General features: G+C 40.1%; 4 protein-coding genes across 5 annotated transcripts; 1 reads left to right on the forward strand and 3 right to left on the reverse strand.

Annotated features, from left to right (window-relative positions):
• Positions 1-1,869: 1,869 nt before the first annotated feature.
• hat1 (histone acetyltransferase 1) lies at positions 1,870-13,785 on the reverse strand. Its single transcript, XM_026377010.1, has 11 exons — positions 13,693-13,785; positions 12,083-12,154; positions 11,869-11,944; positions 10,740-10,860; positions 7,065-7,241; positions 6,844-6,965; positions 6,162-6,266; positions 5,675-5,781; positions 5,066-5,217; positions 4,527-4,643; positions 1,870-2,488 (listed from the first exon to the last, which is right to left on the reverse strand). Exons 1-11 carry the CDS (start codon positions 13,697-13,699, stop codon positions 2,318-2,320), a joined length of 1,227 nt encoding a protein of 408 aa, XP_026232795.1. The 5' UTR covers positions 13,700-13,785; the 3' UTR covers positions 1,870-2,317.
• A 2,144-nt stretch (positions 13,786-15,929) lies between these two features.
• Positions 15,930-34,051, forward strand: LOC113172641 (calcium-binding mitochondrial carrier protein Aralar1). Its single transcript, XM_026375624.1, has 18 exons — positions 15,930-16,082; positions 16,597-16,650; positions 18,319-18,461; positions 18,783-18,898; positions 20,163-20,302; positions 22,494-22,640; positions 22,807-22,945; positions 23,846-23,939; positions 24,782-24,866; positions 26,092-26,173; positions 27,652-27,810; positions 28,783-28,835; positions 29,054-29,134; positions 31,217-31,357; positions 32,585-32,723; positions 32,994-33,152; positions 33,293-33,383; positions 33,472-34,051. The coding sequence occupies exons 1-18, from the start codon at positions 16,071-16,073 to the stop codon at positions 33,662-33,664; spliced, it is 2,028 nt and encodes a 675-aa protein (XP_026231409.1). The 5' UTR covers positions 15,930-16,070; the 3' UTR covers positions 33,665-34,051.
• On the reverse strand, positions 34,002-50,029 carry LOC113172642 (cytoplasmic dynein 1 intermediate chain 2). 2 transcript variants are annotated; one of them, XM_026375625.1, is made up of 17 exons: positions 49,923-50,029; positions 48,874-48,991; positions 47,974-48,088; positions 46,929-47,016; positions 45,770-45,829; positions 45,270-45,385; positions 40,781-40,867; positions 40,413-40,575; positions 40,223-40,322; positions 39,286-39,411; positions 37,725-37,871; positions 37,528-37,641; positions 36,883-37,016; positions 35,735-35,879; positions 35,511-35,651; positions 35,228-35,353; positions 34,002-34,940 (listed from the first exon to the last, which is right to left on the reverse strand). In XM_026375625.1, the coding sequence occupies exons 2-17, from the start codon at positions 48,979-48,981 to the stop codon at positions 34,827-34,829; spliced, it is 1,884 nt and encodes a 627-aa protein (XP_026231410.1). In that variant the 5' UTR covers positions 48,982-48,991; positions 49,923-50,029; the 3' UTR covers positions 34,002-34,826. The 2 variants fall into 2 exon arrangements, with proteins under 2 accessions (XP_026231410.1, XP_026231411.1); XM_026375626.1 differs by lacking the exon at positions 45,770-45,829.
• Positions 50,030-50,176: 147 nt separating this feature from the next.
• Positions 50,177-52,636, reverse strand: LOC113172643 (cytochrome b reductase 1). The gene is made up of 4 exons (XM_026375627.1): positions 52,331-52,636; positions 51,313-51,521; positions 50,919-51,073; positions 50,177-50,792 (listed from the first exon to the last, which is right to left on the reverse strand). The coding sequence occupies exons 1-4, from the start codon at positions 52,521-52,523 to the stop codon at positions 50,516-50,518; spliced, it is 834 nt and encodes a 277-aa protein (XP_026231412.1). The 5' UTR covers positions 52,524-52,636; the 3' UTR covers positions 50,177-50,515.
• Between the last annotated feature and the right edge of the window lie 434 nt (positions 52,637-53,070).

Consider the following 53,070-nt stretch of genomic DNA (forward strand, 5'->3'; position numbering starts at 1 on the left):
AACTAAGAGTCAACGAGAAGGTTTAGCTTAGCTTGGTGTTTGTTGATCTATTGCAAATCAGTATAAAAATGCTAGATTTCACAGGCAATTAGTTGCTGGAACATTTCTCAGTTGGGACAACTGGTGTAACTCTCAGAAGAGGCACGTTTCCAAAATGCTCTACCTTTTCAGAAAATACAGCAACGTCCTTTAGACTTGTGAATGTGTGCAGACAGGTGCACTAGGACACGAGGGGCCAGGATAGACTCGGCGTGTGAACCACGAGGGAAATAATTAAACTTCTGTAAACTCGAACTGTGTGGTCTTTAAAGAGCAATAGAGCTGAGCAGAGGCCTGCAGATCAAACACTGTGTATCCACACAGGTTTGCTCTCCTTGTCCACCAGATACACAAGAGTAGGAGTAGGAGCATCGACACACTGCATAAAAGCCTAATGAGCTCTATCAGATGATCATGTTCTGCTAGTGGAATTAATGAGACAGCACATAAACACATGTACCTACTAAACGGTAAAGCCACTTCCCACTGGCAGGTCAGTCAGCAGAGTTTGTGCAGTGCAACACGAAATGTGCACTCACAGCAGAAACAGCAGACAAAACTCTAGTGAGATGAGGCCCCTTGTGGCCACGAGTGGATTCAATCAGTGTGAATTAGAGATGTGAAGGGCTCCAAGGTTTTGTCTTGTTTCGAGTGGAGAGGGGATAAAAATTGAAAATTGACCTAGCAGCTTTCATTTAGTGACAATGTGCTAAAGTATCATATGATGGTATTCATCACAGTGAACTGCACAAGCGGGGGCAATACAGTAGCACAAAGGTTTTCTATTGAAAACCATAATACTCATTAGTGTAACACTCAACATCGGCGCCAATCAGAAGTTGCATTAGCCATGAGAGGGTGCCTGGACAAAATTGCATCCCTAAAATGGATAAAATATACACGACACATACTGGGAATTGATTAATTAGCATTAATCAGGCGAGCTATACTGTAGCATTATAAACTAAAACACTCAGACTCTATATGGATAACTTCACGTACAGGCTGCATTTAAGGGGAGTGTTATGTGGAGAACTGGAGATGCTTTCTTTGCTGCCATCAGTTTAAATGTTTGGTCATAGAAAATAGTCAGATATTAAAGAAATAAAAAATAAAACACGTTCCCTTCAACCAATCAAAAAAAGGACAATTAACATCTACTGAATTGCTTGTGAAACTCAATTTAACTAGCTGATGAAATTTTAAAAATATTTACAGCAAGTGTCTGATAACTTTGATGTTCAAAACTTCTATTATACTGATTATGAATTAATTTATGTTCATATAAAAAGCATCTTTAATTTTCAACATATATTATGCAGGGGATTAATGTGGCAGAGAGACTGAGATTGTCTGAAAGAACAGATCAAATCTGCCAGGATCCCCACAAATGTGGCTGTTAGGGAAATTCTTTTTTACTTAAAGATAAAAGAATCACAGAGTTAACATATTCTGCTACAAGTGAAGTCCTGCAATTAAAGTAGTGGAGCAGTACAAGCTGGCAAACCTACACACTGTTTGCTTCTTTTTTAACTATCCTTTAATCCAAACTGGTATAAATATGGAGTGAAATTCTATGTGTGCATCATCTTTAAGAGCTGTGACTGTCTCGTATATATAATGTTTTTCTTGTGGTTTTGTTTGGGGTCTTTGTTTTGTCTCCTATTAAAAGGTTTAAGAATATGTTTTTTGTAAGCATTTACCTTTGAGTATTTTTGTCCAAATTAAACACAATCTCAAAATAGTAATAAAAACCTAATTGACCAAAAAAAAGATAGAAATTGCTCCATTTTATTTTCTCCTCTATAATAAGAATCACACCACTTGACGTACATACAAAACCATTTTTTTTATTTTCATTATGAAGTGCTTCACACTGGGAGCTGGTTTGAAAAAAGGATCTTTAAAAATGTCTGTGGTGAAGAAGAAGCCTGGTTCCTCTGAAGTTTAGTGGACCTCCTATCACCTGTGAAATATTACACATCATTAAATCCTGCACAACGTGATTAAACACGTGAGACAAAGACAAAGTCTCTCCCCCCAGCTGCACTACTCTCCTTCTCTACTCCATCAACATCAGCTGGGAAACGGGCCTTTTGAACTACAACTTCAGCTACTATACATCTGTGACACTCTGAATTAAAACTGATTTAGTTACATCTGGAGAGTTTTCTCTTGGTTGCAGCTGAAGTCTCTGGTGATGTGGACTTTGTACAGACAGGGTAAACCACCTGTATGTTCAGAGCGTGGGCTCTGAGGCAGGAATTTCTCAGTCTGATCAGGCTTGTGTCGCTAGCCTCTCAATGATCCTCCTGTATTCTTCCACAACAACCTGATAACTCTTCTCCAGCTCCTCGTGTTGTGTCTGAGTGTCCATCTGACCCATGTGGGACACCAGCTCTTCTGGCCGCAAGCACTTCCTCATCTTCGCCAGCTCTCGCTGATTTTTCTACAGAAACACACATTGACAAGTTATTAAATCAATCTGCCCATTTCCTACAACGTCTTACAAACCTGCTAATTAACAATGTGTGGTGATGAGCATTTTTTTCATTTGTGTTATCGATAGACTATTAACACTATCTGGATGAATGGCCAATATAAAAATATAAACTCTACATTTAACACTTCATCCCAGCTCTGGACAGTATTGCTTTGGTGGAAATATGTGAGAGTTACAGGGTCGCTGCAGTGCTCACCACATCAAATCTAAGAGTTTTAAAGAGAACATTTTACCACACAGTTATACAGTTTTTATACAAGTTTAATAATGACAGTGAGCTCTTTATCTACTCAGATGCATTACTGCTTGCATCAGGACTGATGTTGCTGACAGACATGAAGAAGACTGCCTCCTGCAGCACAGTCTTAAGTTACACCTGTTTATAGAAAGTGAAATAATTTCTAATAAAAGTGTTTTTGTGTTACAATAAAGTCATCAACTCTGCAATCTAATAGTTTCTTCACAAATGACTGCTGGATAAACACAGGGCTGTTTAACAGATTCTAAAACCATTTACTGTTGCACTGACAGTCCATTTGTTACAAGGTCTAATTACAATTAATACTAATAACAGTATTGCTATGACAAGTATTAAACACAACTAAAGAGTAATATAAGTTCTATGTGGCTGCAGGAAAAAAAGTGTAATAAACAGATTTTGGCCTGGATACCATGCAGCTATGCAAGTGGCCAAGATTTAAAGAAGTAGACTTTCTTTGTAAAGAATAAAACTGAAAGGAAGACACTGGCATTTCTATACCTCTTATAACTTGTGCCTTATTAGACAGTAACAGAAACATCAGCAGTAAAATCACTGTTCGAGGTTCTGGACATGAAGAAGTACACATTCATTTAGTCCAGTGTAACCTGCTGTATGGAAACATGTACACATATGCATGCAGACATGCTCACCAGGGAATTGGGGGAAAGAGGAGAAATGCATAATCCCCCTCACATTCACAGAGCAGTGGCCTCTGCCATTCAACTAACTACAAGCTAAATCTCCTCAGGGAAGGAAAAACGATCTGCATCTGGCCACCAGATCTTTCCTTGCCACTCTCTCAAGGAATTCTTACTTCCCTCTTCACCACACTGGTCTTTTCCATGTCAGATTCTGCCTTTTTTGAGACATGCGGTTACCCTGCTGACAGCAAACTCTCTAATGGCTGGTATGCAAAGTCTCAGTGAGCAGCTCAAACATAAAGTGTCACAAGCAAACAGATGTATGGTGTTATGTTGGTGCAAGCAAATCTAGTGTTTCCCACTGTCAAGTCTGGTGAAACAGTATCAGATAAGCTTATGATATTCTGTTCACCGTGTTTAAGTCTGTTACAATATATCTCTGAAACTTGAAGAGAAATTGCTCAGAAAACCACGAGAGAATAACACAAATGATTTGATAAAATTGCACCGTTTCCTGATGGTTCAAAAAGTGCTGCAATACTAGAGCTACAGAACTGTGAATAGCAGCAGCTTTTTGACAAAGTGCCTCAAACACACTTTCACGAAAATTATTTCTCCCAAAGAAATGCAAATCCTGACTAATGACATGTGCCTGAATAGAAAAAAGCTTCAGCAGCAGCAAAACTACAGACGCCTGGTGCGCCCTATTGTGGCTCTAACAATGCGGCACTAGTAATCTATCAATTTTCACAGGACTGAAGATCAATTTTTCTGCTGTTTCTGCTGCTAAAAAGATAACATAATAAACAGTGACAATACAGATCTGTAAGCCGATCAAGTGTACGTCACACGTGCGATTTTTCTTCTACAGTGAATGGCTGTAAATGTTAAGCTTGCAAAGGGTGGAAGACTGCACACTGGATTCGTGTTTGACAGCAGCACAGACAAGTTGACATTCAAATTTATTCGAATACATGTGGAAATCTTGTACTCAGAATGTCACTCTGCGTACACTTTTTGACCCTCTTCACACCGCCATGTAAAGTACAGCTCTCTTAAGCTGTGATTATTAAAACCTCACCCTGTATGGTCCAAATAGCCTCTTCTTCACCTCCAAACGGTACTCTCTGGCTTTTTCTTCATCACTCATGTCTGTTGCTCTCAGACGCAGGATTTCATACACTCGTCTTGCATGTTTCTGTTAAAGAACGGAGAAAAACCCACATAATCAAAATAAATTTTCACTTGTCAGTATGCTTTAACATGAATCAAGTGGCTACAGGAAGTCATGAGCTATTCAGGGCGCATGATAAACACAGCCTCCAGTTATCGGTTCCAAGTAGAGCAAAGTTTTCTCATGAAAAGCCTTTGTCCCTTTATGTCAGATTGCATGATAACTAAATAATCCAACTCAGAATCAAACAGCTGAGTTGCTTAACATAGGAATACTTACTTACTTACTACTTAGGTTTTATGCTGTTCAAACGGTACTTGATCAACTGATTATTAAGTCTTATGTCACATACCACTGTACATTAAATATGTGAGATTTGGACTATTGATTAAGCAAGATTATGATGAAGGGAAAATAGTGTCATGCACTGTCCACTCAAGTGTCACCTTGTTAATTTTCAACTTGTCTTGTGCCTCTTTCGCCATGTCAGCTGAGAACCCGAGGTGCAGTTTGTCTGCAGCGAATGATGACATGCCTTGGCAAAGTTTGACGAGCACGTAGTCTCTGAGCTTCACATAGTTTTCAGAAGGGTCTTCAGCTGCAAACAGACATTATATTACAGTATAAATGTCTAAACAGGGTTGATCTCGTGACTTCCAATGCATTTACAGTAATCCTCACAAGTCTGGTTCAATATGACAAAATGTCTGAGAATTTACTTATAATGATAAAGAAATTTAACTTGGGCTAAAAAACTAACAAGACGCTTCTGTTGATTTATGTAAAAAATCGTTTAGTCCTTTCTTGAAAAGAATTTCCAACTAAAAAGGAAAAGAGCTGGGATGCCTCTTTAGTATTCATCCTCGGTCTCCATGCAAAGTGACAATTTCGATCCAACCGTTTCAATAGAGCCTCAGCACATACTGGTATACATGCCAGCCCTTCAAATTAACTCACCCAACTGCAGAGAAAATGATTTAAACTGTTCGTGGGTGAAATGAGGATCCATGCCTCCTTCTACATAGTCAAAGGTACTTAAAACATCTGACACTCACCTGTGATGTCTTGCACTTTGGGGAGGCTACAGTAAAATCTGTGCACCGCCTCCAGAAGTTGAGCTCCATGACCCTCTCCTTGGAACGGAGGCAGGATCAGCATTTGGCTGTTTAGTTGTACACAGACATCCGAACATAAAACCAAGTGAGGGAACAGGTCTGTTCAGAATTACTCACAAAACAAGTTCATGTGCCATCTGAGTAGTTAGTTTGAGAAGCAACAGAAATGCTTTGATTGAAAGCAGGAAATAATAGATTGTTACACCGATCCATCAATGCAACAAATCAAATCACATCAAAAGCTTATCTATAAAGTTGTTTTCAGATACAAATCACACTGGTTTGGTAATGAAACAAAATCTGGTTGAATGCTTGGCTATATAAGCCAGTAATTTGGGCTCTTTGGAAAGAGGATAAAGAAATGTATAATTTTCCACTCCTTTTTCATACAAAAGAATGGGAAGGCACGTGCTGCCCCAGCAATTACCTTACACGTGGTCGGGTTTTGTCTGGGTACACATAGTAATTATAAACTGTCATGTAGCCAACAGTTGCGTAGAGAGTCTCCCCATCTTTATTGTACTTTTCAAATCTGCAGATAAGACACAAAGGCAAACAGGTCAATTACAGGCACACTCCCATGCAGTGTCCATTTTAGCCTCTCTGTTCTTGTTCCCACCCCCCAACATCAGCATGTTAGAGCAGCAAGGCCCCGATTGGTACACCTGCTACAACCTGAATACATTATGCACTTAATTGGAGTACTGCAACTTAGAGGAAGAGAAGGAGCTGGAGGAGGGACTGAGCTCCTCAAAAATCACTTCAGTCCATTTTCTCCATTGTCAGTATTAATAGGTGCCAGGGTAAAGAAAACACTGGCAGAGGCTCTTTTTACTGTTAAGACATTGTTCAGTGTTTCAAAAGACAACAGTATTCAATTCAGCTCTTGCCCCTGAAAAAATTGAAAAGGGCTTTTGGCACAAAAGAAGCTCTTGCCTGATCAACAATTCTCCTATGGGAAAAATATAATCAAACTGGCCTGGTAATTGGTCACAAGCGCTTCAAAAGGAGGGGGGTTTGTTTTTCAATGACACAATACAGGCTTCGGGGTAGGGGTGGGTGCAAGAGGGTGGTGGTGGAGCTCGATGTGAATTAAGGAGGGCACTCACACAAGAAAGAAGTCCCAACGATCGTCGTCTGCATCGATGAAACTGGCAGTCTCTATAAACCACATGAGGAAGGTCTGCAGGCGCTCATGGTACTCTTGGAATCCTGGGCAGGTGATATCAGCCTGTAGTGAATGCAAAAAAATATATGAGGTTAAAAACCTAAGATTAAAATCAAAAGGCTTCTTAAATTGCTCAGGTGAGGTGGGAAGTGAAGTTTGTACCTTGTGAATTTGGTAAGTGAGATCTCCTGCCTCCTCGCTGTGGACAGTGTACGTGTGAAGCAGGGTGCCGAAGGGCTTGAAATTGGCCTCCTTCTCCAGCAGTGACACAAAGTCATCAGTGTTGCAGGTGAACCCAGCAGGAATGATTTCCCGGATCTTCCCTTCAACCTCATCAGGCTAGATAGTACAATGTAAATTTTGTTAGTAACGTAGATTAGAATAAGAAAGGACAAAATAGTAAATGTTTGTAAGGCATATTTCATTTAGCTGTATTGACAGACTAAATCAATAAAAAAAATAATAAAAATTGTTGGGTTGTATATATATATATAAACACACATTTAAATCATAAAAATTAAAAAAGACTGTAAAGAAAAAAAACTGCAAAATAACCTGTAGATTAAAACTGTAGGCCCACATGTATTGTTTCAATGAAAAGAAAACCATTAGGCAATTAAAACTGTCAGCTGAGCAGAGACCAGAGCAGCCCCCTCCCCATTCCCAGTGAAAAAAAACACTTAAATCAGTACATTTACTACTTATGTTAAACCATGAATATGTGATGAAGTTGCCACAATAAACGCATTTCTGCTTCTCACTGGGAAATAAAACCTTATGAATTGATCTCAACTTAACAAACCTTTGGGCATCCATAATGGAAGCCTCTCCTCTAATCCTGCCAAGTGAACCCAATCAAATGAATCTGCCCCTGCATTTTCAAAGAGTCTTAGAGACAAAGGGGCCCTACCCTTGGACTTTTTACTCAGTGCAACGCGTGGTTAGTTCAGCTGTAATGTTTGTATTGTATCCATTTCCACAAGGATTGACATGAGAACACTTTGCTAAGCAGCCCTTTCACACCATTTACATGTGTGATGGGCATTATTTCGGGACAGAGACCCTTGCTGCTCAGCATTGAAAACTGGGAAATGAAGAAGGTCTGAGCAAAATGCACTACAAAAGGCTAATACAACATACTGCTAATTTCCCCCCTTTCAGACATCAGCTAATATCTAACTGGAAGTAATGCACCTGCAGCTGAATGCCTCTTAACCATTGTAAGTGTTCAGTCACATTTCTAAGGAACAAGGAGTATACTTAAAAAGGCCATGGACAAACAAGTCCCTTTGTCCCTGCCACTCTCCTACATACTAGACACTAAATTGCACAGCCTTCAAGAATAGATGCCTTAGTTTGGCATGAATATAACTTAACAATGTACCTTTAGAACATTTTGTTAATGTCTTTGATTTATAACAATGAGCACAAAGGGAGTACAAACTATCTAATTTGTTGTATTGGTATTATTTTGTCTGTTTAATCTATTCCAAGGACCATACTGCATTCAAGTTACTTTAATTTCTATGTAAAGTATGTATTTAAAAATGTATGTAAAACATGTTTACACATAAATGTCGATAAAAAAAAGTAAGATAAATAATTGAGCATAACTGCAAGAATTGAGCAGTTCCAGTTTCCATGAATGTGCACAAAAGGTCTGGTGCTAATACCAGTTTTTCAGGAGACGTCCAGCACCACAGAGTTTTTTGGTGATTTTTTGACGAGAGTCTTGTATCAACGTGACAGCTGCATAAACTCCATCTCTGCCTCCCCTCATGTCTCACTCTCTTCTCTCACCAGCTGCAGCGCACCCCGACCGTCCACATGCACTCAGAGACAAATACTCTTCAGATGCAGTCTGAACTCTGCTGCTCCCCTCGCTCTGTGCCTCTACACCAGCTGCACTCAAACCCTTAACAAGGTGAACACTCAGGGGTCAGCGCTGAACGCTAAGTAGTGGCACACAGACAGTAAGCCAGCCATCACGTTTCAGTTTCAATATCAGCTGCAAACTACATTCCCTAAAAGTGTTATAGCTCTCTTCACCAACTAGGTTACCATGGCATTTTTCGAGTTGCCAGAGATTAAAGTTGTTATTAAAAATTTAAGTGCATCTGCAGAAACATCAAATCATGTGGAATTTACAGATTACACCCCTGCGCCCACTACCACCAGTTGGAGGTCACGTTGTCCCATACAGGGCTCCTGTTGTCTCCACACCAGACAGATGTCCCAGACTTGAATCATCTGATCATCAATGGGGGCCCTGGCTAATTCTTGTGTTCACTCAGTATGTTTTCTGCACTGACAGTTTTAGAAAATATTCAAAGCCGCCAGTGCCCTTTTGTGAAGTTTCAGAAAAGGAGAACCCACATATTCTTTACTGTCCATTTTTGTCCAAATACTGGCTGTTGATATGTAAATGTCTGTGGAGCAATAGAAGAAACAAAATTTTAAAAAAGAACAACAACAAAACAGAAAGTTGTACGTACTAATCAGTACTATTCTCAAAAGAACACTGAGCATGGTAAATCTCAAATCATGATTCATTATTAAATTAATCTTTCTCAATCAAAACACAGGGAGGATCAGTTTACAGATATTCAATCTCAAAGTTTTTGATTGACGTCTCAAACAACAATCTACACTATGGAAATTGCACTTAATGCCAACTGTATTAGGCACAACTGTACAACCTAATGCAACAAGGTCAAAATTTCAAATTTCAAAAATGATAAGCCTACCATACATTTATTATTGTGGTCATAGCTCTGGAGTTTCATTCCGCCAGCCCCTTTATTGATTGGTATTTCTGATGTATTGGCACATAGGGTGGCTACACAATTAGACACCTATCTCTCTTTATATATAATGCACTCCAGTACAACTCCAGTTTAACAAAACAGAAGATTTATTACAGGAATAATGTCACCACCCAGAGCGACGCAGAGTTATTTTTGTAAGTGAGGAAACATTAAAACTGCCCACAAAAAGGAGTATATTAGGTCTATAAATAATGATTGATCGCACAATGCTTCTGTCATACAATTATGGAGGCACCCTCTCAGTAAAGCTGCCTAGTGTTTGTCTATCAAAGTTACAGTTTACCAAATATAAATAGATTAATAAGGGCATCCAGTGATGTGCTGTCACAGTTTTTCAACACATCAGACAAATAAAATTAAATCCTTGCAATCTTCACTTTTGCCATCACCTGCTGTTAAAACACAGATTACATGTGACACCAGGCATAAAAACATTTTTTCTCAGCTACACTCAAAATACACCAAATGTCTACAGCAGCCTTTCCTCTTGGATTTCTTTGCAATTTTCTGCTTCCATTTCATCCTCTACCTTTAAAAACTGTAGGGGAGGAGCACCCCACAGCATGAGGCTTCCACCACCAGGCTTCATGGTGGAGTTGTGTTTATGCCAAATATAGTGTTTAGTATGTCAATGTCCAAAAATCTCACTGTTTGTCTCACACCATACAACCATCTTCCATTTTAAAGCAGTCGGCCAACAACTGTCTAGTACACAGTTAACCTCATCACACATTTGTTTATTTGGGTTTGTGTAGTGCCACCAATTAAGCTGTGCATTTCCACACATTCCTTATATTCAGACATGCTTGTGGCAAAGTATTTGTTATTTTCACAAAATCTTCGTGTTTGTGCATGAAAAGAAAAGATTTGGTTTATACTTAATCTCTAATGACTAGAAAATGGCTAAAATGCATAGAAAGCACTGAGCCTGCCATTACATTATTAAAGTAGTGACACTTCAAGGTGCTAGAACTTCTATATTAATAAAATAAAGAAATGCAAGGCTAACCTCCACACAATCAAACGTCTCAGTGACTTTTGAGGAATATTTCACTTTGAAGAGGGTGCTCAGGTTTCCAGCAGTGTAGAACAACTGTATCTGAAGACCTTTGTATCCAAAAGCGACCTCACTGCAAACAAAATAATTGAAATTATTAAAAACCCTTTCAAAGTTTCTAAACATTTTAAACTAGGACAATGACTTGCACATTGAAAATAATACAAAAGACAATTGATATAATGCAAGGTCTAGGATAAATTAATTTGAGGGGGACAATAACAAACATGTGATTAGTCTTATATAATGAAATTTATTAAATACACACACAGAGTGAATGATAAATGTTTACTGTAAGTCTGGCCACTTATTTCACTGTGATACATTGTTTCTTTCACCACCACATCACTGGCAAAATAGATTTCATCATTATGCAACTGTGTGATTGAGCTTTACTAGCAATTATGCTTGCTGAAATAATTAATGCCCCAATTACTGAGTCCCCTTTGAGCTGATTGCAGCAAGTGCAAAAATAACCAATCCTAGTTTTGACTAATTTGGAAATGCAATTTGGAGCATAACGTAACCCTACAAACAGACACAGGTGTCACTGCCAATAATGTAATCTTGCTACAGCTCAATAGCAACACTTCTTTTGTGCTTCGCATTAGTGCAACTCTTCACAGCTTTTTCTGGGGCTAAAATAACACACAAGACAGGCTACAGTTCACATTGGTACATTATGTTTCCCCAAAACTTAATCTTTTCTTCATCTTCATATTTGTGGGGAAAGACTTAATTATTAAGCAGCACTGGTAAAAAAAAAAACACTGATGAGAATTTGAAATTGAAAGGTACGGAGTATGACGTGCCTCATACAAAACAGAAAAATTATGAGATAACTTAAAACAGAATCTGTAGCGGTGGTAGACCTGCTCTAAGGATTACAGATAGGATGGTGGTTTTCTATGAATACAATTAAGTTTGTAGAAAATACAAATAAATCAGCAGGTTACAAAGAAAGAAGCATGTGCTAAACATGATGCACAGTATGTCAATAAACTACATTTCTTTCTTTGCACAATAGTTTCTGTAGCATTATACAAACTCCTACAAAGTAATGATGGCAAAAAATACTCACTCATCTCCAAAAATCTGGTGGCTGTACTCAGGGTGGAATGTAGTGCTATCGTCATCAACATCCTCTTGAAAGCGAACTGAGAGACCCAAAAAGAGTTCAATTAATTTAAATAATTTAAGCTAGTAACTAACAAAATACTACCATTGTATGCAGAGCTACTGTATATCACAGCAATTTATTCAAGACATATATAATAAAGCAAAAATTAACATACCAAGCTTCAAGCATATGGCTTCATTTGTGTCACACTTAAACTCAGCCAGTTTTTTCTCCATGGTATTAACTCCTGGGGAAACATAGAAACCACAAACAATACATCTTTTAGCCTCTCAAATGCAACGATTTGATATTTATCTTTGTGATAAAGGAAAGCAAACTGTACATCTTTGAATTATGCACTATGATCAGATGAAACAAAACAAATTACATTAGGCATTCTTTTTAAGTAGTTCACATTTTTAGACAGGATAATTAATTGAGACGAAAGACAATTGTACTTAGAGGTTGTTTCATTTTGCACAATGACAGCAGTATTGTTTTCTAGCATATTACTTAGGATCACTTTGTCAGTAACAAATTAATGGAATACAAACTTTTACTAGGTTGGTTACATAACAACATCAAGGCATACAGTATAACCATATCTACATTGTGATACAAGTCAAAACACAGCTCCAAAGATACAGTTAACATCTGAAGACCACAGGTCTGGCAATCAAGATGAATGTTTCAGGTATACAGACTGTAAATATAACAGATTCACAACACAACAGATTCAACTTCATTTGCTCACATCAGCACTCTGTACTAGCATCTAGGGCATGAATTAATTATATGTTTTATAATACGCCAAATGACCATCATCTTCCCAGAGTTCAAGGTAATGTTATCACAGGCTATCTTCTGTCCAACAAATCCCTAAAGTTTTCCCATTCACAATGAAATAAATACATTTATAATTAACACTATATTAGTGAGAAAAGACATCACAATGGACTCAAATAAGTCAGTATTCTTCTTAGTCCCAGTTTGTGGTCCTCATGCATTAGCAAATATCATTCCACAGAGCTAACCATTGGTTTCTCTTAAAGATAATTAACAGGTGGGGTTTAAACCACCCTGACAGTCGTTTAGAAAGGCGTATCGTTGTTCCGGTTACATCTTTAGAAAACAATGTGACTTATTTACTAGTCTGGAGGAAAATATGTTTGATCCGCAGCACGATAAAGTTACGATACGTATTTCTTTAGCAGGCAGTTGACGGGACGCCATCTTTGTTTTGATCCGCTAACAGAGTCTCAACTTGGGATTCGAGTTAAAGATCTTTGTTTAAATTAAGTGGTCTAGGCATTTTAGCCCCCAGATCGTTAGACGCCTCTTTCGAGTATCCAGAAACACCTTTAGTATTTTAAAACAACCTCCTGGGTTTTTCCAAACATCGCAACCGTTGTGTGAAAGTCATGGTCAACTAGTTCCCTTTGTAAACCAAATGTAACGTTAACGGTATGCAAATAATTGAGGGGCACACGCTGGAACAGCGTCCGTACACACATACACAGCACACAATCAACTGCAAAGCCAGGCGTGACATAAACACAGATGAGCACAGCATGTTACATGGAGTCTAAGAGCATGCTGCTAACATTAGCAGGCAGGCCTACACTGCTGCCATTGCAATGTGACGGCAGCTAGCTTAGCTCGCTGTGTTTTGAATAGAACACGCAACTCCAGCGGGCTTAAAGTAGCACTAACGTCCATTTATCGGCAAACATACATTAAAAAGACGACATAAGACTTGAAGCAGGAAAGCGTTTAGCCACTTACCCGCCATTTCTGCACACTGTGTTGTGCGTAGCTGTGTCGGCCCAAAAGACCCGCGGAATCTGAATGACTTCCGGGTCGTCGCGTTTCCGTGGAAACAGGATGTAGTCTTTTAACGGCTTTTGTAGATTTTCATATATTTAAGAAAATAATTTTATATGTTCAACATATTATGTCCATAATGTGAGTAAAGAAGGAATTACTAAATTAAACGTAATAACGTAAATAAAAACGTAATACACACTAAAAGTGTATTTTCTTGTTTTAACATTGTCATCAAAATAAACTATTGGTGACGTCATACTTGTAGTATAAAAGAATATTACACATTATTATTGAAATATACCTATCCCACAAACAAATATCTGAATATTTGGGTCCAGTTCTGATACCCAGGCTCAGGCTAGGCTCAGAGGAAACCTTTGTTTTTGTGACCCACATTTTCACATTGTTGTTATTGTTTTTTTTTCTCCACCGAACAATGCACATTATTATGACTTATTAAAAGTTGTGTACTGATTACAATAATTGTTCGTTGCAGCCTAAAGCCGTGATCATGCTCCTGGCTCAATGCAGGCAACTGTGGACTTTTTTTTTTTAATGCAGACAGCATATTTGCATGTACACACAAGAATATTTCACACATGTACACTAGACTAGACAGCAAGAAGAAGACTTTGATTGTTGTATTTGACTTAACAACATGAAAAATGAAAGAAGAAGAAAAAAAAACAGTCTTCGCAATTGCTTCAAATTAATAAGACCAAAGAAGTGTTTTGTTAAGTTTACTCGTAGTGTGGATGGTTTGTATCATCTCAAATTTTGGGTTGCACACAAACATGTGTCTAAATGCATTTGAAATGTGGGATTAAGACATGTCATACACAACACAGTTCTGTTTGATTTAGAGAAGTTATTGTAAGCCAATAAAAATTCTATCATCATCATCATTTTTTTCTCCATTTCTGCTTACTGTATTTCAGTGGCTTACATCGCAGCCTCAGTTATCCGTCCTCCATGTGCATCAATAAACGTCCTACCCAGTCACGTTTCAGTCACCGCCATTTTACCTCAACTACACTGTTAGATTATTCCAATCCTGAACAATACTATACCTTTAACAATCCTTAGGCAACAAACTGTGTCTGCCTGAAGGCAGTGTGTGAATTGGCTCAGTTAATAGCGTGAATATGTAGGCAGGTAAGAAGCAGTTGCTCAGGTGGACGTGAGTTGGCCATCAGTCACATAGTTTGATTCCCAGCAGCTTCTTGAACGAGAACTAAATCCCAAATTGCTTTGCATGTGTCCATTCAAACAGCGCTAGCTGAATGAATCTTGTATTGGTAGCAAATGAAAGACTCAACACAGAGAAGAAATGACACATACTGTCATTAGAGGATTAAACATTGTCATTGTAAGATTAAATGTTTTTCTGAATGTCTAAGCAAAAACTGAGGTGAGTGATCAGACCCCCAAATAAGTAACAATAGCTTAGCCTTCAGAATTTCCTGACATTTCATAGATAAAACAACTTACTGATGTGCAATAATAGTATTATTATGAATATGATAACTCTAAAAAAAAACCTCATGAGAGCTTTTACCACTACAGATGCATGTTGACAAGATAAAAATGTATTGGCTCAGATAAAGTTTTGAAACTAAACAACTGCTTTAATAAGTTGTGTTGATGAAATAAGGTTGAATTTTTCATCGACTCAAATGTGTGTGCACACTTGGTAGGGCAGAGTCGCCCCACATGTTGAAGTGTCCCTGGACAAGACGCTGAACCCTGAACCCTGAACCCTAAAATGCAGCTACCTGTCCACAAGAAATTCCCCAAGGGGATTAATAAAGTGTCAGTTATTATTGTTATTATTTAACCGACTGTTAACTTAAAATGTGTGTACTAGTAATTGTAGTAATTAAGTGTGACATGTGACTTTAGAAGTTTCTTCTTCCAACTTAAAAATCTGTGTTTATTCAGCCAGTAATTAATAGATTTTCTATGTTGAGCCAAAACAGTCATTTTTAGAGTGTATAGTAATATCTTGTTGCAGCTATACATTCACATGACAGGGTTTTTTTTTTTTTAAGTTTTATATTAATAGTTATTATGTGCAGGTTGTGAACAGTGGACCGTGTCCTCGTTTGACCCGAGCACACAGGAAACGCTGTAATACACCTGATGACCAGTTTCTTTGTGGTCAGGCATCTCTCTCGGCGGCTCCTCAGCTACTACCTCCCTGCCTGCACACAGCAAAAGGACAATTCTCGGCTAAATATATTTGCCCGTCTCACACCTCGTCTGTCTCGTCATGCCCGCTGTCATCCCGATACCCAGCGCCTGCGCTCGTCCACTGCAGCTGACGTCACTCCAGCATGGCGGTCAAGGTGACTCCGTCAATATTTCTAATCTCATAGTAATTTTAAAAGGGCATTAAACTGGCCGCGAAGGTGCCTGTGAGGGACATGACGGACAGCTGGTCTGTGCGGACGCGTTGTTTTACGTCTTCTCTCTAAAATTTAGCGGACTCCCCCTTTATTTCATTGCCGCATCTTTGCATAGGCGCATCTCTGCCGGCCTCGCAGAAAACAGCTGTACCTGCTTTTTCCCCTGTTGCATTTGTGCATCATAGACATGATGCTCGAAGCCGTTTCACTGCACCTCGGTTATTTCCCCATGCAGGCTGCTTGTAGTTTTGCATAGACACGTCTGGGATCGATCCTGCTGAGCTGACTGCGTTAGAGATCAGAGGCTAAACAGAGGCACCCTGAACTTCATTTGACTGATTCAGTGATTTAACAGATAGAAGTAGCCCGCTGAAGCCTAAACTGAAGATCATCACGATATTCTGACTCTGAACTTGTTGTGTTTTTAAAGCAAAATCCAATTTGTGTGTTACAGGTGCAAGCAACAAAAAGAGCCGACCCCCATGACTTGAAGACTATTTTTCTGAAGGTAAGACTGCTTAAAAAACCAAAACATACACGGTAACACTCCAGTACTTAGAGAAACTGTGTATTACCAGTGTACTAATGCCTTCAGACAGTGAGTACTTTCAGTGTGGTGCCCACTGGGAAACATAGTTCAGCACTCAAATGCTACGACTAAATTTGGACCTGCTTTAACAGAGGACTTCCCCTGCGTTTACCTTGTGTATGTTTTGATCTTCAGCTTGTCATTGTTATTTTTTCTTTTACAATATGTTCTGTCTGCTACCCTTCAAAGACACGACTTCCAGGGGATTAGTGTGTAGGTTTGTTTTCTTGCTCAGGACTTATTTGGAGCACAAACTTGTTCCTGAAAGTAGAGACTGTTTGAGTTACAAGTCACTTTATAGTCCCTTCACATCTCTTGACTCTGCTATAAGAGGGCTGTTTAATTTGTGATGCATATTCAGGTGGAAGAGTTAATTAGTGGAAGCTCATTCTGACTGCCTGTATAATTTGATTAAGAACTACTTGAGGCCTACTGTGAGGGTGAATGGATACACAATCATGTGATGTAAAAAATGTGGCAATAAATTGCTTGGAATTAATATTTTCACTTAAAACATTAATTCAGATGAGTGCATTGAATTGTAGCCCTGAAAACACTTGGCGTGAAGGTCTCCTCCCACACTCCTCTCTGTTTATCTCATGCTCTCTCTATCTGGGCTTGGCTCAGACCCACGAGTGTGGCCTTTCTGTTGCCAGTTCATGTGGCGCTTGTGTTTCTAGAGCTATCTCTGTTCCAACTTGAAATCCAACCCAGGATCTAAAAATGACCCTACGTCTTAAAGCCTCGCTGAACTTTCAGGGCCAGCACAGTGCCGCATTGACCCCCACAATTCAAAACTTGTGGGCTTATTGTTAATTTGTTGTTACTTACATGAAATATATTTTATTAGTTCAGAGTAGATTTGGGCAATATCACAAGATGGCAGATCTGTACTGTTTAGCTACAAGTCCCTGAACCCACATATATTTCCCTGGAGCTGCTCAGTGGCGAGCAGACTGTACTGGGCAGCGTCCAGATGTATTGAAGTACAATATTATGGAGTATAAGTGAATAAGTACAAATGTTAATACATAATTGCTTTATAAACTGTTCCCACCAAATTTTTATTTAACTATATAATAATATACATCATACAATGAAGAACATACATATTACAGGGAATTACAGACAATGCACATTTTACATTGTGTGTAATGTTGTGTGTATAACATTTGTAAATAAAGTTGTTGAAATGAAAGTGAAAGATTGTCAGTGATTTGAAAAACAGTGACACTTTTCAGTACTTGCTCCACTGTAGGATGTAATCCAGGATTGTGAATACTTGAAATACTGTGCAGTGCCAAAAAACAGAGAATCATACAAATACATGCTTAAGACTTGTTGATTTATCACCTGTTGGCAGTTTTTTTATTGCATTTAGTTTTGACATTGTTTTCAATGGCACAGAATGGAATATCTAACTTATCCTATATTTAAATGCTGTTCTCGGCTTGCTTCAAGTTCTTGAAGACGTTTCACTTTCCATCCTTAAGACTTAATCAGCTCTACCTTAACAATATAAATCCACATCTGGATCTAATCTTAACATCCACATTGTTAGCAGCTCTGTTTGTATTTCCTCTACAGTATGCCAGTGTTGTGGAGGATGGCGAGCATTACATGACCCCAAGGGACTTTGTACAGAGTTACCTTGGTCTGCACACACAGCCTCAATATAATCCCAAAACTGTGGAGCTGATAGCTGGTGTGGCCGACACCACTAAAGATGGGTGAGTAACTAAAGAGATGTGAGGAAAGTTGCTGTAGACTTTTCAGACAGCATTGTTGAGAAGACCACCATTTGAATATTTACCATTTCTGTCATAATTGTATTTGCCAATGAAGATCATATGTTTGTATTGAAAGCAACCAAAAAAAAAAACCCCATTAAATACAATATATGGATCAAGAACAAAATAATATTAATAATAATACATTACCTTATTTTCTATCTGATCAATTCACTTGGTAGGATAGATTGTGGTTTTAGTGTAGCTTTGTCTTTTGTTGAAAGAATACCTTTTTTCTTTACTTCTTTCTTGTCCAAACAGATTGATCTCTTTCCAAGAGTTCCTGGCCTTTGAAGCAGTTCTATGTGCCCCAGATGCCCTATTCATAGTTGCCTTTCAGTTGTTTGACAAAACTGGCACAGGAAACATCTCATTTGGTATGTATACATTGGTTAAAGTTTGCACCCTGATGTGGGCTTGTAATTCCTACTTACCTCTAGGAGACTCGTGACGCTGTATATTCAACATTCAGATTCAAATAACATATATAGTCCCATGGGGAAATTGCTTAAAGAATCACAACCTCTTCCTTATCTTAAACAAACAAATAACATAATTAATTATATTTACAATACTGTGTCGTTGTTTGTATGGCAATGCTAAAATGACCAAATACATATTTATTTATTTATTTATTTATTAGTGTATTTATTACACCACAACTAGATAATACAGGAAATATGTGCACAGCATTAATAAACATATCAGAAAAAAAAATTTTTAGGCTAAAGTGAAACATATTTAGTTGAACCTCAAAAGGCCAATATAAACAGTGGAAGACCTGTCAAAATCTGATGAGAGCTTCTTCCTTGAGAGACCCAAAGGAGTCCAGCAAGGACCTGGCTCAGCATCTGGCAGCTTCACCTGGATGCCAAGTTGATCCTTCCTTAGTTCAAAGAAGCTTGATCAGGAATGGTCTTTGTGGAAGGATAGCAGCCAAGAAACCACTTTTTGTGTTTCTAGTTGTTCTAATTGGAAAACTGAGAAAGAAACTTATATGGCATCACATTGCTAAAAAGCATATCTAATGTTGGCCTATTAAGAAAATTGCACATTACTGTCTATAACTATTTAACTAAACATGTTAATGTAAGAGTTATTTAGGTTGAAATAAAGAGAGTAAAGTAAGAGAAACAGCAATAGAAAGTTGCAAAAACTAAGTTTACTACTGTTCTTACCAAAGTATGTTTGGCAGTGGCCACATTTTGTAGCTTACAGAGTCTATAAAGTATTACATATGCCAGGAAGTTGTATTTTTAAAGGCTAATCATGAACATCACATACAGTATATAACCAGCTCAATCAGACAAGAAAAGAAATGCATCCAGCTTGTCATAAACCAAGGGATGCAGTGTCTTACAAAGGAGGTGCTGCTATCCTCTTTCTGTGCAATATGCCTCCATAAAGCTCACTGAAATTGAAAGCAGTGCATTGCAGAAAATTTCCTGGATGGACTCAAAACCTTCAAAATGTAAAAGGAGTGGAACTGTCAACAGCCTTTTCACTTTCACAGTCTAAATGGTCTATTTCCTCTACTTTAACAAGGAATCGAATGAGGATGTGAGATGGATGCTACAATCGCATCTCACGCATTTTTCCCTTTGTCTCCTGTTACTGTTCACTCATGTCTGACTCTTCCAGAGAATGTACGTGACATCTTCAGCCAGACCACAGTTCATCACCATATCCCCTTCAACTGGGATTGTGAGTTCATCAGGCTACACTTCGGCCATGAAAGAAACAAGCACCTCAGCTATACAGAGTTCACGCAGTTTCTGCAGGTATACATTTTATCTCCAAGTTTCAGTTCAGAACTGATAAACTGCATAATCATCAAGAGCCAGATACAAGCAACAGTCCAATATTTACAATTTAGGGCATAGTTTTGTTAACTTTACCAGGTGGTTTTGGTAACAATTGGTTAGATGAGAGGATTAGTACTTTCATATTGCATTCCATAAAGAGTATTTCTCAAATTGTCAAACTATTCCTTTAATACTGTGTTCCATAACTTGCATTAAAAGCAAGTTATGGAACTAAATAAAAATATAAAACATCCCAAATAATCCACATCCAGATTTAAATATAATCCAAATTATTGTGCCTATGTATATGCTTTGTATGTATTATCAAACTAAACCTATGTAATGATGTATTTTGTAATTTACTTTGTCACATCTACATTGTTATGGATTATAAGTCTGCAACTAAAGCAAACTCTATAAAAGTTCACAGAAAGTTTTTTAGAGGCCCCTTGTGGACTTAATGGACTTGGATGAATTGTGGGTTTGAATGCGCCTGAGAACATGTCTGTTAAGTCCGCTGGTTTGCAAGTACGGTGAATCGCAGACATTGGGATTCAGCCCGTGTATCATTCTGATTTCAATGGAAAATTCTGTACTTGGTGACACAGATGTGATGCTACTTTTAGCCATAATTTCACTCTATGTGATCAGTAGCAGAAAATAGACCCATAACCTCCACAGTACTTACTGGATAAAAGCGAAAAAAATCAGTTTTATTTGAGTGAGGAAGATTTTTCTTTTTCTGCTTTTGAAAGTTACATATCGTTGCTTTAAATACTTAGTTACTTTTTTTTCATATAAGCACATTACAGTGTAAACGTATTTAACTTATGCAGCTCATGAGACGAGCCCCAGAAACAAATCTGTATGTAAATGCAACATTATATGCTATAAAGCATACGGACAGCACATAATTGTAACACATTAGTAAGTATGTGTGCATCAATAAATGTGAAACTATTCATCCTGTGGTGAGACATTTTTATCCTGCTGAGGAACAAATGGAAAATGACGGAAAGTGAACTGATATATATGTGATCTCTAAAGATAATGGAGTTGCGGTGGGGTCAGTGTTTCATCTCTTTAGCAGTGGTTTGTGGTATCCCAGCATACCATTATGACACTTAACATTGTTGTTTTGCTTTATTGGCCATTGCCTGTATTCTGTATTTCACTGAGACTTCTGTGCTGCAAAATCATCATCATCAGCAGCGGCAGTACGGTCAGGGAGGAACCTGGATTGGAGTCATGGGCTGTGGTCTTAGGCAGAAGCTGGGTGGTCCAAGAGTTAAACAGGCTCCGCTGTGGCTCCACTGCAGTGTGGGATCCCTCAGAGCACTTTGTGGTTTATCATACTTGACTAGGACTCCCCACCGCTACGCTAAAGTCCCCTTTTGTGAGCAGGATTTAATTTGCATCTATCATTATTATTGTCTTGTTTTTCTGTCATGTCCAAACACAGTTCTTTTTTTTTTTTAACTGAGAAGTACTTATGATACAGAGAATTTCATTTAATTGTTCTTTTAAACAGCTTTGGCTCTGCCACCTTGTGGTTGTTAAGGTATTTTGCTTGAAACTTCAGTTTGAGTATGGACTAGGTGGGACATTTTTTAGCTCATTAAGTATAATGTTATTTGAGGCACCTGTCACTGTGAGTTTTCAACAATATAATCAGCAAACATTGTGAGAATTAATCTTTAGCTACAACCCACTGATTAGGTTATCAGAACCAGAATATAAAGATGAAGCAACAGCTGAATATTGCAGTAATGGTGCTCTGTGATCCTCTGGATGTAGAAGATGAGCTTTGACAGCAGACATTGACCCGGGGTCAGCCTCCACTTCTGATTGCATGGCTGTCATATTGAATCATCTTCCTGCAGACACACCTGTTGGCCACCTCACCGGCTGCTCCGCTAGACTAGATCAGACTTCTCAGGACATGGTTTCCATTAGTCTCCAGAGAGACTGTGGTGATTGCAAAAGCTGGTGTCTGACACTGTCACTTATGATGACTTTCACATCTGTCCAACACTGATATTTTTATGCCTTCTTCCTCCATTTCACTGCTCATTATGTGATGCTCCTCATCACAGCAACATACTTTTTGCTTCTTTTGTCATCTAACAGCTTGACCTTCTCCCTGTGTGTCTATGTGTTCCTCCAGGAGTTACAGTTGGAGCATGCCCGCCAGGCTTTTGCTCAAAAAGACAAGAACAAAAGTGGCACCATCACTGCCTTGGACTTCAGTGACATTATGTCCACCATCAGGCACCACATGCTGACTCCATTTGTAGAGGAGAATCTGGTTTCAGTAAGTTATAGAAAAGGTCGTACCCCAGTTAAATTTCAGAACAAGAACACGAGAGATTAGGATTCAGTGACTAAAGTTGGCTTGGGGCGGTCATATTAGTAATTTATATTTCACAGAACTGCTGTCATTTTGAAAGATGAAGAGACATATTTTGATCTTTCTCTAGGCTGCAGGAGGCAGCACCTCTCACATGGTGAGCTTCTCTTACTTCAATGCCTTCAACGCTCTCCTCAACAACATGGAGCTGGTCCGCAAGATTTACAGCACCTTCGCCGGCACACACAGAGACACACTTGTTACCAAAGGTACACATGAAACACACTCGTGGCATCACTAAAATCACCTTGTGTTTTCTTTTGTGATATAAAATTATTTTAACTTTCTTGACAGAGTGGTGTGAGTGAACTTTTAATGTAGCAGGAAATTCTAAAGGTAAATGAAAATTTATAATGTGGTAATTAGATCATCCTCTACATGTAGATCTGTATAAGTGATAGTTGTACTGTCAGTCACATCTGCTCCTAATTGTGTTTTCCATTGGGTTGCAAAGTGAAAACCCGTTCCCCTACTTTCTCTATATGGTTTTTCTCCTTGTATAAAAGACTTTGTCAAAATACTGTTTGCAAATAATTCTTGTTGTTTCTGTTATCAAACATTTCTGATGGGTGCATGTAAACCAAACACTCACATGTCAGAGTAGCGTATCATTGGAGGTTTCAAAATCAGAAAAGCAGGCTTGTAACCAGAAGTTCCAAATCTTAGGACCTGACAGCAAGGTATTTGTGGGGGAAGAGAATAACTAACTCTTTTCCCACCTTCAGAAACTATCGTTAGGTTTCCTCTGAGAAAGATTACATGATGGTAATGGGGCTTCTCAGCAGGTAAGAGTAAAGAACTGAATATAATGCACATATAAACGAGTGACTCAGGGTTGCAGAGAGAATGCATGCTCAGTTAGTGTACTGCAGAGCAAGAAGGTAAAGGAGGAAAAGCACATTTTTCTGTGGTCTCCTGTGATATCCTTAGCAGAAAGCACCCACAATCACACTAAAACAAACAAGAAACAGTATTTGCAAATAATATTTAATACTATCTACTATAGAAAATAATATACCCTCTGCTCTCTTATTGTTTTACTTTAATATATTGATGCGGCAGTGCCTGACTGTTTTGCATTGTTTAATTTTCTCTTTGTTGCATTGTAGAGGAGTTTGTATATGCCGCCAATAAGTTTGGTCAGATCACTCCGATGGAGATTGACATCCTGTACCAGCTCGTCGGTCTCCACTCTCACTCCGGGTAAGATTTTGGATTATTATGTTTGATTCAAACAGGTTTACGTGTAAAAATATGATTTTATAGTCATATTTCTTTTCTATTGTGTGTGTAAATTGTGACACTGTTTCTTTTTTTAACCAATTGTTCTAATAATATTTTGGAGTGACTGTGACCAAAGATTTCTTAAGGGGCTTATGCCATTTTACACTTTTTTTGGCAGCTTCCAGCTTATTAGGAAAGCTGACAGCCTAATACATGATGACAAAATGATAAGTCAGACCTACAGCTGTATTTGAATTGAAAAATGATTACCACGCATGTGGGCTTTGGAAAAAAGGTGATAAACAAACAAAATGAGCGAGTCCATAAATTAAACTTGACTTGACATTACTTTGCAGGTAGGTTCTGCTGCTGTTATTTAAATCTGCTACGTGGATTCAAAACATTTATACAAAACTGTGTTATTCTGTTTTATAAGTGTGTTGAAGGTTTGTTTATTGGCTGTAAAGAAAAAGTTATTGCTCATTCAGTTTAACAACAGTGGCTCCATTGGCTGATTTACAAGACAAACATAAAACATGGCTTCAGACTTTATGATGCATCAGGCCAGTGGGGAATATTTGTGTCTCAAACAGTTAGTAACAAAACATTTCCATTTACTTGTTAGAGCACGGGCACTCATCCAGCTTCGTTTGTCTGTTCTTTATATAAGCTTAAATTAAAGTTTCAGTAACTTAAATGTGTGTATGTGCTGGTAAAAGGTCTGTGGAAAATCTTACATCACTGGCTGCTGCTCACAGTAAATGCAGGGCTCTCTCCTTTTTCCTGGCTTAACTCTCCCTCCCCTGCTGTTGTGTATTAAGGTGGCTGAACCATGCAGACATCGAGAGGATAGCCCCGCTGGAGGAAGGAGCCATGCCATACCATCTAGCAGAGGCCCAGAGACAGGTAGCCTGATTGACTCCTCTAAACCACCTCGCATCCTCCTGCCTTTTATCAAAGCCTTTTCCTCTTCTCCTTCTGCTTCCTTCTCAGAAAGGAGCAAAAAGGGAGAATGTTCAGTCACTGAATTAGCAGAGTACCCATGTTTTTCTTCCCTTGTGAGGTGCATTACTTAAACTCGTAGATAAAAGTACACCAATTATAGTTATAGAAGATAAATGGATTGTTGTGTTGCACCTCTCCATGAAAGGCTCTCCCCCATTTTATTCAGTATAGCAGCACATACACATCAGCTGCAATCACACATCTGAGAAGCTAATAAGAGGCTTTTATCAGTGTGGGGCTTGAGGAGTTTTAGGAGCCTTTAGCAAAGTCTGATAATGGTGGAAGGGGAGTGGGAGTCAAGGTGGATGCTGGAGAACAAAATAGTTCCCTGCCTCCACCGGATAACACGGCTCTATATCAGGCTGTGGTCAGAGCTTTCAGGCCACTCATGCTCCTGGGACTCATGCTCAGAGGTCTGGAATTTGATTCCTTTTGGGGGGGTGCTGCAATTCTCAGGCCTGCCCTTTAGTGGAAGTAGGCTAATTGTTTAAGCCCTTTGATCAAGACCTCGATCTTGTTAGCATGCAACCCTCGGTGGAAGCATCTGGGAAGAGGAAAAGAGTGATCAGCTCTATTCATCACTTCTCATCTGGCCTGGGAGAAGTTACTCACCGCCTTCACCGGCGCACATGCATGCTTTAACACAGTCTCACTCCGACTGTGTAATATTCATGTAGATACTTATCTGTACATGGAAAAGGCTCGTGTGGCTAATCTGTTCCCCTGCACCACAGTGAAAACTAAGGGGCTCCACTTCCAACATCAAACACTGATCCAGAGATCAGGAAGATAAGAGAGAAATCATACTTTGATGTGAAAATAAAAGAAGAACATTATATCGTAGCAAAGCACATATAGCATTTGTGGAAAACTCTGCTACAGGTTCACACAGTTATTCACAGAGGCTATGATATTTAATACTAGCTGATGAGGAATCAGATGTTATATGAATGAATGTCCACATTCCATCGCCTTCCTCCATTGTTGAGTACTCCATAGCATTTTTCTGTCCACAATGTATCTGGTTTACTATAGTTTAATGACTACCCGATTCATGGTTAGCATTCTGATCCTCCTGTCTTTCTCCAGATTCATTTGACCACTGGTGTCTTTTTCTTCTATATAGCACACTCACGAAGCGTCTCGACCCATCTGGCTCCAGGCTGCAGAGTCTGCCTACAGGTTTACTCTGGGCTCAATTGCTGGAGGTGAGTGACATGTCTGGTGCAGAGCCCCTGGCCCGCCGGAGGGGTAACCTTAGCCGGCCAGACTGGCACGCTGAGGCCCCAGGGCCGGCCATTGTGCTGCAGGGAAAGGGGCTGTGATATGAGGCTCCGGCATTGTGCTGCCGTGCCACTGGTGGCTCCAGGCTGTCGTTGGAGTCTGTGCTTTGGAATGACACAAATCTTCCGGAACCGCACTCCCTGGAATCTCTGTGTAATTACACTGGAAGGAACGGATACAAGGAACATCTGACATAACCGCCCCTCAGATAGGAACACACTTCTACTCTGTGTGTCCGTATGTGTGCACTCCCCAGACACAAAGACTTAGCAATCCTCATCCACCAGTTGACAGTTCAGGCAAGGTCAGAGGAGATGTACACTGCCCGTCCAAAAAAAAGTCACACACTCTAATATTTTGTTGGACCACCATTAGCTTTGATTACAGCACACATTCACCGTGGCATTGTTTCAGTAAGCTTTTGCTTTCATATTTATTCCCCTCCAGAGTTGCATTAATTTTTCACCAAGATCTTGTATTGATGATTGGAGAGTTGGAGCGCTGCACAAAGTCTTCTCCAGCACATCTCAAAGATTCTCAATGGGATTAAGATCTGGACTCTGCTCTGTGGTGGCCAATTCATGTGTGAAAATAATTTGTCCTGCTCCCTGAACTACTTTCACAATTTGACCCTGATGAATCCTGACATTGTCATCTTGGAATATGCTCGTGTCATCAGGGAAGAAAAACTCAATTGATGGAATAACCTGGTCCTTCAGTATATTCAGGTAGTCAGCTGACCTCATTCTTTGGACACATAACATTGCTGAACATAGAGCTGACCAACTGCAGCAACCCCAGATCATAGCACTGCCCCCACAGGCTTTATACAGTGAGAGGCTCTTACTTATTTACTTAGTTAAATGAAGGTGGTGACTTTTTTTGTATATCACTGGACATATGGTAAAACTATCATGTCTTTGTGGTGATAATGAGCTGGATTCCACCCTCTGTGCTGACTGAGCTTGTTGGGCAGAGGAGTCACTACAGCAGCACTGTTGCTTCCCTGAACACAGTTTTCCCAGTTACCAGACTTCCTACTCTAGACTTAATAACTGTTTTTTATTCACTTATACACAAAAATGTCTCATTGTGCTCCTTAAATAACCCCCTCCTCCTGCTGCATGACAAATTATTGCTATATGACTTCATTTTATACAGCAATTAAAAAAGGGTGGCACGGGACAGTATATGCACTATGAGGACTTTGTTAGACCTCAAAAATCAATTTTACAGGAATATTAGAACTTGTGGATCAATCCTCAACATTTTAACTATGTGTTTATGAAACTTTGTACAGCACAATAAATTTGTATATACACTATCTGTACCATGTTTTTCAGGAGCTCAGAATGCTGGCTTATTTACAAGAATGCGTGACAAATGTGTGGTTGTTTTGTAGCCACCGGTGCCACAGCTGTGTACCCCATCGACCTGGTGAAGACACGCATGCAGAACCAGCGCTCCACAGGCTCCTTTATAGGAGAGCTAATGTACAAGAACAGCTTTGATTGTGCAAAGAAAGTGCTCCGTTATGAGGGCTTCTTTGGATTCTACAGAGGTAATTATTAACATATTATACATCGTGTTAAATTACCTGCAATGTGTTTGCAGATCAACATGTAGATCTTGTGGATCTTGATGTGGATGTGGCGCAAAACAAATGTCTGATGGCAAAGCATCAGGATTTGTCAGTGTGCTAATATCAGCAGCATGGTTTTCTAATTGATACCAGAAACCTTTGCCCTCCCTGTAGAACAGTGAATGAAGTAACACCCAGGGGTCATGTTTTCATTATCTCAGTACTTGGGAGAACTCCTAGAGGAAAATGAGAGATTTCATGTAGAGGTAGTGTCTGATCTGCCTCTACCCGAGTGATGATAATAGTGCTGAAGGCTCGTGATATACAACACTTTTACCCTCGGGCTGTTCATATGAGGGAAGTCAAGACTGCCATCTACTGCTACCTCCACCACTGCAGCGCTTTGTTGGTCTGATATTCCTCCCTCTGCCCCCCTTCATCCTTTCTTGCACATGATAAGGGAGTGATTGACTCAGAGACAGACACGCTCGACTGTTTTCTGGCTGCATACCAGCAACAGTCACTCAGCAGCCCCTTCAGAAGTTTATCTATCTTGTTGAAGGACGGACGTTGAAACAGTATGGCGGTTATCGCCACCGTAGCACCCATTCTCCCCCTCGATCTTGTCCGTGACCACACAGCTCTCTCTGTTTCCCACCGACAGCGAGATCAAGCCTCAACAATGCTGATCCACTATGCACGGGCAGTGTCATATTTTTGGATTTTTGTTCAGTCTCAATGGGACCTTTGTGTTTTATTGCATGATATGTATCAGCCACATCTGTAAATATTTATGGATTTGTTTTACACACACAAGAACCCTGCAGCTTATATTGTTCTAGCTGTCAGCGGATGTATTCATTCAGCAAGGATAAAAAATGTGCATTCATTTCAAGCCAGACTTTGTCTCTGTCAGGTATTCTAATAGTATCTATGAATAATATTTTGCAGGTCTCCTCCCGCAGCTCATTGGCGTTGCCCCGGAGAAAGCTATCAAACTCACGGCAAGTCATTCCACTGCGTAGCTTAGAGCGTTCAAAAAGTTACTCTGAATGATTCACTGTGAATGAAAAACATGCATAGAGCACAGAAGGAACGCACGTTTCGCAATCAAGATGTGACTGCAACCACAAGTTAACATTAATGCCCCCCGCTATCAAGATGGGGATTGTGTCTCATCTGCTTTTTTTCTTGATGCCTTCGTTCCTTTTTTTTTTTTCAGGTGAATGATTTTGTCAGGGACAAGTTCACCACACAAGATGATACCATCCTTCTGTCTGCTGAGATTCTCGCTGGTGGATGTGTAAGTATTGCTTTACTGATCCTTTCAAATCAGTCTGTGGCTGATGGGCTCCAAACCCAGTGAAGAAAATATACCTACAAAAAATATATAAGTATTTAACAAAAGGATATATTTAAAATGAACTATTGGATCTTTTAATAGAAAACGTTATGCATAGTCAACCTGCTTGTTCTCTTATAGCATATTTAAATATTTACGTTAATCGGTTAGTTCAAGAGAAACGCTCCCTGACAATGTGGTTTAAACGTTTAATTGTATGATATAAAGAAATGATATACATACAGTGGTAGTGAATTTGTTTAGGTCATTTGCTAAAGCAAAAGTAGCAATACCACACTATGGAAAGTAAAGTAAATGTCTCGTAAAGTACATACTTTGTATTACAAGCAAATGTACTGAAAGAAAAACTACTCTCACTATATGTGTTCATACAGTGAGAGGTTTTATTTTTTGGATTGTTAGTACTGATGAAATAATGTATTTTAGTGTAGCAGCTGTTTTGCTTTATCCACTGTCTGGTAGTTTAAACTATATCAGTACATTAGATAGATGATGATGATGATGTTAGTATAAGTGCCTCATATTTATACTTAAGTACTTCAGTTAATTTTCTGCCACTGGCTTGAGGGATGGATGAGCTGAACCAATTTCCTGTTTTGGTTAAAGCATTTGGATCTTTAGCAGATTGTTAACTTTGTGCCCATAATTATTGGGAATTGTCAAATTGGCATTTTGATTATTTGTGGCAATTTATTTTCACTTTTTATTTCATTTCAGTTTAATCTGATTCACTTTATCGGTATACTGTGTGCTTCTGTTTTGAGTAACAATTGATTCACTGTGTTTATTTATCTATCTTAAATCTTAAACAGGTTTTCCAAAATATATAAGTAAAAAAAAAGAATTTTGTTCCAAATCCAGCTTTGGTGTGCAGCGGTAGACTCAATACATAATTCTTCCACTGTGCCTGTCTGTGGACTGTGATGGAGTAAAATAGGCAGACTATGGAGCGGAGCCCACAGGTTGCTTACAGAGGAGCGGGGTCTCCGGGGTTGTGACCTCTGTCAGGGTGTAATTGGAGGAAGAGGCCCTGGAGGGTCCTGGATGAAGCGGGGTCTAGCTCAGTATGATTGAATTTGACAACGTGGTACAAACCTGGGGCGTGGTCACAGTACAGGGTGCAGGACAACAAAGATGTCTCCATTACACATTGTTAACTACTAAGAATATTCCCCATCTGTTGCCATCTCCAATTTATTCAACTTCACCATATGAATTGGCCCCTATCCTCATGTTGTTTTATGAGAGTTTAAAGTCTGGGTAATCTGATGGGACTGGCTTGTTAAATTATCGCTTCCATCAGAAGAGAGAACTGAAGATAAAAGACAGAGGATGAGTGCATCAATCTTCAGAGCAGCGGATATTTCCCCTCCACTTTGAAAATGACTAAATGTGCCAGAGCTTTTTTTAGACCTTTGCTCGGATGTTTACAGATAAGACCCCTGCCCCGAATGTCACAGGCAGCCATCCTGGGGCCTGATTAGATTTGGGGAGGGTGATAAATGTGCCTGAGTCAGAGGGTGCTGTGCCTCTAGGGCATCGCCTGCCAGGACCCTGAGCCGTCCGGGTGATTCAGCGCTCTCCCCTAGGAATAGGGATGAATTGGGGAAGTGTGCAGGGCGAGGCCAGGCTGGGCCGCTCACCCTGCCACAGGAGATGCCTCAGGGGAGGCGAGGGGGCAGAGGGCTGGTGCCAGGGTCAGAGCCTCCCAACCATGAGCCAGGGCTTCTCATCACCCTGCGCCTGCTCTGTTCTGACCCCTGTTGTTCTTCCATCAATGCCTGCTTTTTCCTCCTCCCGTCAAGGCCATTCTCTGACAATATCAGATGCTTTGTGCTGAAGTTTACTGAGATAATTTGAAAACTCCCACTAGAAAGAAATGCTTACACATCATTACAATCTAACCCAGAGTTCACCCCTCAGATGTGTAACCTCGCTTATCTCTTAAAATCCACTTAGAAACCTTGTTCTCTACAAATATACCACTCATCAGCTGTTTCTTTCTTCTGTTTCATCTGGCAGGCTGGAGGTTCTCAGGTGATTTTCACCAATCCTCTGGAGATCGTTAAGATCCGTCTGCAGGTGGCTGGAGAGATCACTACAGGGCCCAGGGTCAGCGCCCTGACTGTTGTGAGAGACCTGGGCTTCTTTGGCCTCTACAAGGTAGGTCAGCACCTCTGCAGCCAAGTGACGTCTATAGGCATCAACCTCTGCCATACAAGGGCAGTGAAAGGTACTCTGACGTTCCTGAAATATAAGATCAGCAACAGGTGTTTATTTATTGTGCAACTCAGCGTATCTAACAACAACTGTTGTAGTGAATTTCCATTCTGCTTTCTGTGGTGCTGCCTCAGAGACAGACACAAAGGTAACAGTATAATAATATTAACACTAAATTAATACAAGAGTCATTTATGTGAAATTCACATCTATGCACAAGTGCAGAATATTATGAGCATAATCATACCATAAGTATTTATTATGCACACTGTTCTGTTTGCAGTATTTAGTTATTATACATTACTCTATATGATTGGATTATTATTAATAGTGCAGTCACTTGCAGGAAGCATTTCAATGCTGTTACTCAGGAGAAGTTGGAGATAGGGTAGTTTAACCAAATAACACGACATTACATTGTGAATAGGAAAGTATAATCTGCAAACTAACAGGTCACTGTCAGCTGTAGTGGTACAATGTAGTCAAGTCCAATATTTCAATCATACATTTGTAGAAGAATTAAGTGACATAAATGGAAACAGTTCTTGAGGAATGTATGTAGTACTTTACATTTCACTGCTGCATATTAACATATGATTTGCTTGTTATCCCATATTGATGCACAGATAAATGTGAACAGTCTATGTTGTACATAGACATAATGGAAATCAGGATCCGAACTTTTTACATCAAGCTGTGCTTTTTCTGACTGTTTGCAATTTTCCAAAACAGTGTTAAACATGCAAAAGGAACTGCGGCCAACAACCAACAGCAAATTAGTGAAGGATTATACTTTGCTACTGCTCTTTTCCAGCTCCAGTCATGTGTTCATACTCCATATTTTAATGAGTAGCAGACAGTGTGTGGCTTGTTAAAAAAAAATAGCTGACTTCCTCTTGGTGGAAGGGGCCAGCACACCAGGGTCCTCTGTGTGTGTGTGTGTGTGTGTGTGTGTGTGTGTGTGTGTGTGATGGATTTCTCTCTGGAGGCTGCAGCTCTGCCTGGGGCTTTTGGCTCCATCATCAAGACTAAAGCCCCCCTGTAGGTTGAATGAGACTGCTCGCAGACCACTTAGTCTTCAGCACAAATCTCCTTATCCACTGCCTCTGCCCATGTAGCAGCCTTACGTTGTATATGTGGTAAATCTTTATATGATCTTTTTTCTATTAGGGAGCCAAAGCTTGCTTCCTGCGTGACATCCCCTTTTCTGCCATCTACTTCCCCGTTTATGCCCACACCAAAGAGAAGCTGGCGGATGAGGACGGAAGGGTGGGGGCACTGCAGCTGCTCACTGCTGGAGCGATTGCAGGTGACATACATGTGGAAAGCCTAGGGTCTCTGGACATCCAAACAACGCCATGTGTCATATCTGCTATAAGAAATACATTTTGGTTCCCTCCCTGTTTGTGTTGCCTCCATCCGCTGAACCTCCTGTATATACAATGCTTTTGTCATATCACTCTCTATAGCTGTACTCATTTCAAACCCTGCGTGACACTGCAGCGAGGATGCCTGAATGTGACGCCGTCTGTGCATGGAGAAAGTGTTTCATTATGTCTTTTGTGAAATTTCTCCTAAGGTGTACCGGCGGCTTCATTGGTGACCCCTGCTGATGTCATCAAGACCAGGCTACAGGTGGCGGCCCGAGCAGGCCAGACGACATACAGCGGAGTCATCGACTGCTTTAGAAAGATCCTCAAGGAGGAAGGTTTCAGAGCATTTTGGAAGGGTGCAGGAGGTAAAGGCACACACGCTCATAGTCTTTAAAGCGGTTTTAATGACTGGAAAATGAGGCTCGCTTTGGTGGCTGTAATTGTTTTGAAACCACCTGAGAATTATAAAATTTCACATTGTGTGTTTGAAACTGTCTCCCATTAGCTCGCGTCTTCAGATCTTCACCACAGTTTGCTGTGACTCTGCTGACATATGAACTGTTGCAAAGATGGTTCTACGTTGATTTTGGAGGACAGTAAGTACTGGAACCCTGATTTTAACAACAAGAAGGCTCTCATTAATAGCACAAAGTGATTTTTGCTCTAATCTGCCTCCATCCACAGTCGTCCTGCTGGCTCTGAGCCTATTCCCAAGCCTGTCAAGGACCTTCCCTCTGTAACTGCAGACCATGTGGGCGGCTACCGTCTGGCTGCTGCAACATTTGCTGGTGTGGAAAGTAAGTTTGGTCTGCACCTGCCGAAGTTCAAGCCTTCTGGAGAGGTGACAAACAGACCAGCAGAGCCACAGGCCTTATAGACAATCACTTGCCGTGACTACGAAGGCTGCATGCTCCTCTAGTAGTATTTCCTGCTAAATGGTTTTATTGAACGTTTCAATGCATTTGAGCAGTTGTCCTACATTGAATGCTGCATGCCTATGGCTTTATTGCGTTTCTTTGCATTGCTTGCACAGTTTTATTGTACATATTGTACTTCTTCACAGAGGGACATATGACATTATGAAGGATTGTTAATGCATTTTCTAGTGTGCAATAGCTTTGGTGTGCACGTGTCAGTGACATTTCAAAGACACAAGGATGTACAGATGTTTTCAAAAGTGTTTATTTTGAAATCATGACCAGAGACATTGGAAATCCTTTAAATGTATTTATTGTATTTTATTGAAATAAATCATTCAAACTGTTGGTTTCTATAGTGTGAAAAGTACATTCTCAGCTTTGACACCAAGCCTTGAGATTCTTCAGGAAACAAACGCTCTTTTCAACATACATTACAGATCTAGAAATCGCTGAGTAGTTACAGCATTGAAGATATTACAACTATCTTAAGTCTAACCAGCTGCACTGATTAAGTGCAATCTGGTGCAGTATATAGAATAAAGAAGCAGAAGGACATTTGGAGTTTGGACATTTCAGTATTATACAGTATTTGGAGTCATCAAGTCTAAAGGAACAGATAACAGCATGGGCTACAGCAGTGAGACGTTTACATTCCTGGATGTATGATGATGTGATTGCTTCACTACAACTTTGGTGAAAATGGGGAACAGCTACCTGTGTTGCACCAACATGATTTGGCTGGAAAAGCTTCAACTCAAAATTAAGGCTCATGTTAACATGCTGTAAATAAAGACAGGTGAGGATTTTACAGTCAAGATTGGAAATTAAACTTTAAGGCATCTGGTTGAAGAAAGGAGGACTGTTCTGAGTTTGTGATTATGGCTTCATGTTAGTGTCGGAGGTTGCTAGCCCTGTCGCTCGTGCTTTTCCAAGGAAGACTGGTGATGATACAGCTAACTGAGAAGGCAGAGTTGTCCAAATAAGAAAGCGTAAGAAATCTAAAGATGTCCATACTTCTTTCATGTTTTCTTCCAGTCGTGTTGTTGTCCCATCTTTCTCTTGAGTCAATTTTAACAAGCACAACACTGGTCCCACCGATGTTGTCTATAGACGACTAGATCAAGCAGCCAGACGCTGAGCTGCCAGCTCCTCTGCATCATCCCTGTTCTCGTTGATCTCTGCCAGCGTGCGCACGAAACGGGTCCACTCATCGTTTCGTGGAACCGCAATTTGCTGTGGGGGAGGGCACAGGAGAGATATGACTCAAGTAACAGTGCCACAAGATAACAGGTAATGCTCTATAAGCATCTGTCTGAACAACGGCTAAAAAAAAATATAACAATAATAACAAGGAATGTTTTGAGCTATTGTGAGAAATCAACAAGAAACGACAGGAAGTGGCCATTTATATGTTGTTCAATTAATCACTGAAGTACAAATTATCCAAATTAAGAGGCTGCATTGTGTGTACAATGAAACACTAAAATGATTTTGCTGAGTGCTGAGTCATGCCTGCTCACCTCTCCAATATCATACACAAGAACTTGTCCATCAGAGTCTCCCACAGCGATTTCTCTGCCAGAATGAGCCCATCTGACCCTGTTGAGGGCTGGGTTACCCTCCACTGTGACGCTCGCGGTAGGCACCTAAAACAAAAACACAACAATCACAGCAGTGGAAACATGCTCAGCTGCCATCAAAAAGTACATGATCTCCAGTTAAGATCTGAGTCTACCTAAACAAACTTTTGTCTTCTTGTAAGAGTTCACAGAAAATGTATGTGCACTTTGTAAGTAACAGTACCTCAGTGTCATTGTTGAGGTTCCACAGGTCAAGATGTCCGACTCCATCCACACAAGCAAACAGAGCGGGATGAGTCGGAGACCACATGACATCATAGACGTAATCCGAGTTATCCTCAAATGAGTACAGAGGCTTGTTGTTCTGCAGAAATATTGGATTCTGGATTACTTATCATTTAATTACAAACCCTTTAAACTGCAGTGTGCGACAGATCTCGGTCATACCTTGGTGCTCCATAGCTTGACAGTCCAGTCAAAAGAGGAGGTAACAAAAAGGTGGGAGAAGTCCAAGGGTCCCGCAGCTGTGTGGCAGTGGATCCCTGTGATGGGGCCATGGTGGCCCTCGAACATCTCACTGATGCCCGCTTTGCTGTGGAGCACATAGATTAAGTAAATGAAAACGCAGTGACAAATTAAATTGAGCATGACTAATTCAATTTAGAAAAGCAGCAGATGTTGAGTAATGACCTTCAGTAGAAACGGTGTGCGAGTATACATTTCTGTACACTACATGCAGGAAACAAAGAATGAAAAAAAAAAAAAAAGTCACTCCAGTTTTTACATTAAACATGAAAGAAAGCAACTGGCACAGGTGGACCTCTGCTGGACGCATTCACATTAATCATTCACTTATATCGTGATTACCAGCAGGGTGGTAAAAGTGCCTGTAACCCTTCAACCACATGTTGCAGAACTGTTACCCAACAGAGGCTCCGATAATTAATGTAGAGAGGTAAATACTCAGCATGAGTGATGCTTATGCATTATTAACTGCGATGAGAGTATCATACCATTGTAAATGAGGTGGAAAATTATTCCTCCAATTACAGAGGTGATTCTGCTGTGAAAAACCTAGCAGCTATCCCCTCTCTGCAGTCTCTCTGCATACTGCAGGACATTCGGTGTGGTGCTAGCACGCTACTGAGTGGCAGCTCTGATTTAAGCTGCATTTCTCTGCCGAGGACCAGTGTGAGGGGAGCCCCAGTCTCTTAAATGAGAACATTGTGGGATGAACTTTAGTTTGAATTCTCAGTAGGACGATCGACTGTAAGCAAACTCTCTCACCCACAGAAACATACAGTGAAGAAAAAAAAAAGACAGGGAAAAAATGATTTGTTTCCTCTGCATGTGTGCCCTGTTTATGTTGAATGACCTTTACAAACACAACTGACAAGCAGAAAAGAAAAACAGGATGACTGGGCAGGAGTGAAACCTCAAACAGCAGGAGATCAAGTGTTGGATTTGTGCTGCGCTGGGAAGTGAGTGGGTTATATTTATTTGACACTCGGTCCTAGGTGGGCCTAACAAGCTGCCTCAGTTTCCTGGCAGTGCTCTAGTGGGACGCTGGGGACCACTGATGCTTGCAAACTCACCTTCCATGACGACACGACATGTAGACGGAGCCATCCTCGCTGCCCACCACAAAATTGTTGACATCTCCGAGAGGGAAAGACATGGAGGTGACAGCTACGGCTTTGGACTGCTTGAACACCAGCTCCATACTGTCCTGTGGAGGAGGCGGAACATGGAACAACATCTATTACAAGCTCCCTGCTCAGCCTTTTTGTTAACACACGCTCTGCCAAGCACAACCCATAAAAATCACTTGACAGTTTATTAATGCATAATCTAAAGTCATCTAGCACTTTATAAAAAATTGAAGTTTGACATCAAGGCCTTGGCAGCACAAATGAAATGACACAGCTAGCAAAGTTAATTTCCTTGAAAGTGAAAAATGAGTTGTAGAAGGAATAAGGTTAAAGCCAGGGGAAATACCAAAGAGGATGGTGAAAACAAGGATTCCAGCCAAAATGTTTGACATTTAGCATGAATGGGAGGGACAGGAAATGTGTGGAATGTGAAAGTGAAGAGACAGAAACTGAAAAAACTACTCATTAATCACGATAAACTATTAACATAGTAAATAAGTTTACATTTTTTAAACTTTATTCTGAAGTTGTTTATATAATTAAAAAATATTCCTCTGACCACCCACACGCATTCAGTCTATATGGTACCTGTGGCTGTGAAAGCATGTCCAGACTCCACGAGCACATCTTCCCGTCAGTGGAGATGCTAATCAGATTGTGGGCGTTCTGGGTGCCGACCACATTCACGCAGTAAACCGGATGCTGAAAGAGAAGCAGGGAGAAATTGTATTCCCCTGATAAGTTAAAATAAAGTGGGAGTCCAATCTATCAGTTGTTTATTATACCGTATGTGCTGCTGCTGACAGGGGAGTCCTCTGCACTGGGGTCCTTTTGTTGCTCCTGTTGTCCCACAGGACAATCTGCCCTGAGTATGTACCCCCGACGACAACATTTGGGTGGAACTTGGCGAATGCAGCCGACATAACAGCAGACTGTACAAATTTGGAAAAAGTGGAGAATGGGAAAGGCAATGTTTAGTTTATCTGGTGATGTCAAAATAGATTTTTATAGTTCCAAAGCCTTAAGTGAAGTCTCTAGTGATGTCCCATGACTGCACATTCAATCAAACAAACATTAAATGCAAACAGACCCATATACATCTTTGAGAACAACTCATTCACAGCTCAATAATGGAAAATCTGTGTGGTAGGTATGGCTCCACAATCTTCTCAAGTCTTTTGAGGAAGTAAATTGAGAGATATGTGCATATATTTTCTAAACAATTTGTTAGAAACGAATAAAATAAATAATTGTCCTACTACCAACAGAATAATCTCAGTTTACAGATCAATTAGTATATTAGAAATCAAAGATTAATAGATTAATTAACTGACAACAACTCTGATAATTATTTTCTGGCTCCAACGTCTCCAGTTTGAGGAGTTTATCTCAGAATATTGTTTGGCTGTGCATCATTGTTTGGACAAAACTAGTCGTCACCTTGGACTTATTATAAAAAAAAAAAAAAAAAAACAGCAAAAAAGAATCAACAAATGGAAAACATCAACTTGAATCTGCTGTTTTCCTGCTTCATCTCAAAGTGAAAGCGCTGCTCTGTGCATGTTCCCTCTTTTCTAAAACACAACCAAACACATTTCATCACTCATGCCTCAGTTCTTACAGTGTAAATAAAACAGAACTCGAAGCTGGTCAACAGGACCATTATTTATTTTTGGATTATGACTTGATTTATGAATTTTATTACCTGACTGTGGTTTTCTGGTGCCTGTGTATACTGACTGCTTCACAACCTTAACTCGACGAAAACTGTGATGTAATGATGAGGAAAATCTCATTTTGAGCCAACTTGGAGGCACGGAGAAAATCGGGTTAACACTTCTACTCAGCTTGATTCATCTTAGAAATATGGCTGCATCTACATCCCGTCTGTAGGCACCAACATGTGGTTGTACTCAACTTGTCTTGGTGAATGAGCCTCAGGGCAGGCATTGTAATAAGGCTGGGTAGAGTGGAAGAGGGCTGTGCTGCTCTCCCTGCTAGTTTGTCTGAACACAGGGCCCTTGTTTGGATGCACATGATAAGCAGCCCTGCCTCACACACTTAATCCTGCTGCAGTGCTCTTTTCAGCTCCTGCACCACAGGTCTTCTCCGGCGCCTCGTGAACATGTGTTTGTGAATAGATGTGGTGAAGGTGGATGCCAGCACAGTGAACTTGCACAATGTGGCTGAAGGCAGGAGGGGTGAGGGGTGAGGGGTGTGATAGAGGGAGGAGAGAGGGCGCACAAAAACACGGGTTGGCTGACGGTTGTTGCACGCTGGTCCTAGAAGAAGCCGCAAGTAAGACGAGAGGAGGGGTGAGGGACATAAGGGCTTTGCTTTGGGTACCTGACAGTGGAAGACGTACTCAGGCGTAGACTTCTTATACTTCATGTTCCACACCAATGCCACGCCGTCTGGCTCATGAGGAGCTTCCTCGTTGTTGTTGTATGAGGCAACCAGGAGTTCAGGATACTGGTGACAGAAAAAAAAAATCAGGCCAAATGAATATCAGGCGGAGGCAGACATGCCCCCCAGGCTTGGCTCCATGTGGACAAGCCTCGCCTGCCTGGTGTGGTGCTGCTGAATACCTTAAAGAGTGAGTAATCCTTTCCTAAAGATTTATGGCTCATTTAAGTCGCCCTACCTCCCATGAAGCTTTAGTAGAATTTTTTTTTCATTTCCTCTCAAAATTTTAACCATGAATAACAGATCTGAACAGCAACAACACACAATAACTAATAATCTTTGAAAATTGCAGAGGATGAATACAGAAACTCCATCCAGATTTATATAAATATTAACCTCTGCTACTTCTAATACTCAATGTGAGATTTACAGTTTGTGGATACATAATTTAAAGCACAAAGGTGTGGTTATTGCTGAGGGCAAGAAAATACTGTGAGCGAACAGCTGGTGTTCAATCACTGTCAGAAGTCATTGCAGAATCATGCATTAAATAACCTTGGACACCAGAGGAAACAAATCATTATGACCTCTGACTAAGTGACATTTTGTGTGGGACATAACTTACTTTTCCTGAGGGACTTCCGACTAAAAGTAAATACTGTCAAGCTATTACAGATGTGCAAAGCTGAGTTGCTTTAACAGCCAATTAGCAACTTTTATGCATGCATTACTTGTATTTTAGCACAAAAAACACAATAGATGTAGTGTCAAGACTGGCATTTTTATAATTGCAAATTGTACTTTGAAAAGTGTTAAACTGTTTGTTTTAACATGAAAGAAGCACAAGAAAGGAAAACGGGAAAGAAATAAAAATGACCTGGGGGGACCAGTCGAGGCAGGTGACGACACGATGTTTGGACCAGCGCTCATCCATGAACTGCCTGTTGAGAGAGAGCTTTGCTCCGGCCTGAATTTCACTGGGGAAAAACAAACACAAATCAATAAAAACACTTATTCGAAAACCAATTACAAGTTTGTTTGTTTTACACTACTTGTTCAATTATTACCCCTCCTTCTCCTCCAGGTCACGGCCACTGTAGTCAAAGAAGAGGTCCACATGCTCTGACAGAGCCCGCTCAATGATGCGAGTGCTGTGCTCGAAGAAATTCACAAACTCCTCCGAGTGCAGGATCTGCAGTTTTTCCTCCTCTGTCAGCTCGTGAGGGGGTGCTATAAAGAGAAAAAAATATGGTTAAATGTCATGAAGATACCTGCAGCCCGTGGCCATTACAATAAAGAATATGATCGACTGCTTTAAAGGAACAGACACATCTTTGTAATCCTTCAACTACTGTATATGTAATTGTAAAATGTCTTGAAGAGCTGAAGTGGGTCACTGTATCTCAATTATACTTGATGACTGGTAGTGAAGTACCTTCCTCCTCCTCTTTTTGGTCCGGTTTCTCAGTTGGAGTCTCAACTACTGGTTGAGGTTGTGCAATTTCTTCCTCTTCTTCTTCCTCTGTTGATCAGAAAAGGCCACTCTGTTAAACACACTGAGCAGGCTGATATACATTAAATCTTTGAATCAACATATTCCTTTGCAAGGAGTTGTGCATTAATTTGTTTAAAACATCAGTCAAAAGTTGTTAGCTGAGAATAAATTCAAAGTCATCACTTTCACTACAACACTACAACAATCAATCATCCCTCCACACAGGCATTTCATACCTTCTGGTCACTACACCTTCCATTTCCATTATTTTCTTCTTTCAATTTAAGATCCACCCAGTGATTATGGACACACCAATAGACTGATTTTGTGTCTCTGCCTTGCATTTGTTTGGTTTGTCAGCACAATGTCGCCTTTCAAAAAGAACCTGCTCCTCTAAGGCAGGGAAGTTTGTCATTTGTGTTAAAGAGACACAGCACAGCGGGTGTCTTGTTGTCATAGGGACCCTTGTCTTTCCAAACTGTTAATGAGAGTCCAGCCATTCAATAGCGCTGAGCTGTCAGTGTAGCTGTTTTTTTCTGTGTCCCAGTAGCAGGTTACTCCCTTCTAGGCCACGGGGCAGAGGGTGTGGAGCAGCTGCCAGGGCCGGTCTCATTGGTCTGACCAGATGACGGCATGGTGCAAAGGCAGATGGCGATGCTGGGATTGTCTTGTGCTCTTCAGAGGTGGCATGGGGATGGCACAGAGGTTTTCCGCCTGGCTGAACCGAGACAAGCTTCTCCCTGAACGGCAAGCCTGTGCAATTACCATCCCAGCAGGAGGTCCTGCAACTCCTATTCAGCCTCAGAGAATGTACAACAAAATACAGGCCAGACCAGCTGGCAAACTGCACACCGGTTCTACCTCAAAGACTACGAACACGCTTTTCAAAACACATCTCTTTGAGATAGTACATAGCCTATGCTTTCAATGTAAAAAAAAATAACAGCAAAAGCAGGGCATAACAGATTCATAAGGAGATGGGGGATACTCGTCTGCTTCCTACAGGCGTTTATCTTGGTATGAGTCTTACAGTTAATCTAAGATGGCAGCGCCACATGCCAGAATTTCCTTCCTACAGAGATAATCTAAATGATAATGTCATCTGTCACTTTGTCCATAAAGTGATTTATCCCCTTTCTCAGATGGAGGTTTGGGGAAGAAGGTTATTGGGTGCACTGATGAGTTTACAGAACTGGGTTGATGACACAAGCCATTTCAATGTACGGCCATACTCTGCAACCAGCAGGAGACGGTTAAAATCTTTCCTTTCAAGGGCCTCAATCAGGCTTAAAGGAAAACAGTAATCACTGTCTTTCAACTAGTCCCGGCCGTGCTCGTCAGCCCTTTCCCTGGTGAGGCAGCCAGAGCAATCAACCTGCCAGGCATTAGGAGCAGATAGACAATCTGAAAATAAAGGGTATAATGCACCTGCCAGCCAAAATGGCCATTTGTAGAAAAGCTAGTGATCCTGGTGACCCCGCTGGGGATGTGTAGGAGGGTAGTAGCGCCCAGCAAAGTGGGGGGGTTGCATTTAACAGAATTCAACCGGATCACCAATGTCCCATACACTGACACCCCTCTCAAAGCAGGCCCAATTATGGCTTTTGTACCACTTAAGAAATAAAAGCTTTTTAGGGAGGAGACAGACACGAAGGGGGAGAGTAATCACAGGTCTTAGTCAATGGACAATATATTAATGCAAACATGGCATGCAGCCAGTGATGTACAAATATAAAACTGAACAACCTTTGCTCCCCGCTGCAGGTGTCTTCCACTTTCTATATGTCCACACAGAACAAGACTTTAGCACGTGCAGCAGGGTTTTTCTCTGGCGAATAAAGGCCAGTAATGAAACCACAGAAGACAAAACTACCAATACATACACACGACAACATAAACACGTGCACTGCACCAGAACTTCTAGGTGGTACAATATGTGTTGTTTGCAGTAGCGTGACAAATTTATAACTGCTGCAGGGCAAATAAAGACATCAACCATAGTGTTATCAATCTGATAACACTATTAAATCATCTGTAAAACACGAGTCTATTGTTTTCAAGTTCTTCAACAGTGGCTCCACGTCTCTAATGACACTGAGGTCTAAAGATCAAACACCAGTGGTGAGATGAAAACCTCAAAACCACAGCACTCACGGATAACCGGCAAACTTATACTACTGCTAAATGAAACTGAGAACAAGAATCACCTCATAACTGCACAGCTATACATTAAGGAGGAAAAGAAAGCAGAATATACCAAATCCCCCATTCTAAATTATTACATACTGCTGGATGACAGAGACATACAATAGACATTTAGCAGTGCTGATCATCAAGTGCATAAAAGCTGACCATAATTATAAGTGGCACTTGAAACAAGAAGGCCATTAAGGGCTTTTGTGATTAAAAGTTTTAACCTGCCTCTGAATTCAGAGTGATTAAAACAATCACATTCAATTAAATATTAGATTTACTAAACTGCTCTACATGCTCATATTTCTAACAAGGCTTTTTAAACGCTGCACCAGACCAACCACTCCACGCACACCCCACTGCATCCCCACCTCCCCCCAACCTCCAACAATATCTTACTCCATAATTACAGCCTCTTGTTGAGGAGTGCATACTGACGCTGCATAATACCTAGTAGTGCAATGCTGCAGCGGCATCACTCACATTAGCCAACTATGACGGCTTGAATCAACAGATTCCCAAAATCTACCTGCAGGCAAAAATGCATTTATGTTGTCCAGTGAACACAAAGCTGGATAAATAAAGGTGCAGGTGGAGAAATAATAATATGGAGGTAATTGTAATACAGATGTATGCATATGAGAAGACACAGATGAAATGCCAACAAAGATGCCATTACTAAAAAACAAATAATACAAAACTCAAGATGCACTCTCGCATTCGGTTCAGGGGGTCATTCTTTGGGTCAGTAGGGCAGGTGATGTTAAAAAGCTTAAAACCTTCACTCCTTTCACCTGGGAACCCTCGGTCTGCAGCAGCTGGGGCATGGCCGCCGCTCCCTCTAATGCCACTGCCTGCTGACCTTGAGAGTGCTGCGCTGTTACCGCCTTTTGACAACATGATAAATCGCTCAATCACAGAACAGGCCTGACGCCACCCCACACATCAAAAATGCGCCAAGGGGAGCAAGCTGGGAAGGGGATGCCGTCTCATCGAGTGCCAGAAGTGATGGTGTGAAAACGCACAATGTCACTGAGTGTGTTTTGTTATGTGCCTGTTCGGTGAGGGGAGAAGACAGGGAAGCGAGGGAGTTGATGAAATGATTACATAGTGGCAGAGAGGGGAAGGGGGCCTCGTGTTGAACAGCTGGCAGAAACCATCGTTGTTTAACACGGTTTTACAATGCCCAGTAGAGTCCAGAGTAAAGAACGACGAGGACCAGAGGGATGCTCTTCATCCTTCACTAGCTCTGCACATACTTTTCCACAAAATCACACAATTTTATCTTCCTCATGCTGCATGCCACCTCCGAATGTTCCACACATCACCTGATAGGACAACAACCAACAATCAGCACGCTGTTTAAAATCCTAACCAGGCTTTCAAGGATGCTTAGAATGATATGTTAGCTGATGCAAATAAACCGAGAAAGCAACTTAAAAAAAAAAGAAAAAAAGGAACACAGATTCATTCCAGCAACGGTAATTTGAAATATTGTCAGTTCTGTGACTAGTTCTGATATCTCTTTGTGTAGTAAAAGAAAAACACTAAACAAGAATCCTAATCAGGATTTTCAGTCGAGCGCATTATTCACCACCCGTCATTACATAAATCAAGCGCGGACAAGCAGCACACCCACAAATATTGCATATTTTATTGAACATGTGTTCAACATGTGGATGTTAATAATAGTCCAAATATTCTCTTCGGCCGACCACATTAAAAGCTTCGGTGCTGCAATTACACACATCTCGACATGCTTCAGAGGCAGCAAGCAGTCGTATGCATGGCGCTTCATATCTTCCCTTCCAATCTTATTTCTCCTTCCTGTCACTGGTTTTCTCATCCTGTCCATTAATTACACCAAAGCGGAGTTGGTTGTGGAGCTGCGTGTGAGGCTCGAAGGAGCAGCGCTTGTCTGAATTTAATATCTGCTTTGACTTCTACTGTTTCCTGGGCCTCATTTTTCCTTTACTTTCATCTCGGTGCATGGTAAAATCCAATCTCTTCCACTTGTTGTTCATTTCCGGTCCTCACAACAACCTCATTCTGAATCACTCTCACAGTGTGGCACCCCTCCATGCAGCAAAATAAAACATTTGTTAGCAGAGAAGCTACACATTTTAATGGACCTCTACTTTTTTGTTAAGCTCTCTAAGTTTCTTCATTGGTTATGCACATGCACACACGTGTGGCTTTTTTTTTTTTTTTTTTTTGCAACATTATGTGAGATTACCTTCTTTTTGCTGGGTCATGACAGGTGTCTGGGTTTCTTTTGTGTAGGACACAGTTTCACGTGGAGGGAAATCCACTTGCGTGACTTTGGCCATTCCCAGTTTTGGAGTTCCTCGCCTAAAAGCAGAAAACAGCTCACACTTTGCACCACATCACTTAAAAACACTAATGATTTTAACAAGATAAATAAACACAAATGTCCTATTATTGAAACAAGTCTTGTGTGTCTTTTCTAAAACAATTCTCACCTCCTTGCCAGTGGACTCTTGTGCTGATCAAAGTAAATAAATGAGTGTTTCATGAGATGGCAAAGACTTCCAATTAGTTTAACATCTAGTGTAAATTAATTAAAGGGTTCTGCCTGACCAATCTTCCATGCACAATTTCACAGTTTTTTTGGACTGCATTAGCTGAATAATGACTTTGAAAGACATATTAATCATGCCATAGATTGAGAGAAGGGAAAATGACCAGGAAAGAAGAGAAGAGAGTGTCCAGTACCCCAGCTCAGAATCAGAGTGAAGTTGAAGGGTGGACGGGTCAGAATCCCAGTGTAGAGTCCTGGTTAGTGTCACAGCAACAAGGCAGCATTAGTGAGAGAGACAGGCAAGCACAAATGAGGAGAGGAAATAAAGTTAGCATTATGGCACACAACATGCTGATCGAATCCTAGGCCGTAAATCAATTACATTTTCATGTTAATGAAAGACACTTAAAACTGGCTCCTTTGTTGGTGTTTTTTTTTTCTGGTCAAATCAAGCTTGAAACTGTCTACACTACACTCAGAGGTGAGGGAAAATGTATCTGATTAACATGCATGGACACAAAAGCCCTGCGAGTGGGATGACACAGGGTGTAATGTGCAGCCTGCAGGGCTGATACAGTCTGAACTGTGTCGCACCAAAGGCTCTGAGTGTTGTGTAGACAGAGAAGGAGGGAGAGAGAGAACCCTCAGGGAGAAAACATGACCTCCATGTGTGTAGGAAATGGCCATGCTGGTGAGGGAAATGAGTCAACACGTAGGGGGAACAGCTCCATGCCCCTGATGGGACACTGGGGGAGCTTGAATTTCAGCCCAGGGAAGGGGCTCTAATTAGGGGTTAAAAAGTCCCCCACGCTTCACAGCAGCCTGCTGTTTTATTGTTAATTTAGGATCGTCCTAATTCAACAGCACACAAATTAAATAAACATGCACTCAGTTGGCATAAACTTGTCATCATTCACTGTAATGGTATGAGACGTCACAAAAAGTTTTTGCTCAGCTGGTCTTAATATAATCGAGCTTTACATATATTCACAGCATCTGTCTGGAGTTTGATCTGATGCAAAGTTACGAAACAAGCACAGATCTAAATGTCACAGTATTTGTGAAACCTGCAGTACAAAACACTTGCAGTATAAGTGGCTTGAGAAGCTGAGAGAACAACACTGAAAACATCTTTTGCCTGCATAAGCACAAGTGAGCACAAAAAAAAAAAGAGGACAATAAAGATGAATAAGAGATAAAGCATTCAACCATTTTGCCTTGGATGGAAAAATAGCACTTGGTTTGTTTCAATAAGGACCGTGGCGTTGTTGCGACTCTTGTGCAGTCCTGAACTGGAAGAGGGAAAATATTTGTGATGCAAACATTTGCTGAGGTGTGTGTGTGTTTGTCTACCTGGGTCCCACGGCTCCATCAGAGTCCTGGCTCCCTGCCTCACTTGGCGTGCCCATCGATTTGTTAGTTGGAGACATGGGAGGAGGGACTACAGAGCGAGACAGACGAGAATCATCCGTTAGAATGTATAAAGACACTAAACTATTCACAACAGAGTACAAACGCATCTGTGCTGCAGCGGCAATTTTGCTATTTCAAATGTTGGAAGAACATTATCAAATGTTTGATGAAGCTCTCAGGAGACATATAGTATTATTAAGATTCTTTTACTGAGTGTACAGCTGTGAAATTATTAAGAAAACAAATTCAATACACAAATCTGTCTGTACATAACCAATGTGGCAAATTCAATCCATGTTGAGAGAGAGGCCATGAAAACAGAATTACACTGACCTTACGTTTGTTTAATTATTTTCAAATAAATGCAATAATAAGTGAAACAGACAATTAGTAAATGCTGAATAAATAAAACGTTTGTCATTTCTGCCATACAAAGAGTGTTTATATGTTTGATGTAATGCCTGTAAGATTTTTTGGATGGATCTCTTCTGCCACCTGCTGTTAGCAACAGGAAACTGCTCCAAAAATCCAGGTCTGGACTTAAATATAAAACAACATACAGTAAACATTGTAGAATAATGAGGAGCAGTAGCACTATTTTATAAAAGTCAATTGACAATTGACTTGAATTAAAGTTAACCAGTGCTTCCACTTATATTATTCAGATCTTTATGGATTTTTTTTGTTAAATATGCAATTATTAACAAAAGCGAAAGTGTTTTACAAGTTGTTTATGAAATGTGCTGTAAAAACCTGCAATAATACACTCAATATATTTTTGCCTACAGGCTATTTACCTCGTTGTTTTGATATTTACATAGAGATGTTTCTAATAACAAATCCAAAGAAAAACTGAAATAACTTATGTTGTTGTATGTTTTTAGGTTATCTTTACAATTTGCTGCTGTTCCTAAAACAGCTGCTGCATTACATAGTTTGGTTTCAATCTAATTGATAAAAAACATAGATCACATTAGAAACTTACCGACAGGAGCATCTGGGGTTATGCCCATACTCTGCAGCAGAGCCTCAGCCTCACGCCTTTTTTTCTCCAGGTCAGAATCATCCTGATGAAGTGTAGTATCTTTCAACTGGTCTGCCTAGAAACATAACAATGTATCACCCATGAATGCAGTCTCTTAATAACCACATTGCATTGCTCTGATCTCAGACAATACACTTAAATGTGTCAACATTATATTAATGTCTCAACTTAATGATCAACACATTGCTACGTAATTGTGGCATGTCATGAAACGCTACTTACAGACACCTTTAAATGGACTCAGTCACACAATTGTTTTTTTTAAGTAAAAAAATAAAAAAGCTTGAAAAACGCCTTGACATCCTTCAGTATCAATATGCAATCCACTGTTAAACAGTATGTAAACATGGCCATTCAGAAATCAAGAACATAATTATGATATATATAATGTGAAAGTAGAAATAATTGTAATATTAATTTTCTAAAAGTCAACCAGCTAAAACCTAATATATATTTTTTTTCTGACTAAGACAGTTTAATAAATACAAGCCAGGTACAACTAATGTATTATCTAAAAACAATTTTACTTATTTGAAAGAACAGTTTTCTCAGAAGAATCACAAATATCTTTAAGAAGCTCAGGAAATTGTGTGTCTGTCAATAATATACCCAGTTTTCTTTTAACTAATTCAGAATGAACTGACTAATTGTTTTGTTCTTTATCTGTGCTACTAAAAGTGTCAGTAACTGAATGTAATGTATAGGGTGGTGTGAGCATACAATTATTATATTTTCAGATACTTGCACTGAGCCATTAATGGTTTTGTGTGTGTTTCCTCTTTTTAGTGTTCAGTATCAGTGAATATTCAGAGCATTTATATAAAGGTAAACATACTGTACCTCTTTCTTCTTGCGTTCCTCCTCCTTCCTTTTCTTCTCCTCTCTGATTTGTGCCAAGCGTTGCTTCTTCCTTTCAAGCTCTGCTTTCAGCTCACTTTTGTCAGACATGATGCCCCAGCTGGAAACAAGCATATATGTTGTTATTTCATTAAAAATAAAACTTCTCCGGTTACCATTATTTAGTGTTTAAAACATAAGTAAAGCATCAACTGGTCTCCTTGTTATACTGTATGGCTACTTGCAAAGAGAGACTGGACATTAGACAGTCTGAAAACAGCCAACCATCTCCTGTCAGCTTCAGTACCACCTTGCACAGCAATGGATACAGTTAGCTACCTAGCTAACCATCCAACTGTGTTTCTTGTTTTCTCTGCAGTATAATTAGTTCCTTGCCTTTGCTGCTTGTAGACAGATTTCTGATCTGCACAGTGAGTAACCAAACACTAGTTATTGTCGGCCAGCTAACAGAGAGCCCCACCCTACAGTCGGTACAACCGTTCACACCCGGTTAGCTTAGCTTAGCATGAGGTTTTCCTGTTACTTTCAGTGACATGTTTCTGGCCCTTATCAGTTTGCTGTGTACGCCTTTAAAGCCTGGTTAATGTTGATATATTTTATTTTGCCAATCACAAAATAGGTCCTTAGCAAACACGTAAGTTAAGCATCCCATCGGCCTTGACCGCTGCTAGAGTTAGCTAGCTTATTCTCTTATCACTTATTATAGAGCTATCTTAGGAAACAACCTTTTTATACATAAGCTAACCAATCATTTCTAAAGTCACACATAGTTTAATTAAATTCTGTAAGTAAAACGCTGCTTTTCCGGTCAGGGGGATATAATCTGCATGGTTCAACCCATTATTTATGGCTACAGATTTCACTTTAGCTTTATTTCTTAGCCGTTAGCAGCAGTTAACCGGACCTTGGTCCGCAGCGCTGTGGTGTGCTGACCGCACGCACAAATAAAGGAAGTTAGGCTAAAAACACAGTGACAAATACAAAAATGTCACGATCACAGCTAATATGCCTTTAATGTGTTGGAAACTAACCTTAAATCAAGTTATCGACCTGACACCAAATGCCTTGGACCAACACAGCCAAAACAATCGAGCTGCCGACCCAACTACGGAAGCTGGGAGGAGACAAAAAGCGAAATCTCGCTTTAACGTGGCTGTTTCCATCCTGGATGAAGTCTGACAGGTCTCAATGTGCTCATAATACTAACTGTTTTCTATTGTATTAAAACATTCTCTCTTCAGAAGACAATAATTATAATTAATTAATTTACTTCTGAATATTCAAAGACTGTTACAGGAGTACTGCAAATACATTTATTGTAAAATACTGGTTTTGAACATATTCCAAAAAGACACATATCAAAATACTAATAAATGCAAGTATAGAAAATCAGTAATTATTATTTGTACAGTGTCAAAAATGCAGATTTCCACATAATAATCTGAATCTTTATAAAGTAGTTCACCAACAACAGAGTTAAAATGCCAACAAAATAAAATATGTAAGGCGCAAAATAGAGTTAAGTAAGTAAAATCATCTGGGTTACAATTTATTTTGACTTTCTTCCAGCAGTGTAGTCTGGATGAGCATTGTTTATACTCCAGAGAGGACACAGCTTCATCAGTCAGTTAGTCTGATCATCTGACTTGTTGTTTCTCTTCCTAAAATCCGAACAGGTATCAGCTTCAGTTCCAGACAGCTGAGACAATGACTGCCCAACTTTGGCGTTGTCTTCACCTCCCCCATTGGTATGCGGAGTATTCAAGATCTGGTCAATGGGGCGTTTCCAAGATGGACGAGTGGCAATCCAGAGGATCAGCGCTCCGAAGACTACCAGGAGCACTCCCAAAACATTTACAAATATTGCCTCTGGAGGAGAGTCCTTATACTTCGGGTCACTCCTTTGTCAAGACATACAAGAAAGAAAGTTATAGCCTATTCATTGTTATGCAGGACATTAACATTATAAGACCTGATTTGAAGAATATCATAAGCCTTTTTTCAAATATTATACTATTATTACTTACAGGCCAAAAATGAGTTTCTCTGTGATGCCCATCAGTGCCACAGCTATAACGCTGGTAAAGAGCAACAGACCACTGTAGACATGCAGGGGCATAAACAATGCTCTCCTGGAGGCAGGTGTAACTGGTATCAAGAACATGCCAACTCCAAGAACAAGCTGCTCGTTGAAGGGGAGATAAAAATCCAGGTCAGACATTGGACAAATCAAGACTGTTATTCACCATGACTTTGCATTTTATACAAGACCAGCAAAGGAAGAAGTTATTGTTTTTTACGTTGTTGAAAAAAAAATCTCAGTATCGCATGTGAGACAGTGTCCTTCTCTATATGTATTGTGTTAAAACAATCAGATAGCTCCACAAATATTTTGAAGACAAGCTCAAAAACTTTATTTACCTGTAGGCAGTACAGAATCACAGCCACCAGACCCAGCCAGCTGTGCAGACTGTACATGTTAGGGATTTTGGCAGCATTATGAAAGTCAAAGACCGCCACCAAAGATATAACAGCAAAAATGAAGGCCAGTAAGTTCAAGCCTGCATGGATGAACTTCATCATTAGTTTGCTGCACTTCCAGGTCCAGGGGAGCCTGTAGACAATGATGGCTGCATGAGAGCATAATGACAATTGACACAACGTCATTCAAATAGGTATTATTCATATTTTCAAAATATTATCATAAAGGAGATTAATTTTCCATCACATTGTTTAGGTGATGATTTACTGTGGAGCCCCTAAGGTTCTGAAAGATTTTATTTTCCTACATACATACAAGACAACACTGTACATTTGGCATCTATCTGCTGTAATCATGTGTATAAGCAATTTCCCCATTGTAGGACAAATAATGGCTTTCTTATCTTATAATTTGTGTGCATGTGCGTTTTATCTTGTAAAACCAGACCAAAAGTGATGTTTATGTAATGTTTGCTGCTTTTATGATGGGACAAGTTATAATTTATTGAGTCTTATTAGTTCTTGGTAACTTAATGTAAATCAAACCGCTGCAGGTTAAATCAGCCACATAAGAGAAAGGATGCATGCAAGGGTTTTTAATTTCATAATGCCACATGCATTTTACAGCTGATCTTAACTGTGGAGTGAAGTAAAAACTAAAATATTGCGTGTGAGGGGAGTGCAGAAGAAATTTAAAGCAGCATGCACTGGAAATACTAAAATAAAGTACACGTCTCTAAACATTACAGAGCACTCAAGTACAGTATCTGTGTAAATCGACTTTGTTGCACAGCACTGGGTACTGAGTGGAGTTGAGGTTACTTCCCCCAGTTTACTCGGAGAAACAAGACTTGTGTAACTTTCCCTCGAAAACTTTCCTCTAGCTGTTTGGGTTGTTTACAACACTCGGGTCTCTTTTACCCACCATCTTTGTAGAAAATAATAATAACAATCTCACCGATTCCCTGCAGGAAAACAAACCCGATGACCATCAACACGGGGTGCCAGTTGAACTCGGGCAGTCCTCCATCCCAGCCCAAACCTTCCTTATAGTAGAGGACCCATCTTAGCACGAATATTATGGAGACAACGCCGACGGACACGGCAGCGGACAGAACAACCAGGAACAGCTTCAAACCCTCCATCGCCATCAGTTTCAGGAAAAAAAGTGCGAAGTGAAATGTCTGCAGCAGCTGTTAATCACAAATACAACGGTTCCAAGTGCGCAGGACGCAACACGGTCACATGACGCAGAGCTGCGCAAACCTCCCTGGAAAAAAATGTTTTGAAACTTCAGTGGTTACAAAACTACGAAGCCCCCCCCCCGCCCTAAAGAAAAGCATGACGTTTTCATTTGTGTGCCGTGTCACCGTCTGACATCTGTCTAACACATTGAGAGCTGTGTCTTTCACTTCTCCCTAAAGTATTTTAAAGTCTGATCCTCAGGTGTGCGACAGGTGAGTCTAGTTTGTGGAGATGTTGTTAGAGCAATATTTCTGTTTTGGATTTTCCTACCCTGTTTATTTATGAGGTAACATTAGGGAACATTATTGACCTGTTAGACTAGGTCTAAATAAATTAAAGCCGATAATAAGTGTCCTTAACACAAGGCAGAATGAAATATTAAAAGGTCTCAAAGTTCACAGCACAGCAAAGACCTTTAAAACCTAAGCATTTCTTTGCAACACTAAATGTGTC

This window comes from Anabas testudineus, chromosome 21 (genome assembly GCF_900324465.2).
Source record: "Anabas testudineus chromosome 21, fAnaTes1.2, whole genome shotgun sequence".
NCBI classification, from domain to species: domain Eukaryota; kingdom Metazoa; phylum Chordata; class Actinopteri; order Anabantiformes; family Anabantidae; genus Anabas; species Anabas testudineus.

Coding starts and splice junctions, on each gene's coding strand:
- LOC113172642 (XM_026375625.1), bottom strand. CDS start 48,981: ATGTCTGACAAAAGTGAGCTGAAAGCAGAGCTTGAAAGGAAGAAGCAA. Junction 45,830..46,928: donor GATGGAGCCGTGGGACCCAG/GTAGACAAACAC, acceptor GACACTAACCAG/GACTCTACACTGGGATTCTG. Junction 35,880..36,882: donor ATGTCGTGTCGTCATGGAAG/GTGAGTTTGCAA, acceptor TGTGCTCCACAG/CAAAGCGGGCATCAGTGAGA.
- LOC113172643 (XM_026375627.1), bottom strand. CDS start 52,523: ATGGCGATGGAGGGTTTGAAGCTGTTCCTGGTTGTTCTGTCCGCTGCC. Junction 51,522..52,330: donor TGTTTTCCTGCAGGGAATCG/GTGAGATTGTTA, acceptor GCTCTCATGCAG/CCATCATTGTCTACAGGCTC. Junction 50,793..50,918: donor GAGAAACTCATTTTTGGCCT/GTAAGTAATAAT, acceptor GTCTTGACAAAG/GAGTGACCCGAAGTATAAGG.
- LOC113172641 (XM_026375624.1), top strand. Junction 24,867..26,091: donor TAGCAGAGGCCCAGAGACAG/GTAGCCTGATTG, acceptor TCTTCTATATAG/CACACTCACGAAGCGTCTCG. Junction 26,174..27,651: donor TCTGGGCTCAATTGCTGGAG/GTGAGTGACATG, acceptor GTTGTTTTGTAG/CCACCGGTGCCACAGCTGTG.
- hat1 (XM_026377010.1), bottom strand. Junction 10,861..11,868: donor CACCAGATTTTTGGAGATGA/GTGAGTATTTTT, acceptor TTTTGTTTGCAG/TGAGGTCGCTTTTGGATACA. Junction 6,966..7,064: donor TCACTTACCAAATTCACAAG/GTACAAACTTCA, acceptor CATTCACTACAG/GCTGATATCACCTGCCCAGG.